The 72,089-nt window shown below is 39.1% G+C and overlaps 2 protein-coding genes, 1 long non-coding RNA gene and 1 pseudogene across 6 annotated transcripts in view; 2 read left to right on the top strand and 2 right to left on the bottom strand.

Moving 5' to 3' along the window:
- Positions 1 to 5,393, top strand: part of SMIM3 (small integral membrane protein 3) — a 16,463-nt gene extending 11,070 nt beyond the window's left edge. For both annotated transcript variants that reach the window (XM_077769063.1, XM_077769064.1), the window contains exon 2: positions 4,054 to 5,393. In XM_077769063.1, coding sequence (XP_077625189.1) covers positions 4,065 to 4,247 — 183 coding nt within the window. In that variant the 5' untranslated portion in view covers positions 4,054 to 4,064 and the 3' untranslated portion in view covers positions 4,248 to 5,393. The remainder of the gene's footprint in view (positions 1 to 4,053) is intronic.
- Positions 5,394 to 30,108: 24,715 nt separating this feature from the next.
- Positions 30,109 to 30,208, bottom strand: LOC144235513 (U6 spliceosomal RNA; annotated as a pseudogene).
- An 8,966-nt stretch (positions 30,209 to 39,174) lies between these two features.
- LOC144235452 (uncharacterized) lies at positions 39,175 to 53,455 on the top strand. 3 transcript variants are annotated; one of them, XR_013336213.1, is made up of 4 exons: positions 39,175 to 39,361; positions 44,247 to 44,410; positions 44,847 to 44,989; positions 53,180 to 53,455. It is a non-coding gene; the product is annotated as an uncharacterized LOC144235452 (long non-coding RNA). The 3 variants fall into 3 exon arrangements; XR_013336215.1 differs by lacking the exon at positions 53,180 to 53,455 and adding an exon at positions 49,002 to 49,060; XR_013336214.1 differs by lacking the exon at positions 44,247 to 44,410.
- ZNF300 (zinc finger protein 300) lies at positions 49,811 to 58,835 on the bottom strand. The gene is made up of 4 exons (XM_077768999.1): positions 58,795 to 58,835; positions 53,979 to 54,105; positions 53,612 to 53,738; positions 49,811 to 52,320 (listed from the first exon to the last, which is right to left on the bottom strand). The coding sequence occupies exons 1-4, from the start codon at positions 58,807 to 58,809 to the stop codon at positions 50,775 to 50,777; spliced, it is 1,815 nt and encodes a 604-aa protein (XP_077625125.1). The 5' UTR covers positions 58,810 to 58,835; the 3' UTR covers positions 49,811 to 50,774.
- Between the last annotated feature and the right edge of the window lie 13,254 nt (positions 58,836 to 72,089).

Here is a 72,089-nt window from a genome sequence, read left to right as displayed (position 1 = left end):
CACATTTTTATCTGTGATAAGGTTAAATTTGTGACATGAATGGTTTGGGCCACAGTCTGATATAACTCATTAATAAGAAACAACAAATAGTATATCTTCAAAGTAAATGATAAGCAGATTGATCTGCGGTTATTAATTAGACATACCAAGAAACAGGGTTTTATACACTCACAGGGAGCCATGCACCCGGATGCCAGATAAAGGTCAAACAGAAGTCAGCTAGCAGAAGCTTGGAGCCCGGCTTTTTCTCAAGCCAATTCTTCCAGCGTGCCATTAAAGATGCTGAACATATGGTTTGCATATTTCTTATTTGCGGGACAAAGTTTTTCTTTCGCAGTGGGGAGAGGTAGAAGCAACCCAAAGCCCTGTTCCATGGGAAGGAACAGCCCATCGGGGATACATGTTTGAAGACCAGGAAGCTTGAAACAGGGAAGGAGAGTTCCCTGTGTCCTCTGACACCTAGCCAAGTTCATGGCCAGCCTTAGAGCCCTGGAACAAGCAGCTCTGGGAGGGCCCTTGGAGAATATCACAACCTGTGGTTTCCAGATTGTGTTTTGAGGAGCCCAAAGGGTCAAGGGGATGCTGAACAGCTGTGCTGTAGCAAGTGAACACACAGTGCTAAACAGGGATACCAAAAAAGTAGCTGGGAAAATGAGTTTTATGTGTATGCTTTAGTATTGCTTTTAATTTGAGTTGTATGTATGAAGGGGATGGGCACTCTAATCTCTAGTGCTTAGGGTCTCTAAGGATATTTATCCAGCCTCATGGGCTGGGTGGGACCCCAAAACCCTGGTCTAGTCCCTCCTTGGCATTCTAGAGCAGCTCTGCTTTTATCTGTTTTTGTAATCAGGATTTAAATCATATCATGTGTGAAAGAGTAATATTGGTACAGTCTTGAGTACAGGTTACAGAAAAAGTTTCATTCGTTAATCTACTTGTTCTCTCCTGTTTTTTGTGTTGGTTAGGCAGTGGCTTGATCCAATTTATGTCTTTGAATGAGATTATTCTGGAAGAGTATGGGGTTGAAGGTGGGGAAAGATCCATGGACCTCAGTTTTGCCATCTGTGAAATATTGCTGGCTGTAGCTTCCATGATTCGTAGTTGTGAATGAGCCCTGAAGCCTGGATTCCTGTAAATGACAGTTTTCCCTTATGAGAAACAGCCAGGGAGATTATTCCTGGCATTTGGAGTCACAGAAACTGTTTGATGTTAATGGGTTTACGAGAAAGGGCTTTCGTGGGGTTCCTTTGGCTCAGGGCAAGCTAGCTGTTGATGTAATCAAGATACCACAAAGAATGATTTCTGCCGCCTCCGTCCCTCCTTAACAGTGTATGTCTCCTGTGATTCATGCTTCTGTGCCTTGGACTTGGGAGAAAGTAACCACATTTCCAAGGCTGAGGCAGGGCCAGCCTGTGCCTCTCCCTCCTTGGCAGGCCCCAGCCTGATAATCCTGATGTCCTGAGGGAGCCTTGCTAGAGGCTTCTCCTTCATCCCAGACCTTACCCAGGTCTGGTACTGGAGAGCATCGGAACAGCCTTAGAGATCGGTGGGTTCAGGGTTCCCAAACCTGGGTGCATATTGGGAAGAAAGGGCCCCGCCTGTCCTCTCTTGAGTCTAATTCAGTAAGTCTGTAATGGGAGCCGGAAATTAGTGTTTTTTTATACCGTCCTAAGGTGATTCTCACTTAGCTTGGTATTGGGCACTTGGTAACCACTGATCTAGGCTCCTGCTTGAATTTCATTGGACTTGAAAAATTTTAATACAGAGAACTATAAAGAAAAAAGTCCATTTCCCTCTCAATCCAGTGGACTTAAGAAAATCAAATGTAAGACATGCTCATATTGAGAATATTCAAACAGCCTGAAAACATGAAGAATGAAAAGCAAAAGCTTCTCCCACTCCTGGTCCAGCCCCCTGGTAATCACTATTAACACTTTCTTTGGATTCTGCTCGTAAATGGTTTTACATTTATGTATCACCACCTATCCATCTACTCAATGCTACAAAATCCGAGCCAGAGGAATAATCCTATACACATTATTCTGCACTTTACTTTTTTTTTCTACTTAAAATAGTCAGAACTCACCATAGATCATCATTCTTTTTAATAATAACTATTAAATAAGTTAATATTTGTAACACACTCGGAACAATGCTTGGTGAGTTGCAAGCCCTACGTGTTTGTTAGATGACTGAATGAAAACCGCTGTGTGGTATTCTACTATATGGATATATTCTATTTTACTGTTTCTGGACACTTGTTGCATTAGTTGCCTTAACAATGCAGAAGTGAACGTCCTTGTGTGTATATCTTGGGGACTCTGCCTTGGGTATGGCAATCAGTACCCTTCTTAGAGGGGCAATAGTGGGCACGGAGCCAAAGGCCTTAGAAAGGAAAAGTTATTGATTAGGAGAAAGCAGGAACTTGGACTGGAAGTGGAAATTTTGCCTGGGACCTAGAATCACAGAAATGATAGATCTCAGATCTAGAAGGAACCATAGGAGAGCATTTGTCCCAGCCTGGGCCGTCTGGGCAGGGACTGCGTGACATCTATGGTTCCCAAGTTGGATGCTGAGCCTTGGGGAGCCACAGTGAACTCTCCGGAAAGGTATATGCACGGGGGCTGCAGGGTCTTTAAAATTCTAGACAGGCATGTTGATATTTGACACCTCTCAGACGCTGTGCAAACGACCAGCTCAAGATAGTGTCTCATTTAACGTTAACCTTACTGCATTCCCTTCGGCAATGTTGTATTTTGTGAAGCAGTTTTTGACCGTTGCCATGATGCAGCAAGTACCGCTCACACCTGAATGTGGAATGGGACATGGCATTGTGGACTCTGGCTCCAGAGTCTGAAATGTTGTGCAGCGCCTAACCACTGCCCACCTCCCATGAATAAGTAGCTGGCTAAGAATGAAATAAAACTATTTTTTCCTTTCCATTTGTGTGTACAGTGTTTTTCAAACAGCTACTAATTTGTTAGGATATAAATGCTTATTACTAAGGTGTTTGGACCTGACTATGTACTAAATGGGACTGCTAGGTACTTCTTTTGGCCTGGAGAACTGTGAAAAAATTACTTAAGGGTGCTGGGAGTTGAAAAAGTTTTGGGAACAACTGATTTACATCCTGTCCATCAGAACACTTTTAGCTGTAAGCGAGAGAAGCCAAACTGACTCCGGTTTAAAGCAGGGAATTATTCGCTTTTGGTGTGTGTGTGTGTGTGTGTGTGTGTGTGTGTGTGTGTGGTGTGTGGTGTGTGTCCGGGGTTGCAGAGGGCATCTGAGTGCGCTGGGTTCAGGTCCTGAGGGCCTCATTTCTCCTTCCATCTCTAAGACAGGCTCTCTACACGTGGGTGACACAGCCCCCCTCCTGTCCTTTCCAGACTCACATCCTTTTGGTTTAGCAATCCCCAGCAGAAAGAATCATCTTTCCCAATAGCTTGTGCACAAAAGCCCTAGGAGGACTTTGGCTGACCTGGCCTGGGCCATCCCTGAGTTGAGGCTATGATTTGTGATGGCCAAACCTAGATCATGTGTCTGCCCCTGTGCTCAGGGGAGCACCCTAACTAAACCACACTGAATGGGTAGGTTCTCACAGAAAAGATCAGGTTTCCTTAACAGGAGAACAGGAGAAGGCATTTTAACAAATGGGACAGACTGGTGGTGTGACGGTTTATCAGTTAAACATGGTTCTGGAGTCCCACCCATCTGGTTTCACTTCCTTGGGCAAATTAACTATATTTACATCTGTAAAGGCTTTAGAATCGTCATCTGTAAAATGGAAATAACTGGTGATAAAGTCCAAGAAATAAAAGACCACAGTAATAGTCCCCATCGCATGGAGTTTGTGGTTGAAGGGAGGACTCAGTTAATACACATAAAATGCCCAGCGCTGAGCCTGGCACAGAGGAAGCACTTGGTAAATGAGGCCATTATTATTATTATTATTGATCAGATTACCTTAATGAGCAGACAGCTGGTAAGTGACCCAAGCTTCTGACTCCTGGGGAGGGTACAAAATAGTGATTTCCTCTTTCCTGTCTGTTGCAGAGTGAAGCAGCATGGATGCCGTCAGCCAGGTCCCCATGGAGGCTGTGCTCCCCAAGCACATCCTGGATATCTGGGTCATTGTCCTTATCATCCTGGCCACCATTGTCATCATGACCTCCTTGTTGCTGTGCCCGGCCACTGCGGTCATTATCTATCGCATGCGGACTCATCCTGTCCTCAATGGGGCTGTCTGAGAATCTCCCAAGAGGGGCAGTGAGGGATGTGGGCAGTGCCCCCTCCCCCAGCCTCTTCCTTCTCAGAAAAGCGATGGACAGGCTTTGCTGTGTGGACTCTGGAGCTTGATATGTGAGAGGAGATCTGAGTTCTTGTTTGGATTTTGCCACTGGCCAGCTCTGTGAGTTCAGTCAAGGGACCTGTGGGTTCCGGGTTCCCTTTAAATGGGGATCATGATCCCTGCCCTTCCTACCTCATGGGGTTGTAAGAACCAATGACTCGGTGGGGGTGAAAGCTGTTTGTGGTTGTGAGCAGCAAAGCCACTGTGGATATACAGGTGTTGCTGCTGAATGCCGAGAAGCTTTGAAGAACCAAACAACCTAATTACTGATGGTGGCCTTCAAGGTGGTGAGGGAGATACTGGGGAAAGAGCAGCCTTTGCCAGTGCCCCTCAGGTCAAACCAAGCAAAGGCACCCTATCCTCATCGCAAGGGGCCAGCAGCACTTGGCTCAGAGCATTTTCTTTGCAGTGCCCCTCCCTCGAGTCATGTAACTTGGAGGGAATTGAGCATGGCAAGGGGAGGGAGATGGGTCGAACTTCCCAGGACCTCTGTGCCAGAATGTCTACAATCAGGAGAAGGGCTCTGCCATTTCTTGGTAACACCAAGGGACCTGGGGTGATGGGCTTCTTTCTGCATTGGAGTCTCATCGCTTTGATAGTTGAGCAATGTGGGAAGACACAGGGTGGCTGAGTCCTCCGACCAGCTTTCACGATTTCCAGCCCCCACCTCCTCATGTGGCCCACACTTGAGGACCGTCCCCACCACCCCAGCACCTGCTATCATCAGCTCCGTGGTATAAAGTGCACATCCTTCCTTCCCTCCCACCAGCACTGCAGCCAATCTAAGCTGTAGATTTTAAGAGATGTTCCTGGGACTTTTGTAACTAACTTAAAACAACGAGGGTTATTTTAGATGCTATAATCTATATTTATGTAGAAAGATTTTTGGACCGCTCAAGCTCTTTGACCAAGATCAGGAACATCTTGGGATTTATTAAATTATGTAATAGCACAGACATCAGAATATTGTGTGGAAGTAATGCTTTTACTTTGGTCTGATTTCATTGATGTACACAACCAATTTCCAATAAAGTGCTAGAATGAACGTGTCTTTGGTCTTTCTTTAGAGAGCACTTGTTAAACTCAGGAACTCAGGTAAAAGGGCTCCACTGAATTTATGGGCCTTAGAGACCATTTGAATGTAAGAACTGAAAAGGGAAAGAGGAGAATCCACTCAACTTCCAGGGTTCTAGCTTTAGCAAGTGAGTAGTTGTGCAGTTTACATAGACATAGGATGCAGGGGGAAGAACCAGCTTTGTATGTAAGTGATGGGTTTCAGATTAGACACGTTGAGTTTGTGCTTCAGTCAGACACGTTCAAGATGCAACTGGAATCCTGGGTCTGTCCTTTGGGAAAGATTTTATGGCTGGAGTTACGCTTTGGGGGAGTATCTCGGCACATGGCGGTGGATATACCACACAAGTGGACAGGACCACCCAGGCAGAGTACACAGACTGGGGGCAGTGAGGCGCTAAATGCGGAATTTGGCAGGCACCACACAGGAGTGAAAGGGGGCTGGGAGGTAAGGGGGAAGACAAAGCAAGGGGATTGGAAGGTCCTGTACGGAGAGGTGATATGAGAGGGATGCAATTGTGTGAGTTAAGGAATGAGTGGGAGGCGACAAATGGAGACAGAAAAGACAACTCTTTCCAGGAATATGACTGTAGCATAGAGGTAAGAGAGGAGGGTTCGGGGAAAAATGGGTCAAGGGGGATAGATATATGTGATAAGATTTTGATTGGTTTGCTCAGCGTCTATCCCAACTTTTGCTTTGCTTTTCTTATCCCCTAAGATGCCTTCCTGGGTGGCAGAGGCTGAAAAGCGAGAACTTACATTGAACGTGAACACTACATTTCCCTCAAACTGTGGCCAGAGATTCAGACATGATTTGGGTTTTGCTAGTCGGATGCATACCTGTGAGGTGCCATGAAGCATCCACGGTCCAATTGTCAGTCTATAACTGCACCTGAGAGAGAGCCAAGAATTCTGCCTTGTTAATGCAGTGCCCTGTCCTCTGAGAAATGTAGTACTAAAGTATCTAGGAACTTTGTTGCACTGTAACAACTATCTAGAACTTAAACCTTCTCCTAACTGCCTGCTTGAGGAAAGACTTGGAACATTTTGTGATTGATAAGCATAGGATCAGTCTTGTGCAATTCAAGCCTATGGGAGGCGGTGCCCTGGGAATTGCTGGCTGGATGTGGGGCATAGTCTCTGTGAGTGCTACCTAGCCTTTCAGAGTCTGATTCCTGATCTGTAAAGTGGAGGGCATCAGAATTAAAAAAAAAAAAAAGATGCTATGGTTTTAGGATAAAGGAGTGCAAATAAAGACTTTTTAGGCATTCCACCAGATGGCGATAGGGCTATTTTTATCAAGTAGAGCAGTTAACTTACGGAAGTTTCCAGCCAATCCTATCGCATTCCTAGCAGCTCAGCATTATTTTTATGGTTCTGGTTTCAGTGACTCTGAAGGTAACTTAGGGATCATCCAGCCCAACCTTCCCTGTAATTCAGGAATCCCCTCTTTAATGGTAGGGTTGCCCCATGTTGCCTCTTCAGTATTTACCAGTATTGTTCTAGACCTCCTGGGCCAGGTTCATCCAGGGTCCTGCTTCTCACTTACTGAGAATACCCAGAAAAAAGGTCTTGAGTATCTGTTTTGTAAAAACAAACTCCCTGGGTGGTCAGTGAGCAGGTTAAGAGTGGAGAACCACATGTCAGTGGAAAGGAGCCCACTTCTTTCTGAAACCACTCCTTGGCAGCTATTGAGTTAAAATTCTTCCATCAAGAAGAGGGAAGTCAGGCCTTGGGATGCCAGCCCTGCCCTCTTGGGGCCACCTTGAAGAGATCAACGTCCTTTTCCCTGGGACAACTTTGGAGCATTGTGAAGATGGCTGTCATGACGTACCTCAGCCTGCCATCTTGCCTGGGTGGGAAATTCACACTTGGCATTATATGGTGGCCACTGTCCTCACTCCCTCCTTTTCCAGGAGCAAGGGCCTGAAGAATCTTGGCTTCACTGGGCATTGGCTTTCTGATTGTGGGCAAGGTAACAAACTCTTTGAGTCTCAATTTCTTCATCTGTAAAATAAATACACACAGGATTGTAGTATTGAATGAGGTCAAAACAGCAAGGTGACACAGTAAAATATACAAATGCTCATTACATGTGTGATCTATTACTAGTGAGTCCCAGTTTCTTCATCTGTAAAATGATGATGACAGCTACTTCTGAGTGTGGGAAGGATTCCATGAGATCAAAAAGTAAAGAACTGGGCCAGTGCCTGATTTGTGGGAGTCACTCAATAATGGTAACTATAAGATGGTCAATAGTGCAAAAATCCCAAAGACCTAATGGGGCTGGATTCTTAAATTGCCAGCTAATGTAGTGAGATTAGCAGAAGACTTCCGGGCTGGCATCCTGTAGGGTTGGCACTAAATTCATGGAGGGCCTCAGACAAGTATAAAAGTCTTACTTCTTCTATATTAAGCTCCTTCAGAAATGATTTCATAACTAATTCACAATTATTTTTTAATGTTAATTTATTTTTTTAGAGAGAGAGAGGTGGAGTACAAGCAGGAGAGGGGCAAAGAGAAAGGGAGACAAAGAATCTGAAGCAGGCTCCAGGCTCTGAGCTGTCAGCACAGAGCCTGATGTGGGGCTCGAACTCCCAGGGTGTGAGATCATGACCTGAGCTGAAGTTGGATACTTAACCAATTGAGCCACCCAGGTACCTCTAATTCACAATTAATAAAACACAAAGTTTTTCATTTTTAAGTTTTAATTCTTCACAGAAATTGCTGTCTACACTTTTAAGTACAAAAAAAATTTTTTAATCTTTCAATAAGATAAAACTTTCATCAGGTCTTTACATGATTCTTGCTAAAAAAGAGAATGGAAAGAGGGTTATGAAATGAAATAATGACAATGATAAAATTTTGAAAACTTTAATCCCCAAAGTTGAAGCCACTTTTAAGCTGTCCAGATCACACAAAGAATTTAACTGAGGTGTGTGAGAGGCTCATCAGTTCCCATAGAGATTTACATGCTAGGAAACAGTTTCTAGGGGTGCCCTGGTGGCTCAGTCAGTTGAGCATCCGACTCGATTTCAGCTCAGGTCATGATATCATGGTTTGTGGGATTGAGCCTTGTGTTGGGCTCCATGCTGATGGTGCACAACCTGCTTAGGATTCTCCCTCTCCCTCCCTCTCTCTGCCCCTCCCCTGCTCCTGCTCGCACTCTTTCTCAAAATAGACTTTTTTAAAAAAAGAAAAAAAGTTTCTGTGTTAACAGGTTTCTAATAACATTGTCAAAATCCAAAAACTTATTATATTTATTTAAATTTGGACAGCTACCATTATGCAGTGAATTGTTTATATGTACAAACTTCCGGTTAAGCAGACTGAATTCCATCTGGCTTCACCAGCATGTTCTGTTGAAAAGAGCTGTCTCAGCGTTGTGATCCCCTCATTTGTAAAAGGGGAGATCATACTTATCTCTGTGGTGCCGCTGGGATTAAGCAAGGCTCCATATCTAAAATATTTACAGAGAGCCTGGCTTGCAGTAAGTTCTCCGTGCTGATCCATTACCTAAAAATGGAGGAAGCTCATTAGCTCTGTGTTATTTATTTTTTTAATGTTTTATTTGTTTCTGAGAGAGAGAGAGAGTGTGTGTGTGTGTGTGTGTGTGTGAGCAGGGGAGGGTCAGAGAGAAAGGGAGGTACAGAATCTGAGACAGGCTCCAGGCTCTGAGCTAGCTGTCAGCACAGAGCCCGATGCGGGGTCCGAACCCACAAACTGTGAGATCATGACCTGAGCCAAAGTCAGATGCTTAACCGACTGAGCCACCCAGGCGCCCCAGCTCTGTGTTAAAGAATACAGCAAGTCTGCTGCATTGGTCTCCCTGGATTGGTTTCACCCAAACACCTCAGAAACGTTCCCAGGAGAGCAGAAAGAGTGAAAGACACCAGCAGGGTGTTCAACAGTTCAGTTCTGACAGTGTCTGTCCAGAGATAGCATCAGATCCCACAAGTAAAAGGCTCAGTTACCTGTGCTTCTGACCTATGGCTACAGATGGGGAGGTTACAACGACTCCTGTCCAACTTGGGATGCCATAGTCAAGTCCAGGCTGTTACCTGTACTTCTAACTGGCCATAAATCAGAGGTTCCCACAACCCCCTCCTTGGGTTCCATTAATTTGCTAGAGCAGCTCATGGAACTCAGAAAAACCTGTTTACTCGCTAGATTCATTACAATGGATATTGAAGGATATGAATCAATAGCCAGACAAAGTAATACATAGGGTGAGGCCCTGAACAAAAGAGCTCCTATCCTTGCAGCGTATGGGGCCTGGCATCGTGGCACATGGAATCTCTCTGGGACCCCTCCTTTTAAGTTTTTATGCAGGCTTCATTACATAGGCATGATCGAATAAATCATTGATCATTGGTGATTGGTTCAACCTCCAAGCCTTCTGCCCTCCCTGGGAATCAGGAGGCTGGGGTGAGATGGATGGTTGGTTTCCCTGGCACCCAGCCCCATCCTACATGCCTTCCAGAAGTCACCTCACTGACACACACCGAGTTGTGGTGGAAAAGGGCTTGTTATGGATATTAAGATGCCCATTTCACCTCAGCAGCTCTGAAGTAATTTCAGGAACTGAGGCCAAGAGGATCAAATATGGTAACAAAGGATGCTCCCATTGCTCTTATCACTCAGGAAATTCCAAGGAGTCTCGAGCCAGGAACTGTGGACAATGAACACATATATATGAGGAATAGATTTTGGTCATCTGGATGCTAAGTTATATTTCTTATAAATTGCAATATCACAAGAGGTAAACAGTCCAAGGAGGAATTAGAAAATAACAAAAATCTAATTCAAATAACTCTTATCCTCAGATTCTATTTATATACTTTTCCTTAAATTATTTTATTGTAATGATCAAGCCTTTCTTCTCAGATTTGTGTCTTTAGTGACCTTAACAAAAAATCCCAAATTATAATATGACTGTACAATAAAAGTTTAGCAGTGGCTGGAACTCAGTGTTAATGAAATGAAGACACCCAACAAAGGCAGAGAGAATAAAACAGTTTTCACCAAAATATAGTTTTCCTAATTTTTCATTTCAACAATAGATTTCATAACATGAGGATATATTCCTTATGAACTTTTTTTTAATATTTATTTTTGAGTGAGAGAGACAGACAGACAGATAGAGCGTGAGCAGGAGAGAGGCAGAGAGAGAGGAGACACAGAATCTGAAGCAGGCTTCAGGTTCTGAGCTGTCAGCACAACTGAGATCATGACCCTGGAGGCAGAGACTGGAGTGAAGCCTCCACAAAGGAGTTCTTAGAGTCACCAGAAGATGGAACAGCCATGCAGTGCATTGTCCCCCAGAGCCTCTGGAGGGAAGAGGGCTCTGCCGACACCTCGATTTCAGACTTCTAATATCCCAAACGGTGAGGGAATCATTCTTGTTTTAAGCCATTACATTTGTGGTAATTTGTTATGACAGCCTAGGAAACGAATACACTTGGTAAAGCTGATGTGGGATGATAAAGTTTTCCCCCAACTGCATGAAAGGCCTAAGAATTCTAGAGTAAACATTATCAAATGAGGGGAGAGAGCATGATCCACATTAGAAAGGGAAAGAAAAAGGAAAAGGGGGGGAGATAAAATTAAGGTTGGTAACCAGAATGTGAGCTACGGGGGTACTGAGGCTTATCAAGGGGCCAAGAGTATGAACTGAGGAGAAAGAAAAACAATCCACATCCTTTTTTTTTTTTTTTTTTCAATTTGAGGGAGTTACTTTGTCTTCTCATTTTCTACTGGTATACCTTTGTGTTTGTGTAATTAAATAAATATTTTACCTCAGAAACAGCTTTTTAGAGAAAGTTCTTGGATGAGATACAATCTTTTGATAATATTCCCACTGGAAACAGTTAAGTTAGAAAGATGAGAAGAGGAGCAAAATATGTGACCCCAAAATATATCACTTTGACATATGGATTATTTTGACCTGAAGGCAATCAAAACTCAGCAGACTCAAGAAAAACTTTTTACCTCTCCCTTAACAACCTAAAGGAATTTTGATAGGGGGCCTGGCCCAGAAAGAGCTATTACCACAGATTATGTTTATCTGAATGACCTTTCCCTGTGGTAGGGCAAGTATCTAGTTACCAAACCTCTAGTCTTCCTATCAGTTCTGTGAATTACCCTCCTCCTCTTCAAAGCCCCAGGCCCCTATCCCAGTCCTTAGCTCAGGGTGGCATAGAAGCTTCAATTGTCTGACTTGCCCTTGGAGCTATATTTTTATGGGGCTCCTATACACATGAAATTATAAAGTTTTCTCCTATTAATCTGTCTTATGCCAATTTAATGATCAGACCAGCCAAAAACCCTAGAAGTGTAGAGGGAAAACTTTCCTCCCATACAGATGGAAGAGCCTAAATGAAAACTTGTATCTTAGGTATGGAGACATGCAGAAGTCAGTCAGCATATTGGGAAGATAATGAGATAATGGCAAAGAACAAGAATTCACCTAGAAAAAAGCCCTAGAAAAGTTCTAGGAGTTGGGGTTGTGGAATTGTATGAAACTCCTGGACATGAAAGACTCCATTTTCCTTTCTAAAACAAATGGCTAATGAACTCTTGAACTGGGCAAAAGACCCTTGAAGGGACTAGAAGCATAACTTGTTTTACAAGCAATTGCTCATAAGGTCAGTGGGGCATCCTGATGACCAGACTGCTGATTGTGGACTTTCTGAAGACAGGATAGTTAAGTGATGCATACCAGGAATGGGTTTGCTTGTTAACACCAATAGAATAATCTATCAATGTGTAACCAAAAGCAAATTAGCCTGTTAGCACCAAATGACAATTTTTCCCCTTCTTTTACCCAAGTCATGTAACTGCCCCCCCTTCTTCTTTTTCAGAAAAATCCTTTGCTTTCACCCCAAAAGTGGGGTACTGTGGCTGCTGGAAACTCTGCTCCCAGAATTGCAGGTCTGAGACCTCAAATAAAGGACTTTGTTCTTTTCGAGTTTTGAAAAATTCTGAAAATTCTGAAAATAGAAGATGTTCACCTACAGTTCCACAGATAGATATCAAACTAATAGAGGAAATAGGCTACACATTGTGGAAAAGGTGAGGTTTTTGGGTTTTTTTGACAAAGGCTATGAATTCCTGTCAATCCAAAGCAATCTCTACACTTTGGGCAAAGGTAGGAGGTGGCTCTATGCTTTGAGATGGTCTGGTTTTATTCTGTTGCAGGATGAATGTGGCAAACACAGATGTTAATAATCAGAGAGATCTGAGGTATCCAAAGCAACATGTAAAATAGAAGCTTAGAACACCTAAGAGACAAGAATTATGTAAGTGTTCTTACCACATGATAATAATAATAATCTTCAAAAAATAAAACTTGAAATGCTGTACTATTTTAGAAAGGGTTTTAATTTCTGACAGTAATTTGCAGAGTACTTGCAAAGTTTTAAAATAAAAACTTAACTATAATTCAAATAATACAGTTATAATGCATTAGATAGAATACAACTGATATACTAAAGAGAGAGAGATGAAAATTAGCAAAGTGGCAATTTGAATTTATTAAAAAATTCTTCAAGGAGAGATGCCTGGATGGCTCAGTCAGTTAAGCAACCAACTCCTAATCTCGGCTCAGTCATGATCTCGCAGTTTGTGGGACCCGCCCCTGTGTTGGGCTCAGAGTTGATGGGGAGCCTGCTTGGGATTTTTCTCTCCCTCACTCTCTGCCCCTCCCCCATGCACGAGCATACTCTGTCTCTCAAATAAAATAAATTAAAAAAAAATAAAAAACAAAACAATTTTTCTTCAAGGAAATCTCTATTATTCTTCATAATTAGTTGGAAGACTACATTTGAGGTACTGGTCCTCATTGAAAAGTTTCTGCTTACAAAGTTTCAGTAAACCAAATAAATTTTGTAAAACAGTTATTGTACACCTAAGATCTGAGGATAAAATTAAGTCTTCATTTAAAGGAGAGACCCTATTTGAAGGAGAGTCCCTATTTAAAGGAAAGGGAAATATATTCCAGAAATATTTTGAAACTTATATTTCAAAATTAATCCAAACAATAGTCTTTCAGGTTGGGAGAAGAATAAAATGATAGGTAGAGGTAACGTTCTTGAAATGTGTTGTGATCTTTGAGGGTTCTTTTTACAAAAACTTCAACAAGGAAAACTGGAGAGCTTGGGTATTCCTGCCAGGAAAAACAAACATAGGAAAAAATTGAATCTCTAATTTAAAATTCTTCTGGTCCCAAGTAATCACATATTCTAACTGTAGATTATCAGTTCTAAGAGTAGGTCATATTTTCTGTCACACTTAATTTTTCAAGAAAAGAAGTGGAATATAGATTTAACATTTTGTGTTAAATTCTATGAAATCACTCCATTCCCTAATTAATAGCTTTGGGGAAGAAGTGATGATTTTTTCAGGACTCTCTCAAGAAAAACAGCGGAGGGGCGTCCTTAGCTTGGCCAGGATGGGGCTAAGGGGTGGGGCTGGGAGTGAGGCTAAGCTCCACCCCCTTTGGCTTCATCCAATCAGCTTGCAAAGCATGTGTGGAGGCATGGCCCCACCCATTTGAGAAACATTCCATCAGATACAAGAGAGTTAAACAGTAACCTTACTAAAGTAACATTACTTTTAATGAAATCACTTACATGGATTCTGATATGAAGTATTGGTGAGGGGCATAGATTTCTGTCCAGTAGGGGATCTCTTGAATCATAGCTATTATAATGAGTGACATGATTAGCTCTGCCTTCAATTTAGGCTAATTCTGAAAAAGCTCAGAGTGTAGAAACAGACGATTTAACGACCAGAGGTCTCCAGCTACCCAGTTACAGGTAACAGAAATTAAAATCCCCCCCCCAAAAGAAGAAAAATAAATGTTAAATTCTATATCTGAATGAATGAATGAAATACCCCCTTGTCCTTATTCAGTGTTTAGAAGTTTAAGAGGTTTCACCTAAATATTTTACCTAGAATTTTTTTCTTAACTGTTCAGTAAAATTTGCTATTGTTAGAAAATTATTTTGATCGATTTTCCCTCATCAAAATATTCTCTGAACATCTACTGCAAGTTTCTTCTTAAATATTTCTAGTAACTCAAAGTTTAGGCACCAAAGCGGTTTCCTACCTAAAACTGGGAAGTGAAAATTAGAACAAAAAAGTTGAAGCTTAAAAATATTAAAATAGGGGCACCCGGGTGACTCAGTGGGTCAAGCATCCGACTCCTGCTCAGGTCATGATATTGAGGTTCATGGGTTTGAGCCCTGCATTGGGCTCTCTGCTGTCAAGCACACAGCCTGCATTGGAGCCTCCATCCCCATCTCTATCTGCCCCTCCACCTCTCTCTCAAAAGTAAAAATACATTAAAAAATAAAATATTAAAATAAGAAAAAAAGTGAAAACGCTTCAAAATATATTTTAAAACTTCTACTTTAAACTTACTCAAAAACACAACTTCTTGGTCGACAAATCATGGAAGAAAGTCTCATTTTTTAAATATGTGAAGGTATTTGAAAAGTCTCTTCACTGCTTCTCAGGGTCCTCAGTACCTGCAAAACCCAATAATTTTGTTTATGCATTTTTACAAAAATTGTCTCTAACTATTAGAGTCATGTGAAGGAATTTTTCGTCTGATAGAAAACCAGAAAGGTCAGTAATTTCTGTGAGGAGAAATGACAGGGGCAATGTTTGTCCTCACATGAATCCTTGGAAACACAACTGAACATTCCAGAAATGTGGAGGGACATCAGAAGGGACCCCTGATGGCGGGAAGCACAGGGTTTGGAGCCAGATCCCCAAGACTTTGTGCAAAGGCCTGGAAAGCCACCTAAGAAAATCATAGGAATGCAGCCTTTAACACATCATCCTTGTAAAAGCAGTTTTCACTTCTGCATTAGAAAACAGCTTTTCTTGGGATATTTCCTTTCATCCTTGAATGAAGAAGTTTCTCTGCCTTCACTTTCCCGGGTAAGGGACATGGTGTCTCCTGACAAAGTTAATTCTGTCAAGATAAGGTTGAGGAAAGCAATAAAAACAATTTTTGTAGAGTTCCTCACCAAAATTCTTTCAAGAAAAATGGCTGTGATCAGGATGTTTTTATAGAATGCTACGGGTCCGTTAGGACAGGCGTGAGCAGGAGGGCTCTAGGGCACCAGAGTACTGCCTCATTTTCTGATTTTCCTTCCCACCTGCAGGTGCTCACCATGTTCTACTCTGTCCGTTGCAGTGAAAAAAATATGGGAGATTCTTTAGAGCCTCTGTTAGTAACGATTCCAGCTTATTGATGGAGACTTTGATGTAATTTTTCTTCTCTTTGTTTCACCTCCAAAATCATTGCATGTCTTTAGGTGTCTGCAAGGACACGTATACATTTCTTGGGCAAATGGGTCAAGTTAGTATAAATAAACATAGGGGCCTTTAATATATTACCTCAGACCAGATCATTTATAGTTTAATTTTCTGATTATCCTGAAAGGTTTCTCCTTTCACTCCTTTAAACCTTACTTGGGGCGGGGGGGTGGGGGGGTGGGACGTCTGGGTGGCTCAGTAGGTTAAGCGTCCGACTTCAGCTCAGGTCATGATCTTGCAGCTCAGGTCATGATCTCATGGTCCGTGAGTTTGAACCCCTTGTCAGGCTCTGTGCTGACAACTCTGAGCCTGGAGCCTGCTTCACATTCTGTGTCTCCCTCTCTCTCTGCTCCTCCTCTACTTGTGCTCTGTCTATCCCTCTCTCTCTATCTCAAATATAAACATTAAAAACTTTTTTAACCTTACTTGGTTCTTAGAGTTCTTTTCTTCTTTTGTTTCCCTCTGTTTCTTCCTTTTTGTTTTTTTTTTAAACTTGACGATAACGATGTCTCTCCTCTTCAAGAGAAGGTGTTCATTTTAAACTTTTGGAAAGTTTTCATGTAATTCTTGTAAAACGTTTTAATTGATCAAAGGCCATTGTCACTGAATGATGAGCAGAACTGGCTTAATTCGAAAGTGTCAGGCATACTTTTGAAGGCTGACTGTCCAGGAGCTCCCAGCCCTTCACTCATCCTTGTGCTGGATCCTGCTCTCATGATTAGAGCCTGTTAGCGAGCTGCCCCTATGTTTTGTGGCACAAATGACCCCCCCACTCCCCCCATAAGGGGCAGTTTCTAATTCTTTAGTCATCATGAGCGAAGCAGGGTGGCCAGAGACACACTAGACTATTTTTCTAAAATAACCTCCCATGTTCTTTATTGAGGGGAGAGACATTTTGCCTGGTGATGGGAAGAGATTTCAAGCACTCCTGGATTATGATTCACTGTAACAGTAAACCTGGTCATTCGAAACCTGGAAGGCACACATTTTTAAAACAATGCCTGTTATGATCTTCTAAGAAAATTTTGAGATTTTAAAATGTATTGTTTCTGTTTCATTTGATATCATCCCTTTAATATGTGACCCATCTAACATAACTTTTCCTTCCTTCAGAGTGGATTTAGTGTTCTTCCTCCTTCATTGGTTAACTTCCCATTTGCTTATTTATTTAGAGACTATGCTAAACATGCAGAAAGTTGCAAGAACAGTAAAAGAACATATTTTTTTCCTGAAATTTTTTGAGAGTTATGTTGCCAACATAACAACCTAACTTACCCGAGTACTTAGCGTGTACTTCCTACAAACAAGAACGTTCTCCTGCGTAACCAGAACGTCACCATCCAGGTCAGTAAATTAACACTGACGCATGACTATCATCTAACTCTCTAACTCTGCCAAGTTTCCATTTTCCTAATATTGTCCTTCACAGCAAAACAACCCAGCGCAGTGTCCCATGCTTCATTTCATTGTCTTATCTCTTTAGTTTTCGTCACTGTGGAGCATTTCCTTAGTCTTGACTTTCATGACCTTACTGTTTTGAAGATTATAGGCCAGTCATGTGATAGAATAGCCCTCACTTTGAATTGTTAGTCTGATGTTTTCTTATGCTTGGATTTAGGTTTGCACCTTTGAGAGGAGTATCACAGAAGTGATGCTGTGTTCTCATGGCATTTTGTCAGATGGTTCACAATTTCCGTGTGTCCCATTACTGGCAGTGTTCATTTCTGTCACTTATTGCTGTCTGTCAGGCTTCTCCACTGTAAAGTTACACTTTGTAATTTTGTATTCCCATTGTAATTAATAACTATTTTTGTAAGGAGGTATTTTGAAACTTTGTAAATATCCTGTTTCTCATCAAACTTTCAGTATCTCCATTCATTTATTTATTTCAGTCTGGACTCATGGATTCCTACTTTCATTTGGTGGTTACAACCTGTTACTACCACCTTTTATTTTGATGCTCAAACTGTTCCAGATTCAGCCAGTCCAAGGAGTCCTTTTGACGTGTCTCCATACTTCAACACGTGTTTCTTTACTTGCTGGCATGAGATGTTCTAGGCTCATCTTATACTTTCCTTGTCCTGGACTTGGTATCAGCCATTTCTCCAAGGAGCCTCGGTTCCTTTCAGGGAGTGTGGTCTTTAGAAAAGATCTTGGAGCTAGACGTGCTCAGTGTTATGGGAGTTTTGCTGCTTCCTGTCTTCAGTGGACAGAGCTAGTGAATATATTATAATTACATTATAGTATATGCATTATACTATATATACATTATAGTACATATAAACATGTATTTACTGCTATATTTCTGTATCCATTTATATTGAAAACTGTGGGTTCATGTCCCCAATTCCAATCTAACACCATAGGGAGTCATTCAAGTTTTCTCCTTTTCCATATTTGAAACTATCTTCTCAAGAATGAGAAACTTTAATGTATTTATTTGATCAACCTTTCTGGATGTCACCTATCTCTTGTTACCATTGCATCCCACACTTCCTATGTGATGCCCTCCTCACTGGCTTGGGCTCCAACACTCCTAACTATGCCATCATCCCTAGCTTGGTTGGGCCTTAACACCCTGCTCTGGGCCACCACAGGAGTCCCCTTAACCCCACTGTGGTCATCTATCTTGCTTTAGCTCCACCTAATGGTTTTTGTGTTGATCTGATCAAGGAAAGGATAAAGGAAGAGCTACCACTTTATTTTCAAGCTAAATATGATTTACCAAGTTCAATATTATATTCTCTCAAGTTCATTTGCTAAATACTATTAACCAAGCTCTATATTATATTATCTCATTGTAGTGACATTATGACCCTGAGAAGTAGACATAACTACTTTCTACACATTGGCGCCATCAAGATGAAAGAAGTTATGTCATTTGCCAGCATCCATAGCCAATAAGTGGCAGATATGAGACTAGTCCTATCTCTCTGGCTATAACCAACATTCAACTTGGAAGCTGTGTATATATGTATATATTTCATATCTTTTCAAATGTGTAGAAAAAAATCATTCATTTTTAAAGTCAATAATCATTATAGAATTTCTAGTATATAAACCTTTTGGGGATATGAATTCTCAAATGTGTCAATTATAAACTGAGAATAGCTCACTCCATGTAGTATTAATTTGCTAATTAGGCACTTTGAAAAGATTGTACATAAAGAAAATGTTCCCTCATTAATGACTACATTAAGAATTTCAAAAGGTATTTTATAATTTATACCATTTCATTTCACAATCTTATTTCTTTGCTTTATGGAATATTTTAGAGGTTAAACTTTTATGTACTGAATCATTCAAAATGCCTCTCAATAATTTAGAAAAAAAGATGAGAGAATACTTCTCAGGCTGTTTGTCTCTTGTTACTTAATGGTGAACAATTGTAGGAACTTTTCCAAACAACATGGATTGCTTGAAGAGGCTGGATTTTCAAACTCAGTTAAAAATCCATTATGAGAGGTGCCTGGGTGGCTCAGTCAGTTAAGTGGCCGACTTCAGCTCAGGTCATGATCTTGTGGCTCGTGGGTTCAAGCCCCACATCAGGCTCTGTGCTGGCAGCTCAGAGCCTGCTTCTGATTCTGTGTCTCCCTCTCTCTGCTCCTCCCCTGCTTGCTCTCTCTCTGTCTCAAAAATAATAAACATAAAAAATTTTTTTAAAAATCCATTATGATTTAATGGTCAATTTTACAGAAATTTGGCAAGGTTCCTGCCTAATCTAACTATACTAAATTGCAAGGGAAAAATCTACTCTTTTCTCCTGCCCCTAATTTTCATACATTTTCACAAAGACACATGGCCTTTGACATTCCTGTGCTATTGTCTAGCTTATGTAATGCCTACTGGATGCTGGGCACTATGTTAGGTAATTTACTCACATTATATCATTTAATCCTCTGAATCTGTTAGATGAATATCTTTTTTAAAATTTTTAAATGTTTTTTAAAAATTTATTTCTGAGAAAGAGACAGTGTAAGAAGGAGAGGGTCAGAGAGAAAGGGAGACACAGAATCTGAAACAGGCTCCAGGCTCTGAGCTAGCTGTCAGCACAGAGCCCGATGTGGGGCTTGAACCTACGAACCAGGAGATCATGACCTGAGCCGAAGTCAGATGCTTAACCAACTGAGCTACCCAGGTGCCCCGGTGATTATCTTTTACAGATGAGAAAGTTGAAGTGCAATAATAAGCATGTATCAAGGGCTCCTGGCTGGTTCAGTCAGTAAAGCATGAGACTCTTGATCTCAGGATCCTGAGTCCAAGTCCCATGTTGGGCATAGAGTCTACTTAAAAAAAAAAAAAAAAAGCACCTATTGAGCATTTCTTATATGTGAAGTGCTGTGTGCTGTGCTATTGTTTTATGCAAACTCATTGAATTCTCACAACTACTTTCATATGTTGAAGCTCTGTAATGATTCCAACCCACACTTCTGGGCATCACCAATTCTTCCTACTGCTGCATCCCACTCTACGCAAGTGCCTCCCTCACTGGTTTGGGGTCCAGTATATCTAGACAAGCCACAATACTAGACTGACCAGAGTGGAAAGGAGGAGGAGTCTGATTAATTTCTCAGAATGGGAACACTGAGAGTGATTCCTGAACACTGGCAAAATCTCATCAATACCATTGTCTCTCTGTCATTGCCTTTATCCTGGCACAGGGCCTGACCCATGTCATTAGTGTTTCTCCAGTTGTGATCAACAGATCAGTTTCTGGGCAATGGCAGACCAGTGTCGGGAGACATTCTTCCCTGAAGAATTTTCTATAGGAAAGTGGAAATTCACTCCTCTCCCTCCTGCTCTGGCTGCAAAGGGCAGGACAGAGGTGGAATCTTCCCTGATGCTGTCGCCACCCTTCATCCCTGTTCTTCTCACAGAGTGTTGGGATGGTTAAGTTTCCCTGCTTCTAGCAACTGAACGCTGGATTGGACAGAGATGGAGACCTGGTGATTGGGAGCTTTTCTTTATGTGTCCGTTGAGAGCAGTTTCACGGAATGAAAATTGTTTAAGCAACATCCCTACCAGGCCTGTAATGTTTATAAATAAGTGAATGTCTCTGGTATTTTGTTTGAATGGGCTGGTTTTCTTCACTGTGCTCATGGAGAACCTAGAATAAACACGTTGCTCTCTACCTTGTTATCTTAAAGTGTCCTTAAACTTCTGTGCATCAAACTGAAACCCCAAACTGAAGATGCAAACCATCCCATTCCCCTTGCTCCTTTCCCAGGGCCCTCCCCTTGCAGCTTGATACCCTCCCAGGAGGCCTGGGGCAGGGTGATATCATGAGAGCATTTGTGAGTACCTAAGCCCTGCCCTGAAGTGTCTGGGCCTGAGCACAGTGCATTTGGAATAGAAGCTGCTGGAAGTTTTCTCTTCTATGCACCAAAGTCCAAGCCACTCCTCATCCTCCCTGGGATGTGGAGGTGGGAAGACTCGCTTTTCTTTTTGAATTTCTTGCTGGGTGTGTTCAGCCACTTAGGTCCAGACAGGTTGCCAGGAGAGTGGCTGGTTGTTGAGTTATCTGAGTCTGTGAGCCAAGTTCAAGAAATGAATGCCTTCATTTTCCAGAGCCTAGGAACATCTGTCAGCAGAGGATCAATGTTATCCTTGTTTAGGGACAGAATAAGCTCAATGATTTCTGTATGATGACCTGGGAAAAGTAGTCTTCTTCACAAATTCCCCAAACATACAGAGATATTGTTATTGAAATTTCTGAATTTATTGTAAATTCGCCAGTTTCTTCTCGCAGATCCATCAGTGTTTTGCTTCTAGTATTTTTAAACTCTGTTATTTGGTGTACAAATAATTAGGATTGCTTATCTTCCCAATAAATTGACCCTTTATCATTACTAAATGACCCTCTACCCCTGCTAATATTCTATACTCTGATATCTAATTTGGTTGATATTAACATAACCACTTCCACTTTCTCTCGATTAGTGTTAGCATGGTATATTATTTGCCATCCTTTTATTTTTCAGCAATGTTTATTTATATTTATTGGGTGATTTATAGATGGCATATACTTGTATCTTGTTTGTTTTTTTATCCAATCTGGCAATCTCTGACATTTAATTGGGACTTTTGGGCCATTTATGTTTGATGCTGCTATTAATGTTTGTGTTTAACATCTTTCTCTTTTCTATTTGCTTATCTGTTGTTTGCATTCTTTTTCCTCTGATTATATTTTATGTTTAATTAATTATGCTTATGATTTTGTTTAAGATACTCATGGATCCTTAACTAAACATTTATAATACACATCTTTAACAAACCACAGTTATTATTATATTACACTCATGGCAGTTTAAGAACTATATAAAAATACACTTACATTTACCCCCTCCATGCCTTGGTGCTGGTCTTGTCACCCATTTTACTTCAACATATGTTATAAAACCCACAAATATGTCCTTATTTTCACTTTAAGTGGTCAATTGTCTTCTGAAGATACTTAAATATTAAGGATAAAAGTCTTACATCCATCTCTATATTTATCATTTTCCAGATGTCCATCTGCTATAGTTTCCTTGTGCTTACAGGCCCTTTTTTAACATTTGCAGTGCAGCTCCATTGGTAATGAACTCCTCCCCCTTTTGAAGGCAAAAGTAATAAGTGAGTAAGGCGAATATGTATTTTACTTTTGCCTTTACAATTTATTTCTAATAGGTAAATTGTAGATTGACACTTTTAAAAATTGTTTTAATGCTTTAAAGAAGTTACTTTCTTCTGTTGTGTTTCTTCCCCTCTGACAAGTCTGTTGTAATTTTTATTCTTAGGACAGATTAAGAATAATGTATCCTTTTTTTTCTTTCTGCTTATGATATTTTCCCTTTATCACCAAATTTAAGCAATTTGATTATGGTGTGACTTTGTATGGTTTTGTTCATGATTCTTATGCCTTGGGTTCACTGAGCTGTTTAGATCTGTGAGTTTTGTACCAATTGAGAAATTTTGTACCATTTGGGAGATTTTCAGCTAGAATTTTTTCACAAAAAAATTTAGCACTATCTCAATACAATGCACAGCAGTTAATCTACAATAAAGTCAAAGATGGATGGGTAATGCTCATGAGTACAATGTATTTAATTTGCATACTTGAGACATATCACTCAGACTGATGCAACAATGGGTGATTTAGTACTATGGACTGTAAATTGTGATTGCTAACATCAGGGCTCAGGGGTGAAACACTGGCAGTAACTAAAGAAGGCAGGTAATCTATACTGTATTAATTTTATATTGAAAATAATGGTTTTTCTTCAGACTTATTTTTGAGGGCTACTATATGAATTTAGAGTTTTCCTCCTTTCTGCACCCATTACAGAAAACTGGGAGTTTTTGTGTCATGAAAAGGGGTTGCCAGGGAAACATAATGTTCATTACTTAAACCAGCTTAGTCCCAGATAAACTCAGATGATTTATGACCGTAGGGCCAATATGGTAGAAACTCATTTCATTACTGAAATGACTGTAATTTTCCTTTAGTTAAAAAAAAGAAGGTACATTATACAAACTGATGAAGAATAAGAATGGAATTACTGATTTTCAAACCAGGTCAACTGTGATGAAAACAGTTTTAGTAAAGACCACGGAACTTCAGAAGATGTAAAGAAGGAAGATATAGGGAAAAAACTTGGCACACAAATATGAATAATCACTATATCTGTGCTACTATAATTAGCAAAGAAAATGAAGGATATTCTATCAATTACAGGAAGGGGTCCCAGTAAGTTCCATGAGAAATTTATTTTGACCCCATCTTAAATGATGAGATTGTGAATACAGGTCAAAATGGTGACACTGTTCATGAGGAATAGATGATTAGGTCATAACTTGTATGTGATGTGTATTTTACTGAGTATGAAGTTGGCTTTTTCATATGACCCAGGCTGTGATAGTGGAGCTGGCTATAGATGAGAGCAGGTGAGAGGAGGGAAGACAAAGAGGGCTGGAGGGAAGGACAAGTGTTTACTTGTTTAAAAACTGTTCAATATGATTTACATGACATAGACTATGAAAAATAATCAATCTGAAATATGGAAAAGTGTAGAGAAAAAAATGGAAATGAAGACACTTTCTACGTATTGATTCTGAAATCACTGATAGCAGAAAAATTTGGAAAATTTTGGAGATGTGTTGGACAAAAGGAGAGAATTAGAGAGGGTGAGGAAAATAAATGTCCTAACCCAACTGGAGCTCTCTGAACACATCGAGCCTTGGGGTCAGGCAAGCCCACCCCATGCGAGATGTTCGTGTCCTCCAAAATTGAAAAAAAGGAACAAGGGCAAAGCCAGAAGAGAGATTTTCCCTAAACTTTTCCAGAAATTGAACTTCAGAAAGATGCAACAGAAACTATGACTTGAGTAAAAGGATCAATCTTGAACAAATATTACAGCATTTAAAAAGTTTTGAGCCTTGAGTGCCTGGGTGGCTCAGTCAGTTAAGTGTCTGACTGTTGGTTTCAGCTCAGGTCATGAACTTGCTGTTTGTGGGATCGAGCCCTGCACTGGGCCCTCGCTGACAGTACAGAGCCTGCTTGGGATTCTCTTTCTCTCTCTCCGTCCCGCCACTTATGCTCTCTCTCTCTCTCTCAAAATAAATAAATAAATTTAAAAAAAAGAGTTTTGAGACTTTCACTTTTTGTCTCTATAAAAATAGATATGATCGTGGGGTGCCTGGGTGGTTCAGTCAGTTAAGTGTCCGACTTCGGCTCACATCACGATCTCACGGTTCATGGATTCGAGCCCCACATCTGGCTCTTTGCTGACAGCCAGCTCAGAGCCTGGAGCCTGTTTCAGATTCTGTGTCTCCCTCTCTCTCTGACCCTCCCCTGCTCATGCTGTCTTTCTCTCTCTCTCTCTCTCTCTCCCTCAGAAATAAATAAAATATTAAAAAAAAGATGTGATCAAGAAGCTGTATCAACCATTTACGCCTTCATTATAATAAAACCCGTAATAAGTTTTGCTTAGTATGAGTTATTCAGCTATACTTGACAAATTAAGTACAGGCATACTTCATTTTATTGTGCTTCACAGATGAAGCACATATTGAAAGTTTGTGGCAATTCTGTTTACCAGCACCATTTATCATAGCATTTGCTCACTTCATATCTCTGTGTCACATCTTGGTAATTCTTGCAATATTTAAAAACTTTTCATTACTTTTATACTTGTTATGGTAAACTGATTGGTGATCTTTAATGCTACCGTCGCCATTGTTTTGGGGAACCACAAACCATGCCCATGTAAAGTGTAAAGTTAATCAATAAATGCTGTGTATATCCTGACTGCTCCATCCACTGGCTGTTCCCCTGTGTCTCTCCCTCTCCTGGGGCCTCCCTATTCACTGAGAGACAAAAATATTGAAATTAAGCCAATGAATAAGCCTATAATGGCTTCTAAGAGTTCAAGTGAAAGAAAGAGTCCCAATCCACATCTCTCCCTTTAAATGAAAAGCTAGCAATGGTTAAGCTTGGGAAGATATGTTGAAAGTTGAGACAGTCCAAAAGGTAAGCCTCTTGCATCAAACAGTCAAGTTTTGAATGCAAAGGAAAAGTTCTTGAAGGACGTTAAAAGTATTCCTCCAGTGAACACATGAATGATAAGAAACTGAAAGAGCGTTATTGGTGAGATGGAGAAAGTTTGAGTGGTCTGAATAAAAGATCAAACCAGCCATAACATTCCCTTAAGTCAAAGCCTAATCCAGAGTTACCAAGGCCCTGACTCTCTTCAATCCCATGAAGGCCAAAAGAGGTGAGGAAGAGGAAGCTGCAGAAGATGAGTTTGAAGCTGGCAGAGGTGAGTTGATGAGGTTTCAGGAAAGAAGCTGTCTCTGTAACATCAAAGTGCAAGGTGAAGTAGAAGTGCTGATGTAGAAGCTGCAGTAAGTCATCCAGAAGATCTAGCTAAGGGAGTTAATGAAGGTGGCTGCACTAACCACAGATTTTTTATTGTAGAGGAAACCACCTTTTCTTGGAAAAAGATACAAAGACATTCATAGCTAGAGAGAAGTCAATGCCTGGCTTCAAAGCTTCAAAGGACAGACTGACTTTCTTGTCAGGGGCTAATGCAACTAGTGACTTTAAGTTGAAGCCAATGCTCATTTACCATTTTGAAAATCCTCTGGCCCTTAAGAACATTGACAATCTACTCCTGACTCTGCCTTATAAATAGAACAACAAATCCTGGGGGAAAGCACATCTGTTTACAACATGGTTTACTGATTATTTTAAGCCTACTGTTGAGGTCTCCTGTTCAGAAAAAAGATTCCTTTCAAAATGTTACTGTTCAGTGATGATACACCCATCACCCAAGAACTCTGATGGAGTACAAAAAATTCAATGTTGTTTTCATCAGTGGGTGTCATCCATTCTGTATCTCATGGATTAAGAAGTCATTTCAACTTGAGGGGCCTGGGTGACTCAGTTAAGCATCCGACTTCAGCTCAGGTCATCATCTCATGGCTTGTGAGTTCAAGCCCCGCATTGAGCTCTGTGCTGACAGCTTCAGATTCTGTGTCCCTCTCTTGCTCTGCCCCTTCCCACTCATATTCTCTCTCTCTCTTTCTCTCAAGAGCAAATAAAACATTAAATTTTTTTAAAATGAGTCATTTCATTTCATTTCAACTCTTATCATTTAAGAAATACATTTCATAAGGCTATAGCTGCAAAAGAGTGATTCCTCTGATGTGTCTGAGCAAAACCAATGGAAAACCTTCTGGAAAAGATTCACCATTCTAGATCCCATTAAGAGTCATTGGAAGAAATCAAAATATCAGCGTGAAAAGGAGTTAGGAAGAAGTTGATTCCAACCCTCGTGGATGACTTTGAGGAGTTCAAGACTTCAGTGGAGGAAGTCACTGAAGATGCGGTGGAAATAGCAAGAGAACTAGACTTAGAAGTGGAGTCTGAAGATATGACTCAATTGGTGATGTTGAATGGATGAGCAGTTGCTTCTTAAGGATGAGCAAAGAAAGTGGTTTCTTGGGATGTAATGTACTCCTGGTGAAAAGCTGTGGAGATCGTTGAAATGACAACAAAAGAGTTAGAATATTACATAAGCTTAGTTGATAAGGTAGCAGGGTTTGAAACAATTGATTCCAATTTTTTAAAAAACTTGTGGGTAAAATGATATTAAACAGCATTGCATGCTACAAAGAAACTATTCATGAAAGAAGAGTCAATCACTGTGGCAAACTTCATTTTTGTCTTATTTTAAGAAATTGCTGCAGCCACTCCAACCCTCAGTAACCACCACACTGTTCTGTCAGCAGCCAGCAACAGTGAGACAAGACCCTCCATCAGCAAGATTACAATTCACTGAATGCTCAGATGATGGTTAGCATTTTTTTAGCAATAAAGTATTTTTAAATTAAGGTATATACATTTTTTATATATAATGTTATTATTTAGTTACACTACAGTATAAACTAACTTTTATATGCACTGGAAAACCAAAAAAATCATTTAGCTTGCTTTATTGCAATTTTTTCTTTATTGTAGTGGTTTGGAACCAAACCTGCAATATTTTTGAGGTATGCTTGCAACTCCACTTTCAATTTTCTATAGGATTTAAAAGACAAATAGATAAAAGATAATAAATCTATGTTAATGGGTTCACAATACATTAAGTTTAATTTATAGCATCGATAACAAAGGAGAGGTAGGTAGAGCTATAAAGAAATAGAGTTTTTATATGTGACTGAAAGTAAATTGGTATCAATTCAAAATAGATTGTTAAAATTTTAGGATATTATATGTAGTCCCTGAGGTAACCGCAAAAAATTATCTATAAAATATACACCGAAGGAAGTGAGAAGGGAATAAAAACATGTAAATACAAAAAATTAACTAAACATAAAGAAAAGTAGTAATGAAGTGAGAGACAAAACACTATAAGACATAGAAAAACATAAATGACAAGATGGCATAAGTATGTCCTGTCTTATAATCAATTACTTTAAATGTAAATGGGTTAAACTCCTCAATCAAAAGGTAGAGATTGACAAAATGAATTAAAAAATGATCTAAGTATATGCTATCTACAAGACAAAAGAATGTGTAACTGAAAGGATGGGAAAAAGATATCCATGCAAATACTAACTAAAAGAGAGTGGAGTGGCTATATTAATATCAGATAAAATAGACTTTAAGTCAAAAACTGTTATTAAGACAAAGAAGGGGGTGCCTGAGTAGGTCAGTCAGTTGGGCATCCAACTGTCTCAGGCCATGATCTCAGGGTTCATGAGTTCGATCCCTGCATCAGGCTCCTGCTGTTAGGACAGAGCCTGCCTCAGATCCTCTGTCCCCCTCTCTCTCTGCCCCTCCTCTGCTTGCTCTCACAAACTCTCTCCCAAAAATAAATAAACATTTTAAAAAAAAGAGCGACAAAGAAGGACATTATATATTGATAAAAGGATCAATTTACTAAGAAGATATAATAATTATACACATATATGCACCAAACATATCTCCAAACTATATGAAGCAAACATTGTTAGAATTAGAGACAGAAATAGATCTGCAACAATAGTAGGAGACTTCAAAAACCCACTTTCAATAATGTATAAAACAACCAGACAGAATATCAATGGGAAATAGAGGACTTGAACACCACCAAAGGACCAATACATCTAACAGACACACAGTGTTCTGTGTCTGTCCTGTTTTTCAGGATAGACCTTATGTTAGACCACAAAACAGTGGTTAATAAATTTTAAAAAACTAAAATTGCACAAAATATCTTTCCAATTACAATGAAATGAAAATAAAAAACTAATAGTAGAAGGAAAACCAAAAATCTCACAAGTATGTAGAAATTAAACACCACACTTTAAGCAACTAATTGGCCAAAGAAGAAATTGGAAGGAATATTAGAAAACATTTTTAGAGAAATGTAAACACATGTTAAAACTTATAGAATACAATAAAAGCAATACTAAAAAGACAATTTATAGCTGTAAATGCTTATGTTAAAAAAAGAAAGATTTCAATTCAGCAACCTAACTTTATACTTTCAAGGACTAGAAAAAGAACAATGAAAACTCAAAGCTAGCAGAAAGAAGAAAATGATAAAGATTAGAGAAGAGAATGATGTAGTTATTTTGGTACATGTTCATTTGGTTCTAAAAAGTACAGTATAGGAACTCAGTATCCTTTTTCCTTCTGTTAGAAACTCAACAATATGCATTCAGTTTTAGAAACACTTCTCCAGGGGCGCCTGGGTGGCTTAGTCGGTTAAGCGTCCGACTTTCGCTTGGGTCATGATCTCGCGGTTCGTGGGTTCGAGCCCCGCGTCGGGCTCTGATGCTGGCTGCCAGCTCAGAGCCTGGAGCCTGTTTCGGTCTGTGACTCCCTCTCTCTCTGACCCTCCCTGCTCACGCTGTCTCTCTCTCTCTCTCTCCTAGAAATAAATAAAACATTAAAAAAAAAAAAAATTTAGAAACACTTCTCCAGGCAATGAGATATAATTATAGACAAACTAACCTGAAACAGAAATAGTTGTCCCCTTTTTCTGGTTGAGCTCGGAGTTGAGAATGGAACAGAGCACAGTTTTTGAGTTCAGTTACCAGGACTGAAGGTTCACTGGAGAATAGGCCTATCCCATCTGCTCTGTCATTTTCAGAATGTGGCTTTAAATTATGTCCTTGGAGTTTTCAGTTTGCCTCAGGCTCCGGGTACCACTCTTCAGCTTTACACACCAGATGGACCACTTTGGCATCACTGTTCTTGGTGAGAACATGTGAGGAACTTTCTATTCCTGTGAAATGAGAAGGGAACAAGCAGTGCAATTAAGAAATCAGTGTTTTGATTCTAGTTTGAGTATTTTGAATATGATGAGCCAAACAGAAGGACTGCCTAACTCCTGTAAAACTTAGGGAGAAAACAAAGATTTTATGAATAATTTTATCAAAATTAATGATTCCCTCAAGGAATCAAAATTAGTAGGGGGACACCTGTGTGGCTCAGTCGGTTGGGTGTCTGACTTCAGCTCAGGTCATGGTCTCACAGTTTGTGAGTTCAAGCCCCACACTGATCGAACTCTATCAGTACAGAGTCCATCTTGAATCCTCTGTTCCCCTCTCTCTCTGCCCCTCCCCCACTCATTCTTTCTCTCTCTCTCTCTCAAAAATGAATAAACATTTATTTTTTTAAAAAGTAGTAGAAAAAGACAAGAACAAGAAAATTTAAACAACTGGGATAACAAAACTTTGGAGAAAATAAGATAATAATGAGAAACTGAACATAAGAATTCATAGCAATTTCAGAAGTGCACCAAAAGCCGGCTGAATGGCACAGTTCTAATCAAAAGTCCTTATACTACCCACAGAGGTCAAATTGCAAATGCAGATCCCTAGAAATTATGCACTTTATTTAATGGCGTGTCATCCTTGCCCAGGGGCCATGCTAATCTTCTCTGACAATTTCAGTGTATATGCTGCTGAAGTGGGCACTGCTGTTTACTTAATAATAGCAAATTTTACTAATAATTAGTGAAGGATACAAGCAAAAAGCAAGCACAAAGATAGCAATGTCTATCTCTGGAGGAGTCCAAACTGTCATCTGAACCTCCAAAACATAGATTTTTGCACTGGGATATATTTTGCTTTCAGAATAAGAGATGGATGTTCACTGTGTGTGTTGTACATGTGTTGTACAGTTTGCCCAAGGAAGCCGTTTAAGTTCAGATCCCCTTAGTTTTTACATTCCATTAGTTACACAGGAAACCTACATGACTAAATTCTGTTCTCTGAGTTCTGCCCCCCAATCCATAAATTTCAGATTGGTTTATAATAAGCAGTGCAAAAATGCTGCTAAAAATATTCTTAGATGGGAACTTCTTTGGTAATCTCCTGCTTGCAAATTCCATCAGAGTGTTTACATGGAGGAGAGAGTTACAGAGCTATTTTTAATTCTTTTCTTTTTGCAGAGACCTGCATGAATTGCAGTAATGACAGTGGCAGGGAGAGCTGAGGGTGAATTAGAACATGTCAGGACATCCTGAGCTCCCCAGACACCATACTGTGCATTGTGAAGTGTGGCTTCTCTTAAGGTACTTGGTGGAAGACAAGGACACATATATGAGCATTTATGAAAGGGACACTGGGCTCCAGTGAGAGTGTCTCTGACCCTCACCTCTCTTAACCATACTCTGGGCTCATAAATCTGCATAATCTAGAACTTCTTTTAATATATTTTCCAGCTGTCCATCTCTGTCTACACTGAGGATCAATGAGACATGCAATGCAAAGCAGGGAGCAAAGCTAAAGGCAGCAGGCATGACAGATGGAATGAATATTCTTAAATTAGAAATAGAAATAATATATTGATCAGTTTGCATCTGATGAAGTTTGAGCATATTTCAATATATGCAGTACATCAGACTTGAGTGAGGCAGGAAATTATGAATAATGGAGATGAATTAGAGGAAGGATTCAGAGACACAGATGTTCCAATGGCTCTTGATATTCACATTTCCAAACTTGGATTTTGTATACTATCTTCTCAAAAGAACAAAACAATAAGCTCAATCACATACAAAAATTTCATATATCATAAAGTTGATGCTTCATGTAAGCCTAGGAAAGATGAAATGTTCAATAATTAGACTTGAAACTTGAGACTACTGGATAGCCCTAGGGGAAAAAAATAAATTTCAGTCATACTGCATACTCTACCGTAGAATAACTTCAAATAGATAAATGTTTTAAGTGTTAAGATTAAATTAAAATGTACTGAAGAAAATGAAGAATTTTTAAAAATTTTATTTATTTATTTTGAGAGAGAGAGAGAACATGTAAGGAGGGGAGGGACAGAGGGAGAGAGAGAGAATCACAGAGCCCCACATGGAGCTTGATCTCACGAACCATGAGATCATGACCTGAGCCCAAATCAAGAGTCAGACACTTAGCCACCTGAGCACCCAAGCGCCCCAAGAGTTATTTAAAAATCTTTGTGTGAGAAAGGTATTTAAAAGTCTGATGAAAAATGCAGCTACAGAAAATACAACTGGTTATCAAAAATTTACAATTAGCAATGTTAAAAAATAACCCATTAACAAAATAAAAATAGCAACTTCTATCAAGTGAAAGCTATATTTCCCTACCATTAAGGAGCTCTTACATATTGATGAGAAGATAAACATTTTCTGTGGAACTATTACTTTCCTTCCAAAACTTGTTTCACCAACAGTTATCCCAGACTCTGTGAATGGCAATGCCATCACTGTAGTTAGATCGGGCTAAAAATCAGCAAGTATTATGAGCCTTCTATTTCCCTTCTGTTCATTTCAGGAAATTCTATTTACTCAACACTCAAAATCTGTAGCATATGTGCATTCTATTCTCAGTGTCTGCATGGTGTTCTAACTGAGCTTGGGAAAGATAGAGTCAAAACTCTTGGTACTTGTTAAATCCAGTATAACAGGAAAGAGTATCAACTTGATATTTCTAGAAAACATCTCCACATTACCATATGTCAAGCTTCTTTTCCAATAGCTAGAGCTTAGAAAACATTTTCTGATTTTTGAATCCATGTTTATACAGCTCTAAACATTCAGCTGGACTGGAGTAAACCTATAATGAACACTAAACCTTGAGAACTATATGTCTAAATGATAATCTCAACTTCACAATAACTAGAAAACAAAAATTACTCCATATTATGATTAATTTGGTTCTTGTTTATGAACTAAATATTCTATCATGGAGCTCAAGATACTTGGCTTAATTTTCTATGGAGATCTAACTTATGTATCAAATATCCTGTAATATTGTTCAGATTTTGAATTTAAGATCTAAGGGGATTCAGTTAACTAACTTGAATCTAAAAAAAAAAAAATCTAGGGTGTCTAGGTAGTTCAGTGAGTTAAACATTCCACTTTGGCTTTGGTCATGATCTCACGGTTCGTGAGTTTGAACCCCCATATCTGCTGTCCGTGTGGAACCTGCTTAGGATCTTCTGTCTCCCTGTCTCTGCCCTACTCCCACTCCCATTTTCACTCTCTCTCAAAAATAAACAAACATTAAAAAATAAAAAATAAATCTAAGAATATTCAGCATTAGAAAGAAAAATATTTGGGATAAGGGGAATAATTCAATTAGAACAAATCATCCCTATCTATATGTGCTACACATAATTACAGTGAGTTTGTAAACGCTTAAGAGAAGTGCATTTAGAATTTTTATCCCATATCAATACTTTAAAAATAATATGAAGCAACACATATCCAGAAAATTAATTCAAATGTAGAAGAGTTGTCAAGTAGGTCAGTTATATGGTTACTGAATTTTTTTTTCTGCCAGTTTTAACCACATGGTTTAAGCGGATTTTGAGAGCTGTGATTTTTTCAAAGTATTCAGCACAGTGTCTTAATTATGGCAATAGCAACTTAAGAACTTATCTGGACTTTTCTCTACAGATTCTGTCACTTAAATCAGATGCCAAAGAAATATGGCTTCCAATGTCACAAGAGCCACCATACTCAGGCCAGAAACAGCAGATCTGATTCATAGACCTTTCTGATCAATAAAGGGTATAGGTACCATGAACACAAAGAAGTCATCATATATAAAGTGTGAAATAACCTGTCGTATTTATTGGGTGATTTAGTTCTTACCCAGTTGCTGCTAGCTTATCATAGAATCTACCTCATTTCTCCTGATCTCAGCTGGTGCTCACTAACTCTTACATTACCATCTCTAAGCTTCTAGGCCAACTCTTCCTCTAATAAACCAGCTTTTTAGCTGTAGACAAGCCTAAGTCATATGTTCTCTGCTCTTACAAAATATAAGTTAAATAATACTTAGTAAGCTGAAAGACTGCAGCTACCTAAGTCTCTATGTTTCTATGAACAGAATCAAGAAATTTTTTATTTAATTCATTTGGCAAATATTTATTGGATACCTATTCTGTGACAGACATTGTTCTAAGCTTTTGGGACATTTCCAGGAACAGCAATGAGGCCAGAGGAGCTGGAGTCATGGGATCCAAACTAGAGTAGTGGTACTGCTGTTACTTTTCCTTATCAGTGTCCTTTTAAGTACAGATGAGATATGATGGCAGTACACTCTGCGTAATGTTAAATATTAGAATTTTCTTAAAGGTATGCAATTTTATAAAATACATCAACATGTAAGCTAACTGAAAGAATATTAAAACAAGTTGTATATGGCCTACAAATGAAAAATTCCTATCATAAAATAAAAATAATTGAGAAAATTGGAGTGTGTATAACCTATTGGATTATCTTAGGTTCCATTGCAAAATGAGTATATAGGGACACTTGTTTAAAAAATTTAAAAGAAAGGACTACTAAAAATACTAGAATATATTTAACCCTTAAAAATATTGTGTTATTTATAAAATATGAGACATAATAATGATATATAAGAATATAACTTTTAAAATAGTAAAAATGTTATTTTGGTGCCATAATTTACATAAAATAATGAATAAAATACTATATTATTGATCAGATTTTTAAAAATTTTTTAAAAATAGTTTATTGTCAAGTTGGTTTCCATATAACACCCAGTGCTCATCCCCACAAGTGTCCTCCTCCATGCCCATCACCCCCCTTCCCCTCTCCCCTACCCCTATCAGCCCTCAGTTTGTTCTCAGCATTCAAGAGTCTCTCATGGTTTGCCTCTCTCTCTCTGCCCAACTATTTTTCCCCTTCTCCTCCCTCACGGTCCTCCATTAAGTTCCTCCTAATGCACCTATATGTGCAAACATATGGTATCTGTCCTTCTCTGCTTGACTTGTTTCACTAAGCATAACACCCTCAAGTTCCATCCATGTTGCTACAAATGACCAGATTTCATTCTTTCTGAAAAGGATATGTTTCCAAGCTCACTCACGTAACTGGCAGAATTCATTTTCCCATGAATTTTTTCCCTTGGTGGCTGTCAGCTGGGGCCACCCTGTCATGTGACATTCTCTCCATATTACTGCTCTCAGCATGAACAGAATGATTCATCAAAATCAGCAAGGAAGAACACTCACTAGACATTTTCATCTGTTGTTATGTAATAACAGAAGCGATCCTCTGTCATCTTTGACATAGCCTGTAGGTCAGAGGCAAGGCACAGGTCCTGTCCACACCCAGAGAATTATACAAGGGGTGAATATCAAGATGTGGTATAATTAGAGTCTGTCTGCCACACCAGGACCCTCAAAGAGGGATAGTTTTTGCACCATACATTTCACACCTGAAAATATAACTTAAGTTAAGCCAATGGAATGCAAATAAAAGTGATATGAGCTTTAAGAATCCCATTTTGTGATTAGCCACCTTCACTACTCACCCCCCAAAACTAGCAATATTCCAGATATTCATCAGCCTGAATCCTGGATCTCACCCACTCTAGGTACAGAAAAGAAGAATTAAACTCTGTTGAAAGTCACTAAGATTGTAGAAAGGTTTTTAACGTTAGCATTTGGTTTGACTTGGGTGATGTTGGGCCTACAGGCTAGTTGACAAAGCCACCAGGTAATGTGGTAATATAACTGGGAGATTGGTGCAATATAGGATACACAGCTAGGTTGCATAAGCTGGTGTAGGAAGAAAGTTTTTGTGTGAGGCTGGAAAACAAATATCCTGGAAAAAGTTGAGGAAAGGATGAATGCAGACACTTCCCACTCTTTCTTTCTGGTACATGGAATATGGGTACAATACTAGTATCCATTTTATTTTATTTATTTTTCTAGTATCTATTTTAGACAGGAAACCACAAGAAAAGGTGTCTCCTATTGGGAAACCTAGATTTCAGGTCAGAAAAGAAGATGAAGTTTTCTAATCTCAGAATTTCTGCCCCAAACCAGGCAGAAAACCCAAGGTATCAACAAGAGGCTTAAATATATAGGTTTCTTTTGGCTTTTGTGTCCAATCTGAATGTTAGTGAGAAGTTGTTTTTCTTTTTCTGCAATGTACAGTTCTTGATAATAGCTGTGTGGTGGTCAGAATCTTTTGATTCTGATTACACCTTTTGATCTTGGTGTAATCTGATCTAAATCTCTTATCTCCCACAGTAGAAGACTATTCTGTCAGGCTAACCTTTGTAAACATGCAGACAACAGTCAGGTTCTGAATGGGTCCTTAGATGATGATTCTTTGGAAAACCATGATATTGACTTTGATTGTGGCCTACATATGGTGATACTTTTAATACAGTCATTTGAATGATATATAGTCAGTGTTACTAATGATATGCTTGTTTTTAAATCTACCAACGTGCTATATATTTTGGGGGCTTTTGGGGGGGTCTTATTTAGTCTTATTTTGGAATAATTCAATAGGTTTTTAAATTCTGTTTTATTTCTGGCCATATTCTTTTTTTTTTTTTAACATTTATATTTTTGAGTCAGAGAGCAAGCGGAGAAGGACAGAGAGAGAAGGAGACACAGAATCTGAAGCAGGCTCCAGGCTCTGAGCTGTCAGCACAGAGCCCAATGCGGGGCTCGAACCGACGAGCAGCGAGATCATGACCTGAGCCCAAGCTGGACACTCAACTGACTGAGCCACCCAGGTTCCCCTAATTCTTGCTGTATTCTTAACCAAACATATATAGCATGCATCTTTAACTTGTTTCAAACTATGTTCAAGTCATATATCACTTTGGGTACTGATTAAGAATCATATAATAATATAGTTCCATTTACCTCTTCCTTGCCTTTGTAATATTCTTGCTGTGCATATTACTTATACATATGCTAGAAAAAAAAAACCTCACTACATTGTTAGTATTTTTGCTTTATTTTCTGAAGAGAGTTTTAAATGAAGGGGAAAATGTTATATTTATATCCTTTTCATTCCTCAAATAGATCCAGATTTCTACCTATCATATTTCCCTTGTGATTGTAGGGCCTTCTTTAGTCACATCTGCTGGCAATAAATTCCTTCAGCTTTTGTAGGTCTAAAGGTATCTTCATCTCATTTTTGTTTTTTAAATACATTTCTTGCTGGACCAATAATTCTAGATGAACAGTTTCTTCCTTCCTTACTCTCCTTCCCTTCCTTTCTTCCTTCCTTCCTTCCCTCCTTCCTCCCTCCTCCCCTCCCCTCCCTTTCCTTCCCCTCCCGCTTCCTTTCCTTCCCTCTCCTTCCTTTCCTTTCTCTTCTTTTCAAATTTTAGTACTATAAAGAAGTTACTCCACTGTCTTCTGGTTGCATTATTTCCATTGATAAGATTTATGTCATTCTTTTCCTTGTTCATCAGGACATATTTTTTCTCTTTCACAGCTATTCTCTTGTATATCCAATGTTCTTTTCTCCCCACTCAATATATCTAAATTAGGTCTTGTTGCCAGTCATGTAAGATTGATGAAACCACCCAACACTAATAAGACATTAAAGAAAACCTTATTATTTTTTTTAAAAAATTTTAAATGTTTTTTATTTATTTGTGTGTGTGTGAGAGAGAGAGAGAGAGACAGTGTGAGCAGGGGAGGGTCAGAGAGAGAGGGAGATAAAGAATCTGAAGCAGGCTCCAGGCTCTGAGCTAGCTGTCAGCACAGAGCCCAACTCGGGGCTTGAAACCATGAACCATGAGATCATGACCAGAGCCGAAGTCGGACGCTTAACTGACTGAGCCACCCAGGCGCCCCAAGAAAACCTTATTATTAACTCCAAACTCATCACATTGTATACACTAAATATGTACAGTTTTGTGTGTTATCATACCTCAATAAAGTGGTCTTAAAAAAAAACACATTATTTTTCACTTCATTTCTCTTTTGCAAAGGAGTAAGATCTCATCACTACTTACTCTAAATCAGTATCAAGAGAAGAGAGTTCAACAATGACAGGACATAAGAAAGAGAAACAAAATGCATTGATGGCATCTTTTGTGCCATCTATAAGGTAAATAATAGATGACCTTACTTAATTCAACTGTCATCTTGGTGAGCAGTCATACTATCCACACTGTTTTACAACTGAAGAAAGCAGGACCCTGAGAGATGGAATGATCCATCTAGGGTGTACAACTAGTGACTTGCAGAGCTAGGATGTGAACCCAGGCATGCCAGTGGAAATCCTTATGCCCACAGCCTTAAGTAGGTGATGTTCATCCCTCTCCGAAGGTTGTTTTGGGCTGTAAGTACAGGTCAAGTGTCCATGAGTCACCCCCTTCTGGATCTCCAGTTCTCAGAGACCCTATGCCCTGCTCACCCTCTGCCTCCTTCATCTCCTGTTCTCCTTTCATCTTCCTACAGCATCTACCTGGACTGCCAGAAAATCTCCTATTACCTGCATAAATCCTCTCAAGAACCCAGACTTCCCTAAGGTGTCTGAAGGGTCAAGTTTCATCTAAATAATTAGTACAAAGACAAGGACTAACTAGGACTTAAACAAGTGTAGCAACAACCACATGCAGAGTATTGAGCGGGACCAGTTGGAGACAGGGCACTGTCACTCATTTAAGCTCTCTTGGCCTCAGTTTCTTCCTGGCCTCAGAAATGGAGAAGAAAATAACCCTAGTCTGTTGAGGGCTCAGATCTGTCTGCTCTTTAACAATTGTGACCCTTGGGCAAGTCTTTCCTCTCAGAGTCTCCTGCTTTCCACAGTGTTATGAGCCACAAGTGAAACTATGTCAATTAAAAGAGTATTTTGAAATCATGTGCAAAGTGCTAAATGGAGGTAAGCAGTTATTCTTCAACACATCCAACTGTATTGATTTGGACTGGTGATCCAGCCTGCCATGATATTTTGAAAAGGATGCCTAGCAATAGGAATTGGTTCTGTTGAAATGCACAAGAGGGGTGCACCTCTTACCCTCGGTGCACAACAGGAGAGGGGATGGTAGGCAGTGACTGGAAGGGAGCACTAGGGAGGATTCTAGGTCTTGGAAAAAAATCTAACATGGGTGCTAGTTTCACAGTATATGTAATGTGTAGAAATTCATTATACTGCCTACTGAAGGTATTTGCAGTTTCTGTCTGTGCATTATATTTCTTAAAAATGTGTTTTTAAAAATAGTGCCTGGGAATTAGTAAAAACTCCTGGAGGTCTTTGGAGACCTCCAAAGGCTATGGAACTGATAGGGTCCAAGTCTATATTTCCAAGGAGGAAAAGGAAACAACTAATATCTGGGTTACAGATGGGGATAAAGTGAAATTCGCCCTAAGGTGTATATATATACACATACATACATATGCTCTGCCAAATTCTAGGTAGAAAATAAAATTGTAGATTGTAGGTAGAAAATGAAAAGAATCAGGAGGGATCTAGTGGCCATGAAGACTGACAGGATCTGCTAGACTGGATCTTGGGGGACAGGGATCAGGTTCACCTTCCTTATTTCTGGCCCCCTCACGTTGCAGAACACGCTGCCACTGTTCCCTAGCTCTGTGATGCAGGCCTGGAACTCCAAGCTGGAGTTCTACTCTCCGTTCTCAGCTGCCTGGGGTAGCTGCACACTTTAGATGAGGGAGAACTTTGGCTGGCTGCTTCTGCATTTCAGTGAGTCCTGAGGCACTGGTTCCAGTACTTTTTGTACAGACTTGGGGTCACCTGTCTGTCTTGCTGCTGAATTCACTGGTGAATTCATTGATATATTTATGCCTGAAAATAACATTTGGAAAAAAAAAATAGAGACAACAGTCAGGTAAGGGAACTCTAGGCTCAGCCTACAAATGGGATTCACTTGACTCGTGTTTTTTCTTTTCCTACTCCCATTATTCTAAATGGATTATCGGAATGGAGAGATAACAGGAATGGGAATTCTCAGGAGAGCTCAGCACATCATTTGTCTAGGAGAAGAGACAAATGCCTTTGGGTAGGCAAAGAATATAGTGGAAACTAGGGTTTCTATTCAAAGTTCATGGACTGCCCACCTAGATGTGATACAAAAAAGTTCCAATCTAAACTTCTAAACACTGTGATTCATGAGCCATGGATTGGTTCGTTGGTTCATGGAGTTCAGGGCACCTGAGGAAAACAGGCCTTCGTTACTTGCTCAGTAACTGCATTCCCATTATAAGTGTCTCCAACAAGCCTCTCCCTTGTGGAAAGGCTGACCTGGAGAGCAATGCTGAACCTCTGAAAGCGTCTGGTACAGATTCTACTCATGGTGCAGAATCCTGAAGAATTAAGCATACAAGTTCTGGAAAATGTGAGTTTCTGTGCCCCTAAGTAGAGGACTACTGTCTGAAATATCAGTTGAGGACCATAGGCAGTAAATCATTCCTTAAGTTTACAAAGTAGAATCAGTAGAAAATATATCTACTTTAAAAATAAACAACATGGAAGTGATCTAGAAATCAGTCAACATAGCATGTCACTTTCCTTATTAATTAATGTCTGTTCCTTGCTTAGAATGAGGAGTGTAAGAAATGAATCCCCCTTCTCATTTTTTCCCCTGTCTTTCAGCATCAACTCAGTAGCAGGAAGAGAAACAAAGTGGAAGCTTTCATAGCTAAGATTTTTCTGCTCAACCCAGGCCTCCCCCATAGATAACCTTTTTTCTCTATTTATGAGGCCTCAGCTCCACAATTAGGATATTGGTTCCTAAATCCGGTTCTCACAAAACACAGTCCTCTGAGAAAAGCCTATTGGAGTAAATCAGAATCTGGGACATTTCTAATCCTTTTTCTGTCTCTGTGCTCNATTGAACAGGGACAGAGCTGGGCTACAGGTTGTGTGCATTGAACACGGATGGAGCTGGGCTATGTGTTGTGTGCATGGGGTGGCCTCGTGAGAGACAGCAATAGTATACATTGTTTCAGTGGCAACATTTTAGGGCCTGGCTTTGTACCAGTTGTCAACTTCCCTAATATTCACTCGTCCTTTGAGAGAGCATCTGGCTTGGCAAGCTCACAGGGATGTTGTGATAATCAGCTAGGACACTGCGCATGGAAGCACTTTGCACATGACAACATTAGCCTTACTATTTTGTCCCCGACCTTTTGACATTAAGTTCTAATTTCGGGGCCTCTCAGTGTTGAATTTTGAAATAGTTTTTAAGTGTCAAACATTTTACAAATCCTCCTGTTTGATCTCTTGCTTCTTCCTTCAACTGAAAGGCTATTTTTCTAACTTGAGAGACTGTCTGAAAGGCACCAAAATGACACAAGGCCAACTTTCTCTTTGGAAATGATGAGTTGTCTCTTCCATTTTCCCATGTGTCTCTCTTCCTGGTTTGTTTCTTGGAATTCCAGGACCCTATAGTAGCCTGCGGATAGCATGAAACGGGGACTCCTGGAGAATGGAATGTGAAAAGAAGCCTTGGGTTGCTCTCAACCATGATAATAGGGGTATCATGAAGGCAGGAATTTCAAGAAACGTGACCTTTGCGAGGCCTGGTAGGCCAGGTCATCCCCATCCTGCTCCCAGATATCTTTTTAACCCCTTGTCTCTTACAGGCACCTGCACAAGCTCTCCTCTGAAGGTAGCTTTCTAGAGCAGTTAGAACAGGATCCAGGCTCCAGAGAATATAAATGAGCAACCAAAGCAGCAGACCAGCCTGTTGTGACAGGAGCTGGGGGTGGGGGGTGGGGGGGATGCTGACTCTCTATCACCTTTGAGATTGACTGAGTTGTCACTCACGCTGGCCTCTCATTTCCCACTGGATTGGACCACCTTTCCTCTTTCCTTGTTTTTACCATCAACACATCAACACCATCAAAACAGAGTTACATTTAACACTGAATGCAACACTGTCCACACCACCTTCTTCCATACCAACTCCTCTCTTTTCTCTTCTTCCGCTAGAGAACACTCAGATACTAGACCCAATTTCCCAGCTAGACCCTTTGTCTTTAGACCTTAACTCCTCACCTTGACTCCAGACTTATGAATATATCTTTTCCCTTTAGCAACCCGTATTTCAAATACTAACTCCACAGCTGAGGCTACAAAGCCCCTTGGTTTTGTGTGTGTGTGCGTGTGTGTGTGTGTGTATGTGTGTGTGTGTGTGTGAAACCCACAAGCAGTTCAAGAAGAAGAAAGATTCAGTCCCTGGCCTGAATAGCTCCTTTCCTGCATGCTTACCTGTGGGTAAAGAAGCCCACACGGCCATGAGGTTATCCCTCTAAAATTGTGCTCACAGGCTCATGGGCTCAGGTTGGGGAAGACAGAAAACAGGACAAGAATCTTTTACCAACTTAAAAGACCCTGAAAATGCTAGGAGACTATTGGCTGGAGAAGATCAAATAGGTAATGTAGGATTGGACACTGTCTACCCCAAGAAGGCCATCCTATGCTCAGGGCAGCCTGTTAGAGAGTCCTTGGAATAAGTCATCTTACTACCCACCATAGGATCCACCAAAGAGTACTCAGAAAACAGGAATAAGTATGTTCCAGTGGTTCCATCCACTGCATAGAGATCCATGGCACAAAACCAAAATACTGTCAGCTTCTATGCAGAGTCCAGATCTATTAGAAATTAGAGCTGCCTCTCTGGGTAAAGGGGATATTGAAACTCAGAACAAGTCAGTCATTGGGCAGATCTTAAGGGGTAAAAAACCAAAATGGAATTATGTGCAGAATTAATGCAAGGAAAGAAAATCCATCTAAAGTGAAACCCAAGGCCCAAGTTTAGTTCAAAAATATATTTCCAGTCATTACCATGCCCCCTACATCCCTTGAGGAAATGAAAGGGCTAAGGACTACTTCTTGACACCTTTAACTGGATTCTTAAGTTGCTGAGTGCTCTAAACAATAACAGGCAGTCACAATCAGAATCCTAAAACCCATGAAAAATATGAGGCTCGAAAAGAGCAACTGTGTTCGATGGTCCTCAGGAACCCGCACCAAGGACGCCAAGTCCAACAAGCCACCCTCACTCCTGTCTCTGAGTGTGTGTTTCTAATGGTCAATCAAAGTCCTCCTCCAACCCCCACTGCCAGCAAAATTTCTCTCAAAGAAATGTTTCCATACAGTGAGAGAAAATTAATTGGTTCTCTCATTACTTCAATTCTCTGAAGAGGTTAGGCACAGTTTCTCATAATCAGAGTGTTCTCAAATATATTTGTTTCTACTAAAAGGAGAATGGTGTCTTTTGTCTCTGATACATTTGGAGAAGTTTAGAGTATCCCAAGAACTGAGGCTTAGAGAAATGAGGGTGTCAGTTTTATCTCTTTTTGAGAGCTGGCTTTGACTTCTTGAGGCTGAGAAGGGTTAAAGAGGGCCAGTGACAGCACCATAACTTAAGTCCACTACCATCTCTGATAGCCCCTTTTATCTCCCCAAGAATATTCTATTTAACTTTTTATTATAAACAAAAACAAATATATTCAGAGGCTTTAAAAAATGAGAAAAAAGCTGGGTGCCTGAATGGCTCAGTTGTTTAAGCGTCGACTTTGGCTCAGGTCATGATCTCCAGGTCCTACACTGGGCTCTGTGCTGATCATGTGGAGCCTGCTTGGGATTCTCTCTCCCTCTTCCCCTCCCCCACTTCCTTCTTGCCCAATGCAGAGCTCAATGCAGAGGTTGAACTCATGACCTAAAGCTGAGATCAAGAGTTGGACGCTTAGCCAACTGAGCTATCCAGGTGACCCTAGCACTGTTTTCAAATTTCGATTTCTAATTGTTTGTTGTTATGATGTAGATATACATTTGATTTTAGTATTTTGATCTTTCAAGGGAATTGTCCCTTTCATTCAAACTATCAAGTTTACTGGCATTAAGATGTTCATAATAATATTTTCTTATTATTATTTGGATGTCTGCAGAATCTGTAGTTATGTCATTTCTCTCATTTCTGATTCTGATTGTTTTCTCTCTTTTATCCTGATGAGACTGTGACTCACATCAATCTTCTCAAAAAGCCAGCTTTTACTTGCCTTTACAGTTGATCCTCCAACAACAAGGATTTGAATTACGTGGGTCTCCTTACACACATTTATGTTTTCAATAAATGCAGCACAGCACTATGATTCTTTATTTGGATTATTAGCTATAACTGTTTAGTTATTTTAGTTTATTTAGCATTTCTACCATATACTTTCAGTTTGTCCCAATCTACCTGTAAGTAATATACCACTTCATGTATATGGTATGAGAACCTTACAATATGTTCATGATCATGTTTTGCTATTACATGACCATATGGCCCCTCTAATGACTGGTTTGGCCTACCTTTCATTGGTATAATTATGGATGGTGCAACCTTCTTCAGACAGCAATATCCAGGAGCTTACGAAGGATTTCCTTAGATAAGGAATCCTAAAGCAATATGAGACATTTGGTCAGGCTTTCTCTTGATCATCTCAACCAAATCCAGAGCCAGTGTCTGCTGGTAATTTTTTGGTGCCACCTACAACAAAAAGAGAGTATCATTAATCAGGACATACCTCCCAAAGTACTATGTTTCTAGATGGTCCAATCTTAGAAGGCCAAAGTTTAGGGGGTTCACTGAATATGTAGCATCAGTGGCCTCCTCAATGTTCTTTATGCATTGGTTCTCTTAGCTTATTTAAAAACTCAGCCTGATTTCCATGTTTATGTGTTTCCAGAACAATTTTTAAAATTTTGTTTATTTATTTATTTAGAGGGAGCATGACTGGGAGAGGGGCAGAGAGGGGAGGAGAGAGACAATCCTAAGAAGGCTTCACACTGTCAGCACAGAGCCAGATGCAGGGCCCAATCCCACAAACTATGAGATCTGACCTGAGACGAAATCAAGAATCGGATGCTTAACCAACTAACCACCCAGGTGCCTCATGTTTATGTGTTTTCAATCAGCTCTCATTGCCAAGATGTAGGATTGGTCCTTTCTGAACACCATAACTTTAGGATTAAGATAAAATTTTGAACAGTGATTAAGAAAGTTTTTTTAGTGCAGATTTTTTTTTTTTTTGGGTCAAAAATGAAGTTTGGCTAAGTAGAAGGCAATTATATGCTGCCTTTGTGCAGGCATCACAATCATGAACTAGCTCAAAGCACAGTTTAGAAGGGAGAGCAAAGCAGGAGAGGCAGCACAACACAGTGGTAATAAGTATTGACTCTGAAATCAGTATACCTGGGTTTGAATTATGATTTTTGATAAATGAAAAAGAAGCTCTTTTGTTTGTTTGTTGGGTATTTTGATTTTTCTGTTAGGTATAAAGGAAAGGAGCTAAAAATAGTTTTCTGTTTTGTTTTGATGATAGAAAAATGTGTGCTGACCGTCAAAACAGCTTTCCTGCTTTAAAATATTGCTATCAGCCTTTGTGTGAAGATGTTATCTTGTTTAATCTGGTGAAAAGAATCTAAGAGGCTGGGGTCACATGGCATACATTGATATGGTAAAGAGGTAAGTCATGATGGGTGTGTTGTCTATTACCATAAAAGTTATGAAGCTCCTGGTGGTGTGAAACAGGTATAGTCCTTCAAGAGACTGGAGGTTTCCAGATAACCATCTAGAGGATTGCCTAAGATCTCTCACGAATCCAGATTTGCATGAGTAAGTGCTAGGCAGTAACTGAATGCGTTCCTAGAGAATTCTGTGATCTTTCAGTTTCATCGACTCAGAAATACATTATTTCCCTGTGGCAGGAATGTTTCAAAACTTGTAATCCACTTAAAGCATAAGCTATTAGAATGTAGAATCCTCAGTTCATATGACAATGTGATGCACTACAGGAGGTCCTCATTAAAATGACTGAATGGGTTCTTCTGGGGCTACTACAGATAAGGACTCAAACATCAAGTCTTTCACGGCACAAAAGGAGGATGAAATTCCTAGTTGTAACGATATGAGTATAAATGATGTTGACATGGCTATGCCTGGTGGGTAAACATTATGATATAGAGCTGGCAATGAGAAAACAAAAATGACATCTAGAATATGAAATTAAGAATCAACGTGGTGAAGTATGTCAACGATTCATCTGCAAAGTGGATTACCTTGGTGACCTTGTTAAAAATCTGTTGTCCATATATGTATGGTTTGGTTTCTAGACTCTATCCTGTTCCATTGGCCTGTCTATTCTTACATCAATACCACAGCCTTGATTTATAACTTTATAAACCTTGAAATCAGGTAATATGACTCTTCTTTTTTCCTCCCAAAGGTATTTTGTTTATGCTAGGTCTTTTTCATTTCTATATAAAGTTTTTAAAGTTTATTTGTTTACTTTGAGAGAGACAGAGATAGTGTAAGTGGGGGAGGGGCAGAGAGAGACAATCCCAACCAGGCTCCACACTGCCAGTACAGAGTCCAATGTGGGCCTTGAACCAACGAAGCCGTGAGATCATGACCTGACCCAATACCAAGAGTCGGACGCTTAACCAGCTGAGCCACTCAGGTGCCCCTCCATATAAATTTTTGATTCAGTTTGTCAATTTCTACAAAAATGCCTGCTGGAATATTTTTGTGGGTGATTTGATTGAACATACACATCAGTTTAAGGGGAGTTGATACTTGAACACCAAATCTTTTCATCTGTAAGCACACTGTTTCTCTGACCCTTTGTAAGGGTTATTTTTTCCCCTAAGTTTTTATTCAAATTCCAGTTAGCATACAGTGCAATATTAGTTTCAGGTGTATAATATAGTGATTCAACACCTCCATACAACACCTGGTGCTCAGCACAAGTGCACTCCTTAATCCCATCACCCATTTAACCCATCTTCCCATTTACCTCCCCATTTACCTCCCCTTTGGTAACCACCAGTTTGTTCTCTATAGTTAAGAGTCTGTTTCTTAGTTTGCCTCTTTTTCCCCCTTTGCTCATTTGTTTCTTAAAATTCCACACAAGAGCCACTTATTAAGTCTATTAGTTTTTTTGTAGTTTTTGAGATATTCTATGTAGAAGACCATGTCTGCAATAGAGACAACTGTATATCTTCCTTTCCCAAAGGTGTCCTGCACCCCCACTGCCACCTTCCCTTTCTTGCTTTCCCTATTGCACCAAGATCACCAGCACAATGTTCACTAGGGAGAGCAAAGCAGACATCTTTGACTTTTTGCCAAAAGAAAAAAAAAATACTTTGGGGCAAGCATTTAGTTTTTCACAACTAAATATGATGACTAGATTTAAAAAAAAAATAGATGCCCTTTAACAATTGAGGAAGCTGCCCTTTATTTCTAGTTCACTGAGTTTTTGCTCCAAATAGATGCAGAATTTTTGTCAAATCAACTTCCTGTATCTACTGAAATGATCACATGGTTATTATTTATTTTTTTAGGCTGCTGATATGATGAATGACACCAATTGGTTTCATATATTGGACCAACCTTGCATTCTTGAGTTAAGCTCTATTTGGCTGTGATGTACTTTCCTTTTAAACTATTGCTAAATTTGATTTGCAAATACTCTGTTGAGGATGGCTATGGTCTATGTTCAAGAAAAACATTGGCCACCAGTTGTTTTTCTCTTGTAATGTCTCTGGCTTTAGCATCATGGTAATGCCAGAAAATATGTCAGAAATCCTTTTTTATTTAGTTGTATTCAAATCTTTTGAAGATCTTTTAATTATTTGTAGATTCTGAAGTGATACTGTTTCCTTTGATTGCTCGCTATGGATATTTATACCTTCTTTTTCTTTGTATTGCCATGGGATTAATGATATTTTTAACTAATGTTTTGTTGTCCTACTTTGTTATTTTCCATTTTTTTCATCTTATTTTTGTCACTTCCTTTTTTACTTTCTTGTAGTTCACAGTATTTTTTTTATTCTAACCGATTGAGTTGAAAGCTTAGATATTTTCAGACTTTCTTCTTGCCTGATTTGTACTTACTGCAATACATTTCTCTCTATTACAGGTTTAGGTGGAACTGATTTTGTGAATAGTATGCAGTAATTTATGTCTTCATTTTCTGTTTTGTTTTTTAATTTTTTTTTAAAATTTATTTCTAGGAGAGAGAGAGAGAGAGAGACAGTGTGAGCAGGGGAGGGTCAGAGAGAGAGGGAGTCATAGACTGAAACAGGCTCCAGGCTCTGAGCTGGCTGTCAGCACAGAGCCCGACACGGGGCTCGAACCCACGAACCGCGAGATCATGACCTAAGCGAAAGTCGGATGCTTAACCGACTAAGCCACCCAGGTGCCCCTTCATTTTCTGTTTTACCCATATGGATAACTGAGCCAGAAGCATTTACTGAAGTACAACTTTTCTCCTACTATTCTACATTGCCTTATTTGTCATAATTCAAATACCAGTAGGTAATTATGTTTCTGGATTTTCTTACCATTTGTCTATTTGACCACCTGTGTACAATACCTCATTGTCTTAATTATTATCACTTTATGGAAAGTCTTAGTCTGGTAAGTTCTCCAAATTTGCTCTTCAAAAGTATCTTGACTATTCTCACCTTTTAACATTTCCATATGTAATTCTGTAACTGTAAAAATTCTGTAAAAAGAAAGCTTATTGGGGTTTTGCTATAAAATGTATTGAATACCGTGGGAACTTGACCTTTATTGAAGGATGTTGAAGGATATAATCATATGTCCTAGATCTGGTGCCATGGGCAACCATAGGAAGAGGTACTGTTAAAACTTATGAAGAATAGACTATCAGAATAAGCCTGATATAGAATTAAGCAAAACAGGACATCAGAGAGCAAGCTCCATTAACTGCTGATAAAAATGGAGTATCTGCCATTTACTAACAGTAGGATGATTCATAACAACTGTAGCTATAATTCCATATAATAGAACCAAAAATCCACACAGAAATTTGTAGCCAGTTGCTGGTTACCTGCATGCCATCTGGTATTTTGTTGTTGCAGCTCAATATTAAAATAAGCTAACTCTATATTTATGAACAGGCTTACTCCTTTGGATTTCAATTTTTATTGAAACATCTCCCAAACAATATATAAATCACTTTGGGGGAAATACACATCTTTAATATTGAGTCTTTCAGCCAAAGAAATTTGCTAAGTCCCTCAATTTACTTTATTAATAAGCTTTGTTTAATTTATTCAGTAATGTTTTATAATTTTCTATATAGAAGTTCTATAGTCCATGATTAGACTTACTTCAGGGGTTTCATATTTTTTATACTAATGTAAATGCGATCTTTAAATTTTCACTCTGCTGCCTGCATGTAGAATTAGTTTACTTTTTAATATTAAAACTATATAAAGCAACTAAACTCCTTTATTTCTAATATTTAATCAGCATTTATTTGTTCTCCTTATACACAACTGCACCATCTACAATGTCCTTATTACTTTTTCCTTTCTAATCTTATGCCCATTTTCCTATTCTTGCTTCATTGCACTGATCAGCTCCTCTAATAAAATGCTCAGGGAAAAAAAAAGTATGGTGAAATATTAAATCAGTAGGTGCTGAGTCTAAATTTGGATGTTTATAGAAGCCCATTATCGATCAACAAGGTTGCCTGGAGGTTTGTGACAGCAGAAAATCAAATGGGAGGCCTGTAAGGTAGGAATTATGAATCTTTGTTATGTCTACATAAGTTCTATATCTGTCGCTATATAGAACACACTCTCCATTAAGCTTCTATGTATTCCTGACATGATCCTTTTTTTTTTTTGTCCTTTTAATAATTTTATCTATTATCTATTTTTTTTCGTTCTTCTCATGCCTTCGTAAGGATCAGTTGGGACCTATTCCATGAGAAAACCTGAGTAGCTCAACCCAAAAGATGTACTCCCAAGCCTTCTTTCCCGGGTCTGAATGGTCAATTATATCTGATGACAGTGTTCTCAGCTCACTGTTAATAATGAGACCAAGAATTTGCCCACACAGACTAGGAATTTCCCACATCTATGTTAGGCATCCCCTGCAAGGTTCTCACCTAGAGGGTCCCCATCTTTTCACAATGGACAGTTCACACATTGAGGAAGAGGATCCAGTGTGCAGGAAATGTGAAAGAATCAAGTGGAAACTATATAAAGAACTATGTGAACATAAGTATATGGACACTCCTTCATGCCAGTAATACTCTTGTGCAGAATCCTCTAGCAAGGGTCCTCATCTAAAGCTGCTCATGCAGGAAGACAGAACCACAGCAAAGACAGGAGGTATTTTAGAAATATCAAGTTCTTAAACCTGTGGCAGACATAATTTCTCATCGCAAGAGTTTTGCTCTACCAGTGTTCTTTGTTCCCAGGGAAAATCGTTGGGGCTGCAGGGCAGGAATCAGAAAAGAACTGAAGAGACATTAGACAGGATCTTTATGTGTAATCGCCAGTTTATAAATGTATGTAAAGAATAATAAAATATAATAAAATGTCACTTTAATATACCAAGAATCAAGGCCACTGGGGTAAAAAATAGTCAAATGAACAGTCATGGGAATGGGTTATCAAAAGCAGAGTGCCTGAAATGCAAAGCAAGTTTAGATGTAGCTTTTACATATTAGTCTTAGCATCCAACTGCACAGAGATGAAAGACAAAAAGGAATAATAAATGAAAACGTGCTCTTCGTTGTAGCTTTTTTTTTTACTGATAAAAAATTCAGATGGGTGAAGTAGGCTTGTTTGAAGTTACACAATCTGCAAATAGCTGAACCAGTATTAGAACACAAGACCATCTGGTCCGGTACCAAGGCATTTCCACAACACCAAATGGGAAATATGGTCAGGAAGCACCAATTTCAAGGTCCAGGATCCTGCCAGAGAGACAGGTGAACTTATATGACTGACATGGTAAAACACATAAACATCATCTGATCCACCTCTTTTTCCATCTTTGTACAAGAATTTTACATGTATCTATAGGAGTCATGCTAAGCCCCTCCTTACAATGTAGTTTCTAAGACTTTATTTTAATCAAGCGTTCTTCATGTCCTTTACAGGGAATTACTGTATAGCCAAAAGTATGCCAATCTAATATTAGCTATTTCACAATGTCTGGTTATTATTAATGGCTATAATAAAGAGTATGTAACTTGACAACATTCTATATACATAACTTTAAAAGTTTTACACACCATATGGAAAATGTTCTTCATTTATGATTATTTTCCAACATCTTTGCTGAGCTGGGTATCACCACACTACAGACATGAATTCTCTTGTGAACTGTTACCTATAAAGATGTCCCATAAATATCAAATCAATCAGGTTCCTAGTATTTATTAAGGCTTGAGCTAATACTGGGCTTTTCTGCATTCAGTTCATTATGATTTTACCACCGTATGAATTCTCTGATGGACAGTGAGCTGTGACTTCTGGATGAAGGCTTTCCCACAGATAGCACATTGATAGGGTCTTTCCCCAGTATGAATTCTCTGATGTAAAACAAGGTCTGACTTCTGGGAAAAGGCCTTTCCACATTCAGCACATATGTAAGGTTTCTCTCCTGTATGAATTCGCTGATGCCCTGGGAGGTGGGACTTCTGAGAGAAGGCTTTCCCACATTCACTGCATATATAAGGTTTTTCTCCTGTGTGAATTCTCTGATGTCCAATGAGATGTGATTTCTGACAGAAGGCTTTTCCACATTCGCTGCATTTATAGGGTTTTTCTCCAGTATGTGTTCTCTGATGAATGATGAGCTGTGACTTCCGGGAGAAGGTCTTCCCACATTCAGTACATTCATAAGGTTTCTCCCCAGTATGAATTAACTGATGTGTAATGAGTTCTGTCTTCCTGCTGAAGGCTTCCTCACATTGAGCACATTTGTAGGGTTTCTCCCCAGTGTGAATTCTTTTATGTATAATGAGGTGGGACTTCTCGCAGAAGGCTTTCCCGCATTCAGTACATTCATATGGCTTCTCTCCAGTATGAGCTCTATGATGTATAATCAGCTGTGACTTCTGGGAGAAGGCCTTCCCACACTCTCTACATTCATAAGGTTTCTCTCCAGTGTGAATTCTCTGATGTATAATGAGGGGTGATTTCTGGGAGAAGGCTTTCCCACAGTCACTACATTCATAAGGTTTCTCCCCAGTGTGAACTCTCTGATGTATAATGAGGGAAGATTTTTGAGAGAAGGCTTTTCCGCATTCAGAACATTCATAAGGTTTCTCCCCAGTGTGAGTTCTCTGATGTACGATGAGATGAAACTTCTCACTGAAGGCTTTCCCACATGCACTGCAATCATATGGTTTCTTTCCAGTATGAATTCGTTGATGTACAATAAGCTGTGACTTCTTGGCAAAGGCTTTTCCACATGTAACACACACGCAGGTTTTCTCCTTAGTTTCAACATTCTGATACTGAATAAGGGACTGTTTACTACTAAAAATGTTCCCACACTGATTGTTATTACAGGGCATTACTCCATTGTGAATTTTCTCAAGATTAGAATCAGATGCACTATAGCTAGATGATTTTCCACATCCAAAACTCTCATCAGGGTTTTTTCTTGAATTGCTTTTATTACAACTAGGTAGCTCAGTATTACATTTCAAGTTCTTTTTAAATACATCGTAGCTATGGGATCTTTGTCCTAAAGTATCTGGCTCTAGGCACTCTTGAAATATTTTTCTCAAAGCATTGTATTTATGGCCTGACTCCACAGCCACTGTTTTGTTGTTGATGACTGTTACTTGCCTGAAGAGCTTGTCTTGGTTTTCCTGACATCTCTGCAGCTGCCCATCATCTTGACAGACTTTTAAAATGGAGTACAATGAACCATCCTTTGTGACTCCTCTCAGGATATTATTACAGAAGGAAACAGACCCCAAGATACATGATTTGGGGTTGTCAAGGTTACTTTTCCTGTCTAAAAGAAAGAAAGGTAAAATAAAACAATTATAAAGAACAATTACTATAATGCAGAAGAATAGAACAAATGATTAATCCAACGTAGTTGATGAAGGCAGAACACAGGGATGGAGACAGGCCATCTCGTAAGACAGGTCAGCATAAAGTATGATCAGATGAATGGATGGAAAAGGATGTTAAAGAGAAAAATTAGGCCTGAAGAAGATAGAAAAGTATCTGGGTCATTATCACTCTAAGGTTGGATTATTCTTCTAGAATATTACCATTTCCCCTGCTTTCTGAATGGAAATCCTTTTCACTTTCTGAATTAATTTACCTTATAAACCATTTGCTACATATATACCTAACTATTATTTTCTTGTGACCATTATCCAAAGACACAAGGTCCCTTCTGTACTTGAAATACTATAACTCTCCTCAGTCTACTTTCTTAATTAAAAACTAACACAAATAACAGAAAAACCCAAGATCCTGCTATGGATTCAGTATCAGATTCACACCAAGAACCCAAGCTTATATTCCACTACTTCCCATAACACCTTCCATATATACCAATGAAAACTAGCAAAGTTCTCCCAGAAAAGCCTTCATTTTCTAACTTCAAGGTTTTGTTCATCTACTCTCTGCCCACCACAGTCTGCCTTCACCCTCCTCCTTCAGCATCACCAACACTTAGTATCTTCCAAAGCAGCTACAGCTGCATGCTCTGAAAAACACCTTCTCAAATTCTGCTGCAGCTTTAGACTCTCATTTTCTCTGAACTTTTAAAATGGTAACTATATAAGACACATAATTTTGTACCACCATGTGCCTGGAGATCTTACCATGTAAAGTTCAATCTATGTTCTTGCAGGGAATTTGCCTTTCTATCAACAAGAAAGAAGATAAATAAGAAACAGCTCCCTCTTGGGGAGCCTGAGTGGCTCAGTCGGTTGAGGTCCGACTTTGGCTCAAGCATGATTTCATAGTAGTTTGTGGGTTCGATCCCCACATCAGGCTCTGCGCTGATGGCCTGGATCCTGGAGCCTGCTTTGGATTCTGTGTCTCCCTCTCTCTCTGCCCCTCCCCTACTTGTGCTCTGTCTCTCTGTCTCTCAAAAATAAATAAATGTAATAAAAAAAAAGGAATAGATCCCCCTTATAAAGGTTCACAATTATTTAATTAATTATTTGTCAAATGCCTACTAATTCTCAGCACAGGAACAGACAATAAGAAATCTCAAAAGGGCAGAATGTCAGCCTCAGGCATCAATCACTTAAGAAAACAAAACAAATGGAGATCTCACTTCCCTTGTCTCCCCTCTGCCTGACTTTCATCTGTATAGATCCAGTTTGATACGTCTCTCTTGATGGCCCATGGATCTTCTCCTTGTTCCAACTTAGAGATGACATCTGGTTTGGAAACTGGATATCCTATTAAATGGAAATCACAGAGGAATTGGGATCGGGGGCATTGAAGGAAAAAAGAGTGTTGTTTCAGGAGGCCTACAATGAATCAGTCCAGTTTGCCCTCAACAAAAATCATCACCTACGTTTGGGAAGGTCTGAAGATCCTAAGTCATTACATGTGTCAGGAACCATCTAAGCACCGTACCTGATAAGGAAAGGCACTTGGTTGGACAAGACTGGGTTATGCAGGGAAGTCATCCTTACCCACTGAGACCACATGGCTGAAGTTCTCCAGCATCACATCCCTGTACAGGGTCCTCTGAGCAGGGTCCAGCTGCTGCCACTCCTCTTGGGTGAAATCCACAGCCACATCCTTGAATGATACCAACGCCTGTAACAATATATTCCTGTTCAATCGGAAGTGATCATTCTCATCATTTCTACTATAGTATATAAAACTGTAACTACACCTAGCTTTGAATCATAGTATTTGGGAGAAACAGCACAAAATCCTGTCTTTCTAAGAAGAGCCAGAAAGATTAGGAACACAGGAGGGTAAATCAAAATGCCCACCTAATACAAATGGTAACTCAATAAATGATAAGGGCAGCATTCAAATAACTGAGAGGAAAACAGATCAGAATAATAGTGAAACAACTGAAGAGTCAACAGGAAAAGAAGAATGTTGAATCCATATGTTAAAGGTGAAATTTACTGTATGCCCTTTAAATTCATATGTTGAAGTGCTAACTGCTAGTTTCTCAGAATGTGACCTTATTTGAAAACAGGGTTACTGCAGATATAATTAGTTCTATGAGGTCATTAGGGTGGAGCCTAATTCAATATGACTGATATCGTATGAAAAGGAGAAATTTGAACACAGAGACACCCATTAAAGAAAGATGATATGAAGAGACATGGGGAGAAGATGGTCATCTACAAGCCAAAGAGAGAGGCCTGGAAAATTGTTCTCTTACAGCCTTCAGAAGGAATCAACCCTGATGACACTGAGTTTTGACTTCTAGCCTCTAGAACTTTGAGACAATACATTTCTGTTGTTTAATCCACCCTGTCTGTGGTCCGTTGCTAAGGCAGCCCTGGAAAGCTAATACACTGAATCTTACATCTTGAAAAATAGAAAATATACATTCTAGATGAAGCAAAAAATTAAATTCTAAAAATATAGCTAAGAGCATAAAAGTAACAAAACATGGGAAGATTTTTATTAATAATTATAGAGCAGAGAGAGCCTTTTTTAAAAATTTTTTTAACGTTCATTTTTTACTTCTTTTGAGAGACAGAGAGAAAGAGAGAGAGGGCGAACGAGCACAGGGAGGTGCAGAGGGAAAGAGAAAGAATCCCAAGCAGGCTCCATGCTGTCAGCACAGGGCCCGATGTGGGGCTGGAACCCACAACTGTGAGATCATGACCTGAGCTGAAACCAGGAGTTGGACACTTAACCGACAGCCACGCAGGCGCCCCTAGTAGAGAAAGTCTTTTAAAATAAGGGTTTAAAAAGAGAAAAAAACCACACATAATCACAGAATATCAATGTTCTTGAAGATCATAATCTAATACCTTTATTTTATAGGAAAATAATCATAGCTTCACCTCAATTAACAGTTCTCCTATATATATATATGCAATAACTAGCCATATAATGAAGTTTACCAATTACAATAGAAATACTGAAAACAGACATGAGAAATGTACAGGAAACACAGGAAACACTCATAAAAAAATAACAGATTATTGATGGGATATTAACACACACACACACACACACACAAACTTGGATAAGTATAGAGCCATAAGGTATTTCTGGAGAGGAAAGGGACAATTTTAATTATGTCACCATTATGTTCACAATAGTTGTCATCTTAAATAGAATCTGAGTGATGTTTTTCAGGTTTGCCTCCTAAATATTTCATTATTATAAAATATTGCTTTCAGAATAGAAACAAATTAAACACGGTTTCAACTATCAACACTCCCCTGCTTACAAGCATACATCGGTTCCTGTCCTTTCCTATACAATCAGTCTCATCTCAACCATCTCAATCCCACGCCAAGTCCCACAGTCACACCATCAAGCTGCCAAGCATTTAGTTTGTCCTTATTAACCTTCTCATTTTACATATAAGAAAACCAAGAATTACAGTGGTTAATAATCACTTGCCAGAGGTCACACACTGAAGATAGGATTAACTCGCAGATTTAAAAAGTATTCTGATTCAATAGCTCCACACTGTCTCCTTATACTGTAAATAAGGTCTTTTGTATTTTATTAACACCCTTAGTCAAACTTCCATTCCTCCCAGAAAAAAAATCATACCTAAATCATCTTGAGATACTCCACAGCCAGCCAATGCATGTGACACACATTAGGTACTCAAGAATGTTCACTACAAAGGAATGGATGAAGATTAAAGAGAATAAAATAAAGTTCATGTTTAACTAAGAATAGTTCTGTGTATTAATCAGTTACCTTCTTTTGATCTAAAGAACAGTGACATGAGAAAGGAAAGAAATGTGGAATGTAGACAAAATCCATTCTGACAGGAAGTTTAAAAGATGTAACTTTAGCATTCTGATTTTGCTTTATGAATCATGCTCAAATGCTTCAATATACTAAGTATGTATAAATTTTGTTAATTTTGAGAAAAATGTAATGTATAATCAGTGAGAAATTGAATTTTTATCATCCACAAGCAAATGTGTATGTCTTGGGTGACTGGGAGAATGGAAGAGATGGAAGAGAGGTGTTAGAAGGAGAAAGGAAGAATAAATATGTGTACAAAGAGTGACTTCACTTCTGGACAGTATGGAAAAAATATAAATCCTTCTTCCTAAAGGAACAGGCATACAATCAGTTAATAAGCCCCAGTAGTTGGATTTAGTAAGCTAATAAAAAATCCATTTTCATTCTCTAAAGCTGCGCTAACAAATATAAGACTAACTAGATATGTCATTTTAAGCTTTCCAGTAGCCACATTCAAAAAATTATTTTCAACTACATACATGTATCTCACTATATCCAAAGTATAATTTCAAAGTGTAACCAACCTTTTAAAAATTATTAATGTGCTTTTTGGAACTGTGTCTTCTAAACTCAGTATGTATTTTACACTTAAGGCACATCTCAATTCAGGCTAACCAATTTCAAGTGCTCAGTAATCACATGCAACTGATCGTTTTGCACTGAACAGGCACAACTCTAAAGCTACTGACATCCAAGACAAAAACCAAAACAACCTTATCTTTCTGCAATAGAACCCACTTGTTAAGCTGTACTGTAAAATACACATGAGCACTCCTAATGCAACAGCTGATTACTAGATTTGATAATAATAATGATGATGATATAATAATAACAACAACTAATACTTAACTTAGAACAAACCATCCCAGGTATAGTACCAGGCATGGTTTTTATTCACTTAATTCTCACAACAACCCTATGAGGATTCTATTCTCCATTTTACAGATAAGAAAACAGTCACAGTTCAACCAGGCTGAAAAGAAGTATTATGCATCTGCTAAGATAATAAAGAATTCTAGGGACACCTGGGTGGCTCAGTCAGTTGAGTATCCAACTTTGGCTCAGGTCATGATCTTACAGTTCGTGAGTTCGAGCCCCACATCAGACTCAATGCTGTCAGCGCAGAGCCTGCTTTGGATCCTCTGTCCTTCCCCCCCCTCCCTGCCCCTCCCCTGTTGCACTCTCTCAAAAATAAACATTAAAAAAAAGAATTCTAGGTACTGGCTTGGGAAGATATTCAAAATGTATACAAAAACATTTTGAATATTTACACAAAATGTATATAGAAATCTTTACACGGGACAGTAAAACTAAAAAGCAAGTTGCAGCATGGAATCTTTACTGTGTAACATTATTTCTCCAAAAGAAAAAGTGTATGAGACGCTCTCATACATTTGTACTTTTACAGTACACACTTAGTCACAGTTATACTCATATTGAAAAGGCTTGGAAGATTACAAACAAATGGTTAACACTGATAGTCTTAGAAGGAGGAGAGTTTAAGTTAAAAGGTTTACATTTTTATCACTGATATAGCTTGAACTTTATACATCGTGTATATAGCCTATGTTGGCAGGGAGAAAAAAAAAAATACAGACTGCTAAAAATGGAAGTACAGAGAAGGAACTGACCTTGAGTTGGAAAGTGATTCTATACAATGTGAAACTATAGCAAAGGATTATGGGGCATCAGAGACCCATGCTCTACAAAGCTTTGCCAGAGAATTATAATGTAAGAACTTCTCTTTGGGAGAAAAATATATTTTGGAAGACCATTCAAAATGCACCCATCCTGTGTTATCTAGATTTTACCAGTAGGTAAAATTGGACAATAGGAAGCCTTTGTAATCAATTAGGTCCTCTAAACCAGAAATCTAACAAACTTTTTCAGTAAAGCATCTATTTTCAGCATTACAGGTCAAACGGTCTCTGTTGTACTTACCCAATGCTGCCCTTGTAGTGGAAAACAGCCACAGGAAACACATGGACAAACAGTATGGCTGTGCTGTCAATAAAACTGTCCACAAAAATAGAGAACTGAATTTGGTCTATGGGCAACAGTTTGGTGACGCAGCTCTGAAGGATAAAGTTCAAGAGTCTGGCTATGACATTCTAACTTCCCTCTACAAGAGATCATTTTGTGACACAGCTACCAGAAATCTACTATTGCATTTACCACATAAGTGTTGCTGAGAACACTGTGTACTCCATCACCTAGAGAAAGACCCAGAATGGAAATTTATTTTAGTCTTACATGGTAAGAAAGAATTTCTTCCCATGGGAAATTGATCTGTTTTCTCTTTAGAGGACTGCAAATCAATTAAGTGATGATGCCTGCAAGAAAGATCAGAAAAACTGGTACATTTTAAAAAATGTTTTCAGGCAGGTTTAACTATAGGTTACCTATAAAATATTTCTAGGTTTTAACCTTAATTTTGGCTACCTTTTCCCTAATCCAAACTTTAGCTATCTGCACTTTCCCATTTGGTTGGACAGAAAATGAAGGAAATTCTTAAAATTAAATATGAAAGCAACTCACCTGGGACTTCATCATTTTCTGCTCTCTTCTGAAAGGGCAGATGTCTGAAAAAGCAAAACTGGTGATCAGAAGGGCAAAACTGGTGATTCACAGACCAGACTGTCTGCTGTTTCCACAGTCATCAATCTAGAAACAACCACTAGAATCAGCTGGATGATGGGACAACCAGTGGGCTAAGGCTATTTGGTACCTGCAGAAGGGTCAGGAAACACTAGGTGAAGGAAGTCTTCTGTGACCACACTGTGTCGATTAGGGTGGTTTAATTGTGAAGATGTGAAGATATATTTCACTCTAACTAACGGCTTATTGTTTCCCTATGAACCAGTAATTCTATTTGTGGAATATTCTCCTAAGGCAATAAACATGAATAGATATTATAAAGATTAACTGCAGATGGACTTCAGCAACAAGAATGGCCATGACCAAATGGAAAACTGAGAAATATATTCCCTTATTCCCCAGAAAGAACCAGCAGCTGAATTCCAATAATCTCCCAACAGGTCTTTTGTATTTTTCTCCAGCTTGGCAAACTCTCTTGCCAATCAGTATTCATGGACCAAAATGTTAATTTTAAGATGTTTTCTGTTCAAACTATTATTACATATTTTCAACAGTGCAAATCATCTACATGTAAAAAAATGGTGATAGGTTGGAAACATTCATACAAGAGGATATACTATAATGCAGGAAGATATATTACCTGGTCAATTTTTCTCAGTCCCAGGAGGAGTCATTCAGACAAAACTGGACTCGTTCAGACCAACTGAATGCTCCCATGACAGGGAGACTATTTTATAAAGGGTATTCCAGGTCTTGTCACAACTGATCTGGAAGGAAACAATCAAGGGAAATAGTTATGCTTAGCTCTGGGAACCAAGCAGGTGCTCAGTAAGTGTTTCTTGAATAAAACAAAATTATTTCAATTCTCTCAGAAAAAGGTAGGCTGAAAATCATTCTTTTGATAACAATTCACCTTTTTAATTTGTTTGGTCTTGTTTTAAAATTATCATTTTTGGGGCAGGGGAGGACCAGACTAAGGACACAATGGTGTACTGAGAAGGGGTCCGACCTTTTGGAAGCCAATGGTTGCCTAAAACCTGTGAAAACTTTAATGTATGTAAAAGTCTTTCCCGAAAAGTAGGGCTGATCATCATGACTCCCTGATCCTATTCTTGCTTCCTCCAAATTTCTGAATCCTTGGGTCTAGCAATGACACACCCATAGAACTCCCCCATGACCCCTACATCACTGACCACCACATGGATGGTCATTTCGTCCACAGCCTCCTCACCACTGATTCTCCAGAGTCCCCTAAATCACTGACCCCAGTCAGTCCCTCTACAGCCATTTCTGATTCCATAGACAACTCCATCACTGACACATCATTACCCAATTACTAATTTCATACCTTACTCCAACCCCGACTCCCAAAGAAACCCAACATTAATCCCACATACCTCCCCACGCGTGACTTCATAAATCTCTAATCACTGGATCCTGACACACCCCTCCCCTCCCATTACCAGCCCAGCGGACTGCCCGCACATACCCGCCTTCTGTCTTGCAGCTCCGTTATCACGTCTCGAAACGCCCATCACGGCTTTACCTGGGACGGCTGTCACAGCCATACTGCCGAACTCTCCCGCTTCCTGTCTGGGTGAGCACTGCGCGGGGCTCCCGAGCCTGCGCCGAGCCGCATTGGGCAGTTTTGCCCACTCCGCATCCTCCGCGGCTTTGTTCAGGAGGCAAGATGGCCGCCCCCAGGCCCTGTGTCGGAACGGGGGGCGCCATCTTCAGAGTCTGGTCAGTTCCGTACACGCGGAGGAATTCGGTTCGGTCCGAGCACGAGTTTGGACGGTGCCACCGCAACAGCTAGGGAAGGGGGCAAGATGACGGAAAGGAGGATTATACGAACCAGTGGGGTGCGAGTTTTGCAGAGAGCTTTTACAGGTTTGGGGAAGAAATTTGAGAGATACGCCCCCTATTAGAAGGCTGCATTTGGTAATGAGGAAGGATTTGGAATGTTAAAATGCTCTCATGGACGACGCTAGTGAAATATGTTTATAATGGGACAGCCCTACACCGGGCGGGGTGAGGCGTGGGGTGGCGCAGTTCCTCTGCGGGGAGCGGCGCAGTTCCTCTGCGGGGATCCCACTGGGGAAAGAGGGCGTGACGTGGTGGAAGCTCTCATGGGTGGGCGAGGAGGGGGTTCACGGAGGAAATGAACCTAATGCTAAAAACTGTTGTAAGGGACTCTCTAGGGGAGATGAGTCCTGCAGGAGGAAGTTGCTGAGGCGGCCTGCGGGGGAAAAAGGAACCTTCAGAGGCTGGGACTCCGGAGGAGACCGAGGCACAAAGTGTTGACGTGTAGAAGCCGGAGAGCACAGGGGCAGCGATCTGTGGCTAAGGGGAGGCCAGTGTAGACGGCGGCGGGAGGGGAGCCTGGAGCGCGGAAAGTGGGACGCGTAGGAACAGAAGGGGGAAGCTGAGGGACACCACATGGGCGACGCGGGGGGAGATTGAGACCGAGAAAGGGGAGGCTGAAAAACAAAAACGGAGGAAGCCGTGAGGAGCCTAGGTTTCAGGAAAATGTTACTTGAAAAAATAATGAACCAACAAAGCACTTACCATAACCTTTAGGTTTGGCTTTTATATTTTATGTAAGAGTTTTATCATTTAAAAAATGGTGGCAACTGACGTTTTATGAGCTTACATAGATAGGATTTTGAATCATCAGCTTTTGAAAGAGCCATGAGATTTTTGGTTCACGTAATTAAATGAGCGGCAGTTTTACATGGAGCAGTTTTATTTATCATGTCAAGTAAAAAATCTGGACCTAGATAAGGAGAGGTTTTATTCAGAAAGAGGGTTGTAAGAGGGAGAACACTTCATTCTCAGAAATCTGCAAGCATATCAAAATCAAACCCTACCTTCCCCAGCCCTGGCCTTTTTTTTTTTTTTTTTTTTAACACAGGGTTAAGATTAGCAGGAGCTTTTAACAAGTAGGAGTGTGCAAGTGGCCAAAACAGGGCACTTAAAACCCATTCTGGAGTCCTCAGAGTCTGTGAAAAAGCTGTTAAGGGAGGATATTTGGCATATACATATTGCTTTGCTTTAGTCTGTGGTTAAACTTGGGGAAAAGCCAAGTTTAGGGGCCTGTGGGGAAGAGAAAGGCCTAACTTTTGGTCAAAGAGGGTAAAACAGCAATTACACTACTAGGTATTTATCCAAGGGATACAGGTGTGCTGTTCCAAAGGGGACGTGTACCCCAATGTTTATGGCAGCACTATTCACAATAGCCAAAGTATGGAAAGAGCCCAAATGTCCATTGATGGATGAATGGATAAAGAAGATCTGGTACACACACACACACACACACACACACACACAAAATGGAGTATTACATGGTGATCCAAAAGAATGAAATCTTGCTGTTTGCAGCTACCTAGCTGGAACTAGAGGGTATTATGCTAAGGGAAATTAGTCAGTCAGAGAAAGACAAATACCATGTGACTTCACTCATATGAGAACTTTAAGATACAAAACAGATGAACATAGGGAAGGGAGGGAAAAATAGTATAAAAACATGGAGGGGGACAACACATAAGAGACTCTTAAATATGGAGAACAAACAGGGTTACTGGAGGGCTGTGGGGGGTGGGATGGGCTAAATGGGTAAGGGGCTTAAGGAATCTACTCCTGAAATCATTGTTGCACTATATGCTAAGTTGGATCTATGTAGATTTAAAAATTAATTTTTAAAAAGGAGGGTAAAAAGTGGGCAGTTGTGACCACTCCAACTTAAACTCCCACAGGTACATCAATATTTATTGCACGCCTTGTGTTTAAGCCAGTGTAACTACTGTGTTAGGTACCAAAGGTACGGTAATGACTAATTTAGAATCCTTGAGGAGTGGGGCACTGGGTTAAGCATTTGACGTCAGCTCAGGTCATGTTCTCCTGGTTCCTGAATTTAAGCCCTGCGTCAGGCTCTGCACCGACGGTGAGGAACCTACCTGGGATTCTCTCTCACCCCCCTGCCCCCTCCCGACTTGTGCTCACACACGTAATGTCTCTCTCTCTCTCAAAATGAATAAATAGGCTAAAAAAAAAAAAAAAAAAAAGTCTCCTCAAGGAGTGATGCCAGTGGATGCTGTAAATATGGGAAGGGGCCAAACCATGGAGAGCCTTGTAGGAATTTTAAAAAAGCTTAGCTCTTGATCCGAAGAGTGATGTGAAGATGACCCTAATACCGTATTTCATTAAAAAAGAAGCTGAAGGAGGAGACCTCCCTTGTAATGAAAGAAATAAAAATTAAGGCTGCAGTAAGATCCTATTTCTCATCTATTAGCCTGTTAAAGTTTTCTAATTTGGAAATATATGGTGTTGACAAGGCCAAGGGAATAAAGAATTCTCATATATTACTGGTGGGACAGAAAAATGATACAGTCCCTATATAGGCGGTTTAACAATAGCTAGCCAAAACACATGTATGAGTGACTCCCAGTGGTTGAGCTGTGAGAAGAAAGGAGTGCTGGGAATGGCAACCAAGAAGCTGGCGTGGCAGCTTGAATTCATTAGGAGAAAGTCTGTTGCAACAACAAATGGAAATCTAGGAAGAAGCAAATCCATTGTTTGACTACTTAATTGTCACTGATTTTGTGTCAGCATGTAGGAATGATGGGAAATGCCACCAGAGGCAAGAAATTACTGAATTTCCAGCACTTTGCTGAACACATTAACTGGATAAATTGAATCTGACCTTCATGCCTATGTCCAGCCTCAGGAACGTCCAATTCTTTCTGAATTTTGCATGGAACTGACAGGCATATAACAGGCTCAAGTTGATGAAGGAGTCCCTCTGAGGATGTGCTTAAATCAGTTCTGTAAATGGATTCAGAAACAGAAGAAAATTATCATTTTTGTTCCCTTATGTTCATCTGTTTCATTTCTTAAATTCCACGAGTGAAATCATATGGTATTTCTTTCTCTGAGTGACTTATTTCACTTAGCATTATATACTCTAGCTCCATCCATATTGTTGCAAATGGCAAGATTTTATTTTTAAACATTTTTTAAAATTTATTTTTGAGAGAGAAAGACAGACTGCAAGTGGGAGAGGGCCAGAGAGAGAGGGAGACACAGAATCTGAAGCAGGCTCCAGCCTTCGTGCTGTCAGCACAAAGCCCAGCACAGGGCTCGAACCCACAAACTGTGAGATCGTGACCTGAGCCAAAGTCAGATGGTTAACCAACTGAGCCACCCAAGGGCCCCAAGATTTTATTCTTTTATGGCCCAAGTAATAGTCCATTATATACCACATCTTCTTTATCCGTTCATCAGTCAATGGACATTTGGGCTCCCTCCATAATTTGGCTGTTATTCATAATGCTGCTATAAATATTGGGGTACATGTATCCCTTTGAATCAGTATATTAGTATCCTTTAGGTAAATACTTAGTAGTGCAATTGCTGGATCAGAGGGTAGTTCTATTTTTAACTTTTTGAGGAACCTCCATACTGTTTTCTAGAGTGGCTACACCAGTTGGTATATCCACCAACAGGGTAAGAGGGGAACCTCTCTGCATCCTTGTCAACACCTGTGTTAATTTTAGCCATTCTGACAAGTGTGAGGCGATAGCTCACTGTACTTTTGATTTGTATTTTCCTCATGATGAGTGATGTTGAGCATCTTTTCATGTGTCTGTTAGCCATCTGTATGTCTCCTTTGGAAGGATGTCTATGCCTTCTGCCCATTTCTTAACTGGTTTATTAACCACAGAGAGCCAACTAAGAGTTGTTGGAGGAGAGGTGGGCAGGGGGATGAGTTAAATGGGTGATGGGTGTTAAGGAGGGCACTTGTGATGAGCACGGAGTGTTATATGTACATACTGAATCACTAAATTCTACTCCTGAAACTAATATTATTCTATATATTAACTAACTGGAATTTAAATAACTTGAAACTATAAAAAACTAAAAAACAAAAATAAAACCAAATACATGTATTAGTTATCTGTTGCTGTGTAACGAATCACCTGCAACTTAGTAGTGTGAAACTATAAGCTTTCATTGTTGCATATTTCTGTGCATCAGCCTGGGACCAGCTTAGCTGAGTGGTTCAGGTTTAGTCTCATGGGGTTGGAGTCAAGCTGTTGGTCAGAGCTGCAGTTATTTCAAGGCTCAGTGGAGAATATTTTTTCAAATTCAATCAAATGGCTGATGACAAGTCTCAGAATATCAGTTTCCAGGTTTAGTTTCTCACTATGTAGGCCTTTCTTTAGGTACTTGATTATCCTGACATGGTAGTGGTCTTCCCTCTCCTCAAGTGTGCCTCATAATGTGATAGCTGGCTTCTACCAAGATTGAGTGAGTCAAGGGAAAGAGAGTGAGCAAAGGCACACAAAACAGAAACCACACTTTTTATAACCTAACTTGAAAGTGATATCTCATTACTTCTTCTGTATTCTGTTTGCTAAAAGTGATTCCCTAAGGCCTGCTTGTCCACAATCAAACGAGAATTGAGCTCCACTTCTTAAAGGAAGGATTGTCAAAGGGTGTATGGACATACCTCTAAAATCACAGTTAACCCGAACATCTACTAATAGAAGTCTGGTTGTATAAATTCTGATGTACACATAAAACAGTATTAATCATCAGTTAAGAGAAATAGAAAAATTTCTGTGTACAAATATGGAGTGAAATTCAGGATATAATGTTATGGGGAAAAATTGAGAAAAGTTTATTAACACTTAGTTTTATAAAATGTGAAAATGAATGGAGATATATATATATGCAGTCAGTTGTCATTATTCATGTTTACGTCCTATATAAGGCTGTTGCAAACAGAATTAGTGAATACTAAACCATTGCTCCTCGGGGAAACATATAAATATGTGTACTTACACACACACACACACATACATAACACACACCAAACATATATATTGGATATAATCTCAAACTGCAACTTCGTGAATTTTACAACTTTGTGTAATTAAGATTACAATCTTACAATCAATTAATCCTGGCAAATTCTACTTTCTTTACTTTTCAAAAGGGAAAATGAGGTTCAGAAGCATGAAGTGACTTGCCTGAGTTCACTCCACTGACAGGAGCCAGAGCTGGATTCAGGCTCCACCAGAGCGGCCCCAGAGCTGGAGTCCATTCCACTTCAATACAGTGCCCTGCTGTCTCCATGTCCTTGAAAGCTGGAACAAGAAGAAGAGCATCCCCTCGGTTCAACCTCACATGGAAATGTGTGCATGAGGCAATTCAAATTTTTCACTCTCTGTACCTATCTGCTAATGACTGCAAAAGGACCACATTGATTTGGGGGCTATAAATCAATGTCAGCAATTAAATGTATCTGCAGTTATGGAATCTGTAAATAATGAAGATCAACTGCATGTATGTTTACCTGAAAAATAAAAAGCAAGCAATGGAAGAAAGAAAAGAAAGTTGAGGAGAAAGAGCTAAGAGTACAGACAGACCAAGGAAGCTAGATTCACAGAGCAGAGGACCAAAGAGCAGAAGTCTGCACCAAAAAGAGAACTCCAGAGACTTGCAGACTTCTGCCTCAGTAGTGAAAGTAATTAGCTCTACACTAAAATCTTGCTCTGGTGTCACCTAATAATCAGACTTGAAAGGATCAGACTGTTTCCAAGTAACAACTGAACTGAAGAGAAAAGGTTTATAAAACATTGGAATACAAAAGTATCCAACAGCAAACAAGGTAAGATTAACAGTGTCTTGCATCAAATCAGTAATTATCAGACATGTATAGAAACTGGAAAATGATACTAGTAACAAGAAGAAAAAGCAAAGAAAAAGAAAAAGGATCAGAATTGAAAAAAACAGTGGAAATTGCAGACTTGGATGTTAACAAGTTATTATAGTTCTTGCAGACATCAGAAGGATAATACTAAAATATTATGAACAACTCTAGCCTCATAAATCTGACAAGGCAGAAAAAATGGACCATTTTCTCAAATGCCAAAACTGAACCAAGATGAAATAGATAATCTGCATAGTCCAGATTAAAACTGATTCTTAAGTAAAGACCTTACAAAAAGAAAAGACAATTTCACTGGAGAAATCACCTAAATTTAAGGAAATAACATCAATTTTATACAATCTCTTCCAGAAAACAGAAGAAGAGAGAATATATGCCAAATAATTTAATCAGGGAATTATTACCAAAATCATACCAAGAAAGAAAACTATAGACCAATGTCTCTCATGAACTTAGCCATAAATATCCTTAACAAAAATATTAGCAAACAAAATCCCTAACAATTTATTAAAAGAATCACACACTATGACAAAGTGAAATGTATCCCAGGTATACAAAGCTGCCTCAAATATGAGTACAAAGGAATCAAAACACTTGGGCTTATACTTAACAAAACACATAAAGGATCTTTAGGAAGAAAATTACAAAAGGTTGTTGAAATAAGATAAATTACGAAATATATCATGTCTATTGCTTTGAAGAATAACTATAAAGATGTTAGTTCTCTAAACTGATCTGTAGATTTAATGCAATTTCTATTAAAATCACAGAAAGCTGTTGTTGTTTATAAACTTAAACAAGGTTGTTATAAAATTTGAAGAGAGAAGAACAGGCCCTAGAATACTAAAACAATCTTGACAATAAAGAATAAAGTGAAAGGGGGCACTTGAGTGGTCAATTAAGCATCTGACTCTTGATTTTGGCTCATGGGTTCAAGCACCACATCAGGTCTATACTGACAGTGTGGAACCTACTTGGGATTCTCTCTCTCCATCTCTCTCTGCTCCTCCCCTGATCTCTTTCTCTTAAAATAAATAAATAAACATTTAAAAAATTTTTTTAAAGAATAAAGTGAAAGAAATCAATCCCACAACTTCTATTCATCACTGTACCGGAAGTTCCTAACCCAGTGCAATAAAGCAAAAAGAAAGAAAAGATGCCCAGTTTGGAAACGGAAAGGCAAAGTAATCTTTATTTATAGATGTGTGATTTTCTATATAGAAAACTTGATGTATTCTGCCAACAACAACCAAAGGGCTATTCTTAGAACCATCCGAAAAGTTTAGGAAGGAAAGTTGTAGCATACTAGATCAATAAACAGTTGTATTTCCCTATACTATCAACAAATGATCAGATTAAAATTTAAAATATCTACTGAATTTCTTTTAAATATGAAAGACTGTGGTAAGTCTGACAAAACGTGGAAACATTTATACACTGAAAACTAGAACACACTGCAGATAGAAATGAAATTTGAATAAAAGGACTATGTCCTGTTCATGTGTCAGAAACCTCATTATTGTAAAGCTCAAATTGATTTAGAGGTTCAGTGCAATCAATTTAAATTGCAGCAAACTTTTGAGATGAAATAGACAAGATGCTTTTTTTTTAAGTTTTATTTTATTTTTGCAAGAGATAGGGACAGCGCAAGTCAGGGAGGGGCAGAGACAGAGGGAGACAAAGAATGCCAAGCAGGTTCCACACTGTCAGCAGGGAGCCAGATGAAGGGCTCAATCTCATGAAACCATGAGATAATGACCTGCGCTGAAACCAAGAGTCAGGTGCTGAACTGACTGAGCCACCCAGGTGCCCCAAAATGGACAAGATGATTAAAATTCATATGGAAATGAAAAGGCCTAAGAATAGCTAAAAATCTTGGCAAAAAAAAATTTTTGTTTGACGTCTAATACTACCTGATCTCAAGATTTATTATACACACAGCTACAATATCAAGACAATGTGGTATGGGTGTAAAGATAGAAAAAAAATGGATAAATGGAATAATAGATCAGAAACAGATACAACTGATATAGTAACAAATTTTCAACAAAAGCATTTCAGTGGGGGAAAGAATAGTGTTTTTAACAAATAATTGGATATCTATATTTTAGCAAACCTTAACCTATTCTTCATACCATATAAAGAAATTAACTCAAAATGGACCATAATACCACCTAATATAAAATCTAAAACTATAAAACTCCTATAAGAATATGTAGAGAAAACCTTTGGGACCTAGAATTAGGCAAAGATAAGAACAATAAAAGCATGAACCACAAAAGAATAAATGACAAATTGGACTCTGGTCTTCAAAAGATACCATTAAGAGGATGGAAAGATAAGCCACAGACTAGGGGAAAATATTCTCACATCATATATCTGTTAAATAACCAGCAGTCAAAATGTATAAAGAGTCCAAAACCAAATGGTTAAAAATTGAGCAAAAGATTTAAACAGACACTTCACTGGATATACTAATGGCAAAAAAGAACATACAAAGATGCATCACTAGTCATCAGGGAAATGTTAATTAAAACCACTTACTCACCTACTAAAATGACTAAAATTTTAAAACTAGGATTACCAAATGTTGGCAAGGACATACAGAAATGAACTTTTACACACTGCTGGTAGGAATGTAAACTGGCATGACTACTTTGGAAAAGAGATGATTTATTTTAAACATAAACCTATATGATAACATCCATTCCATTTATAATATTTATCCAAGAGGCTAAATATTAGGCATGTGTGCATACACCCATACAATATCCAAGATGCATGTACAGTTATACAGGAATGCTCACAGCAGCTTTGTTTGTAACAAAAACTAGACATAACTCAAATAGCTATCATAGGAAAATGAATAAACTATTCATACAATGGAATACTAATTAGCAAGAAAAAGGAATGACCTCTTGATACACAATAAATTGGATTAAATTTAAAACAATATGCTGAAAGAAACCAGGAAAAACAAGAATTTTCCCTTTATTATTCCATTTATTTCAAACTGTAGGACATGCAAATGAATATTTGTTGGCAGAAAGGAGATCATTGGTTGCCTGGGTACAGGTGGAGAGCAAGTGAAAAAAGAGTCATTACCAAGGGGTAAGAAAAAGCTCTCAAGGATGGGCATGTTCCTTGTCTTGACTGTGGTGTTAGTTTTGTCATAAGACAAAAGTTACCATATTACACACTTTAAATATGTGTAGTTTATGGTGTGTATTAAATTTTAAATAAATTTGCTTTAAAAAAACCACTTCACCATGTTTAAAATGCCCTACATTTATCTGTTTCATCTTCTTCTTCTTTTTTTTTTTTTTTTACATCAAATACCTCTTCTAATTCATTTCACTTTAGACATTCTGTTCTTCCCCAACTTTCACCTCAAGGCTTTTGAGAACGCTTTTCATACTAGTATACAGATTTACCACCACTCTCACCAATTGCTACAGCAAACAAGATTTAGATCATCTTCCCCAAAGAAAAATACCATTCTCTTTTGGTCTTTCTTAGTCCCAGTTTACTCACACCTTATAAACTTCCTAATGTAATGAAATTTTGGAATATTATTCCACACAGGTTGTTAAACCAGTAAAACTGTTCATTCACTCTACCACTGAGTCCTCCAACTAATATTTAGTGAATGTTATGTACTGCATACTCTTCTAGAGCTTGAGCCACATCATTATAATAATGCAGCTAAATATTCCTGCCCCAGTCATACTTAAATGCTACCAAGGTGGACTGAGAGTGAATAAACAAATCATAACATGACAAAAGTGCTATTTAAAAAAGTGAAAGAGAGCCAGGTGATGAACAGTAACACTTGGGGGAGTGTTGTATTACATGTGAAGGTCTATTAGTCTTAAGTCTGATTTAATCAGTCATCTACGAACAGAGTCAGAATATGCTGCAACGTATAGTGATAAAATTATATAATCATAGTTACCAGTGTCTGCTCCTCAAGGCTACCAGAAGAAAGAAAATAAAAAAAATTGGATCAGATATAAACATGACAATAAAAGCCAGTGAAAATCAATGAAACCAAGAGTTGGCTCTTCAAAAGGCACAACAAAATTGACAATTTTTTTAGCTAGACTAACTTAGGAAAAAAGAGAAAAGATTCAAATAAAATCATAAATAAAAAGAACACATTATAATTGATTTTACAGAAGTAAAAAGATTATGAGTATTCTCAACAATTGAACACCAACAAACTGGATAATCCAAATGAAATGGACAAATTCCTACAAACCCCAAATGTACCATGACTGAATGATAAAGTAGAAAATCTGAATAAATCGAAAACTAGTAAGGAGATTAAATAAGTAATCAAAAACCTCCAAACAAATAATCCTGATGACAACTGCTGCTGGCACTGTCTCCTCCACACCAGAGGTGAGGAGAGATGCAGATTATAATTCACTCCTCTTAGAGATGAAGAATTTGAATCCCAAAGAAAGATCTAGAAAGCAAAACAGTCTAGAAGATCAACACAGGGGGTGACACTGAAGAAGCTGAAAGGGAGTCAGAAACATCTAGAAAAGATTAATATAAATGAAAGTACTCCAGAACATATGATGAGATTTATCAGTGTGTTAACACTGGTCTGTTAAGACCAGGATCAACTTCAAGTTCAACCACTCTGTGCCCAAGCTTCACTGCTGAGAAGTTTGTTTTAATGACTAAGAAAAGCTGGTTTACAGATCTAGGATATAAAGAAAGTGCTCAAGGCCTTACCTTCCTCAGATATTTAACCAGTAAGCCTTGGTTCACATGAACAGTTCACTCTATGCTTCAAGTCAACTAAACAGGCCAAATACTCTTGTAGGTAAAATGTCTATTTACTCCCGAGTATTAACAAAGGAAAATGAATGATAGGGAGAAAAAAAAAAAAGGAATAAGAAGATAAATCACTACCTAAATCAATCCTAGAATGATGGCAACAAGGAGAAATAAGATCTACAGAAGTTTAATATTGGAAATAAGCTATCCGTGAAAATGAACAGGAGAAACAATCATACAGAAGAGGGATCCAATAAGAAAGAAAACTTAGATTCCATTTCTAGATAAGAAACCAGCCCTACATCAGGTATTGATTAGTATGATGCCTTACTGGGATGCATTGGATCATACAGTTTTTTAAAAGAAAGAAACCCGTACAGTAGCAGGCTAGAAAAAGATGATTCCTGACTTTAAGAACTTTTAGAAACAAATTCTAGCTGAAAATAAAAACTGAAAGCATAGCTACATGATGCAAGTATGGAACTGCAGATCTTAAATTGCAGTTGGAAAAAGGCACCCAGAAGAAAGATTTACCGTGAAGTCGCTATTAGAAATGGAAGAAAAGGAACAAAGAGCTTTAGAAAAAATACCTGAAGTAGAAGCAGAGCTCAAATGCTACCAGACCTAAAAGCAGACAAGTAGAAACTAAAGGATGAAAATAGGGCATTGGTCAGAGTGATAAGCAAACTTTCCAAATTAAAAAGAGAAG

Source organism: Crocuta crocuta, unplaced genomic scaffold, assembly GCF_008692635.1.
Source record: "Crocuta crocuta isolate KB4526 unplaced genomic scaffold, BGI_CrCroc_1.0 scaffold340, whole genome shotgun sequence".
Taxonomy (NCBI): Eukaryota; Metazoa; Chordata; class Mammalia; order Carnivora; family Hyaenidae; genus Crocuta; species Crocuta crocuta.
Note: the sequence above shows the minus strand (reverse complement) of the source record. Positions and strands in the feature narration are given on the sequence as shown.

Bases quoted from the DNA above. Each gene is read 5' to 3' on its own strand.
- ZNF300 (XM_077768999.1), bottom strand. The intron at 53,739-53,978 runs GTAAGGATGACT...TCCATTTAATAG, and splicing joins CAGCCATGTGGTCTCAGTGG to GATATCCAGTTTCCAAACCA. The intron at 52,321-53,611 runs GTGAGATCTCCA...TCTTTTAGACAG, and splicing joins GCAGAGGGGAGACAAGGGAA to GAAAAGTAACCTTGACAACC.